The 68,728-nt window shown below is 29.5% G+C and overlaps 8 protein-coding genes and 1 long non-coding RNA gene across 15 annotated transcripts in view; 7 read left to right on the top strand and 2 right to left on the bottom strand.

Annotated features, from left to right (window-relative positions):
* The window catches only part of LOC149893314 (uncharacterized), a 2,768-nt gene extending 215 nt beyond the window's left edge, over positions 1-2,553 (top strand). The window contains exon 2 of the mRNA XM_090069371.1: positions 434-2,553. Within this exon, the coding sequence (XP_089925497.1) occupies positions 434-2,409 (1,976 nt within the window). The 3' untranslated portion in view covers positions 2,410-2,553. The remainder of the gene's footprint in view (positions 1-433) is intronic.
* A 3,626-nt stretch (positions 2,554-6,179) lies between these two features.
* LOC145187619 (uncharacterized) lies at positions 6,180-9,024 on the top strand. Of its 2 annotated transcripts, none has more exons than XM_090100346.1 (5): positions 6,180-6,224; positions 6,520-6,559; positions 7,901-8,383; positions 8,482-8,589; positions 8,725-9,024. In XM_090100346.1, the coding sequence occupies exons 1-5, from the start codon at positions 6,210-6,212 to the stop codon at positions 8,928-8,930; spliced, it is 852 nt and encodes a 283-aa protein (XP_089956472.1). In that variant the 5' UTR covers positions 6,180-6,209; the 3' UTR covers positions 8,931-9,024. The 2 variants fall into 2 exon arrangements, with proteins under 2 accessions (XP_089956472.1, XP_089956464.1); XM_090100338.1 differs by having other exon boundaries at positions 6,181-6,260.
* Positions 9,025-11,378: 2,354 nt separating this feature from the next.
* On the top strand, positions 11,379-12,338 carry LOC149893313 (52 kDa repressor of the inhibitor of the protein kinase-like). The gene has a single exon (XM_090095629.1). It carries the CDS (start codon positions 11,379-11,381, stop codon positions 12,336-12,338), a length of 960 nt encoding a protein of 319 aa, XP_089951755.1.
* Positions 12,339-23,373: 11,035 nt separating this feature from the next.
* LOC145188311 (vesicular inhibitory amino acid transporter-like) lies at positions 23,374-26,270 on the top strand. The gene is made up of 2 exons (XM_090067376.1): positions 23,374-23,492; positions 23,608-26,270. The coding sequence occupies exon 2, from the start codon at positions 24,013-24,015 to the stop codon at positions 25,435-25,437; it is 1,425 nt and encodes a 474-aa protein (XP_089923502.1). The 5' UTR covers positions 23,374-23,492; positions 23,608-24,012; the 3' UTR covers positions 25,438-26,270.
* Positions 26,271-34,436: 8,166 nt separating this feature from the next.
* LOC145187638 (uncharacterized) lies at positions 34,437-38,598 on the bottom strand. Of its 2 annotated transcripts, none has more exons than XR_016451775.1 (8): positions 38,123-38,525; positions 37,430-37,871; positions 36,958-37,035; positions 36,123-36,872; positions 35,865-35,946; positions 35,567-35,707; positions 35,355-35,420; positions 34,437-35,225 (listed from the first exon to the last, which is right to left on the bottom strand). XR_016451775.1 is itself a non-coding variant. In XM_090085053.1 (8 exons), exons 2-8 carry the CDS (start codon positions 37,847-37,849, stop codon positions 35,139-35,141), a joined length of 1,605 nt encoding a protein of 534 aa, XP_089941179.1. In that variant the 5' UTR covers positions 37,850-37,871; positions 38,123-38,598; the 3' UTR covers positions 34,437-35,138. The 2 variants fall into 2 exon arrangements, 1 of the variants encoding a protein (XP_089941179.1); XM_090085053.1 differs by having other exon boundaries at positions 35,884-35,946; positions 38,123-38,598.
* Positions 38,599-40,718: 2,120 nt separating this feature from the next.
* On the bottom strand, positions 40,719-43,560 carry LOC149893312 (uncharacterized). Of its 4 annotated transcripts, none has more exons than XM_090085078.1 (4): positions 42,508-43,550; positions 41,944-42,090; positions 41,485-41,637; positions 40,719-41,191 (listed from the first exon to the last, which is right to left on the bottom strand). In XM_090085078.1, the coding sequence occupies exons 2-4, from the start codon at positions 41,960-41,962 to the stop codon at positions 41,001-41,003; spliced, it is 363 nt and encodes a 120-aa protein (XP_089941204.1). In that variant the 5' UTR covers positions 41,963-42,090; positions 42,508-43,550; the 3' UTR covers positions 40,719-41,000. The 4 variants fall into 4 exon arrangements, with proteins under 4 accessions (XP_089941204.1, XP_089941211.1, XP_089941198.1 ...); XM_090085085.1 differs by having other exon boundaries at positions 42,512-43,550; XM_090085072.1 differs by having other exon boundaries at positions 41,485-41,610; positions 41,944-43,560.
* Positions 43,561-44,005: 445 nt separating this feature from the next.
* LOC149893311 (uncharacterized) lies at positions 44,006-45,919 on the top strand. Its single transcript, XR_016451788.1, has 2 exons — positions 44,006-44,578; positions 44,909-45,919. It is a non-coding gene; the product is annotated as an uncharacterized LOC149893311 (long non-coding RNA).
* Positions 45,920-46,954: 1,035 nt separating this feature from the next.
* Positions 46,955-60,210, top strand: LOC145187356 (peptidyl-glycine alpha-amidating monooxygenase A-like). Of its 2 annotated transcripts, XM_090091162.1 has the most exons (21): positions 46,955-47,090; positions 47,783-48,246; positions 48,806-48,860; positions 48,948-49,041; positions 52,301-52,395; positions 52,587-52,670; positions 52,771-52,819; positions 52,923-52,990; positions 53,409-53,495; positions 53,571-53,647; positions 53,979-54,029; positions 54,162-54,214; positions 54,310-54,482; positions 57,405-57,555; positions 57,907-58,026; positions 58,121-58,193; positions 58,533-58,669; positions 58,782-58,876; positions 59,235-59,429; positions 59,691-59,806; positions 59,886-60,210. In XM_090091162.1, exons 2-21 carry the CDS (start codon positions 47,845-47,847, stop codon positions 60,018-60,020), a joined length of 2,310 nt encoding a protein of 769 aa, XP_089947288.1. In that variant the 5' UTR covers positions 46,955-47,090; positions 47,783-47,844; the 3' UTR covers positions 60,021-60,210. The 2 variants fall into 2 exon arrangements, with proteins under 2 accessions (XP_089947288.1, XP_089947295.1); XM_090091169.1 differs by lacking the exons at positions 57,405-57,555; positions 57,907-58,026; positions 58,121-58,193; ... (3 more) ...; positions 59,691-59,806; positions 59,886-60,210 and adding an exon at positions 56,380-56,867.
* Positions 60,211-62,988: 2,778 nt separating this feature from the next.
* LOC149893310 (uncharacterized) lies at positions 62,989-68,472 on the top strand. The gene is made up of 3 exons (XM_090091155.1): positions 62,989-63,160; positions 63,263-63,312; positions 67,805-68,472. Exons 1-3 carry the CDS (start codon positions 63,119-63,121, stop codon positions 68,292-68,294), a joined length of 582 nt encoding a protein of 193 aa, XP_089947281.1. The 5' UTR covers positions 62,989-63,118; the 3' UTR covers positions 68,295-68,472.
* Positions 68,473-68,728: the final 256 nt, after the last annotated feature.

Raw genomic sequence — 68,728 nt, 5'->3', positions numbered from 1 at the left:
TATGATGGACTATTTGAGTTTTAATTTTCATATAAAATTATAATGTAATAATGTTTTTGTTAACAAGTATGGTCTTGTCGAGTTATAATTTTTTTACGAGCAATAACTATAGGCTGTAAACAATCAGATACTTTTGTAAAATTATCCGCCAACGTCCGCCACTTTTTATATTAACGCTTCAAAAATAGTGTGTAGACCATTTCGTAATATACACAATCTCGTAAAACGTCTTGAAATAGCTATAAAATAAATTCTTGTTGTCTAATTTTTGAATATTTTTGTACAAACTTAACCAAACTACGTAAATCTTAAATTGTATCTAATATATTAAACTATCAAACTATAAAATCTCAAAAAATATATATATATCTTATTTGTCTTTCATTAAGGTCACACCACTATGTATTTACTGATTTTATTATTTATCATGTAGATTCGACAGAAGTCAAAAAGTTGTTCACTAGAAGAGAGTTATATGAAATAATGAAAGATTGTAAAGGTAAAAAATTTGATGAAAAGTTTTCGTTGTTAGAAGAACACCTTATAACAGTCATGAAATATCCAATAGATCAAAAAAGTACCATAACAAGAATTTTAAAATTCTTTAAGAGTGATTTCAAGAAAAGATGGATAGCTGCAAGTTATAAACAAGAAAGTTTTATAAAAAACAATAAACAATGGCTCAAATCAAACATCGAGCTACCTTATTGGTCAATAAACATTCGACAGAAACCTGGACGACCATCAAAATCATTTATAGAACTAAGTGATTGCAGCAAGCGTCGAAAAACTATGGATTTGCGCAAACAGGTCTCTGTTGATGAGTTGACGTACGCAGCCAGAATGAGCCAGCACACTTCAGGAAATACTGATGTTTCAAAATTTATTAAAGAAATTACGGCCACGCCTACCAGAGCAAAGAAATACCGAAAAGCATTTAACTCTGCTTTTAAAAAAGTAACTGTCAATAAATTAACACCTCAAGAGGCACTGGCACTGTTTGTAGAAGGCGATTTTACCAGAAAACAGTGGGAACTTATTCAAAGTAGAAACAAAAGTGTCTACCCCTGCTACTCAATAATACAACAAGCCAAAAAAGAATGTTACCCTAATAAGGAATCGATACAAGTAACCGAAACAACAGCTGAAATTCAACTACAAGCATTACTTGACCACACTACATTACGCTTATATAAATATGTCTCAGAGGTTGTAGAAAAGTGTTCAATTGAAGAAAAGAAAAATATGGTTTTAATATCAAAATGGGGTTGTGATGGATCGCAACAAGCAAAATTTAAGCAAAAATTTCAAAACAACACCGACAGTGATGCAAATATTTTTCAAAGTTCTTTAGTACCTCTGAGAATGATTGTTAAAATTGATGGCCAACAAGAAAAAATTATATGGCAAAACTCAGTCACCTCATCTCCAAGGTTCTGCAGGCCCATTCGAATACGTTTCATTAGTGAATCTAAAGACATAACAATGGACGAGATAGAGCACGTAAAAAACCAAATAAGGAATCTCAGGGAAACAAGGTTGCCCAATGAAATTGGAAAAATAAAGCATACCTTGCTTTTTACAATAGTAGATGGTAAAGTGTGCAACGCTGCAACTGATACTACATCAACTATGAGGTGCTACATTTGTGGACAAACATCGAAAGATTTTAATAAATTGATTAAAAAAGAGCCAATCAATACGGAAACCATCTCATTTGGACTCTCGATTCTTCATGCAAGGATCCGCTTTTTTGAATCGCTTCTTCATTTAGCTTATAAAATACCTTTACAAAAGTGGCAAGCTCGATCAGACGAGGAAAAAAAAATTGTCAAAGAAGCAAAGAAGAAAATACAAACATCCTTCAAAGAAGAATTAGGGCTTCAAGTAGATATACCTAAAGCAGGGTTTGGAAATACGAATGACGGCAATACGTCAAGAAGATTTTTTTCAAACCCGGAATTATCTTCACAAATAACTGGTGTTAACTTGGATTTGATAAAAGGTTTACACGTTATTCTTGAAGTCATTTCAAGTGGATATAAAATTGATGCTGTTAAATTCGACGCTTTTGCTCATGAAACTGCTAAACTGTATATCAATCTGTATGGTTGGTATCCCATGTCTCCAACCATGCATAAAGTTTTGATGCATGGTGCCGAAGTAATAACTCATGCAATCCTCCCTATCGGCCAGTTATCCGAGGAGGCAGCTGAAGCCCGAAACAAACACTTTCGGCAGTACAGACAAAATTTTAGTCGAAAGTTTTCTCGTATCGACTGCAATACAGACGTATTAAATAGGCTGCTATTGAGTTCAGACCCATACATAAGTAGTTCTAGATCAAAACGGCATAAAAAAACGTTGCCTTTTTCCAAAGAAGCAGTCAATATGATGATCTCAGCATGAAGCTTTGATAAGCGAATATGTCTTTTTGTTAATAATAAATTACTCTTTAAAAAATTTTATTTTTTTAATTAAACATTTAATTTTAATAAAACTCTGTGTTTTAAACTAATAAAGCGAAAAAAAATTCATAAAATATTTTTGAGCGGTTTTGTCATACAAATACTCCACTGTGCTTCGTGACAATATATCTCTTAAATTTTATTGCTATTTTACATTTAGTAGGTGTATCTCCCATAATTATTTAAATTGATAATTATGGGAGATACACCTACGTTAGCAGTTTTTGAAAATAGACATAAGATGGACTTCTACGATACAAGCTTTAAAATCTACAGTGAGTTTTTGTTTTGGTTTTTTTTAATACGTTTTTGTTTTGTTATTTTACAGAGTTATTTTTAGCTGGCTTGAATGACCGGAGGACAAAGACTTTCATAAACGTGCTGGATTTACTTTGCAAAATGGTTGTTGTTACATGAATTTATCGATGGAAATAAACGAGGACATTGAAAAAGACTTTTTATGAAATACAGATGACGTATGTAACAAGATGAAAGTGGAATATAATGGTTTGACCATTTTGCAAATAACGATTATTGAGAATAAGGAAACTGTAACTTAAGTTAAGGCTGTTTTAAAAGTAGCGAGTCATCTCAGCTTCTTCATAAAACGGTCGTTATAATACAGGCAGAGAGAAATGGCAAGAATGAAATAAAGGAAGAACCAACTAGTAAATCAAATGACAGTGATCAAAAGCAATCAAATGCAATTGTAAGCTCTGAATTTAGACTTTTAAATGACACGCAGAAGAAGCCGATGACGGCGTTTGATAGCTCTGTACCAATGCAAAGTCTGCATTCTTGAAGTGACTTTTATTCCAGATGTGATCTGCATCTGATACGGGGATAATGTCGTGACTGTTTGGTGCTTCGGTTTTAGAAAAAGAAAAAGTAGCTGACTCTCGGAAAGAAATGAGCCTTTCATTTCCAAAATTATCAACAGGAGCTGTGCAGTTTATTTTGAACGAAAGTATTTTATTGTTATTTCTGTTATTATGAAATACAAATAACGAGCATGTTAAAATACAAATTAATAAGAAACGTTTTGACGACATTAAAAATAATTAATATATGTGGTTGTAATGACCCCAACCATAAGAGCCATCGAGAGCGAGACAAACATTTTTTAACAAGAGTTTATTAGTATGAAAGGAATATTTTGATGTTGCCATTGTGTTTTTTTTACACGATAACGCCTTGCAAAGTCTTAATGAGGTTGTTCGTTAATTTAACTTAAATGACAAGATCGACATTGAAATTATTGACTTAAAAATTACAATATCAGAACTAGATAGTTCTAACGAAAAAAAAATGTTTAAAAAAGCAACTGAAACTCTAACGTATGTTGGGGACTGAAGGTGTCAAAAAATAAGGCAAGTTTCAGAGGAAAATTGTTGCTTTAGAATTCAAGTCAAAAGTGAGCATGAAGGACAACTAACAGTAAAGAAAGAAAAACAGTTTGAAATGGAAAAAGTGAGAGAGAAGTTTAAAACATTATATTATGATAATAATAATAATAATAATAATAATAATAATAATAATAATAATAATAATAATAATAATAATAATAATAATAATAATAATAATAATAATAATAATAATAATAATAATAATAATAATAATAATAATAATAATAATAATAATAATGATAATAATAATAATAATAATAATAATAATAATAATAATAATAATAATAATAATAATAATAATAATAATAATAATAATAATAATAATGATAATAATAATAATAATAATAATAATAATAATAATAATAATAATAATAATAATAATAATAATAATAATAATAATAACAATAATAATAATAGTAATAATAATAATAATAACAATAATAATAATAATAATAATAATAATAATAATAATAACAATAATAATAATAATAATAATAATAATAATAACAATAATAATAATAATAATAATAATGATAATAATAACAATAATAATAATAATAATAATAATAACAATAATAATAATAATAATACTAATAATGATAACAATACTAATAATAATAATAATAATAATAATAATAATAATAATAATAATAATAATAATAATAATAATAATAATAATAATAATAATAATAATCATAATGATAGTAATAATAATAACAACAATAATAATGATAATAATAATAACAACAACAATAGTAATAATAACAATAATAATAAAATAAAGTTAACAGAAAATTACCTTTATTCAATATTGAAAATAGGCAAAAAAGTCATGCACTACACAACCCCTTTCCTCCTACATTTCCAACTTGTTTGATTTAAGTGCGAAATTGCTCTCTTCATTAAACAAGATATCTCATAAATCATCATTTTCTTTGAGTTTTAAATAGAAGCCATAAAAAAAGAACGGGAACAAGCATGTGACATTAAAACAGATGATTTTTAAGTGTGGTATCTGTTCAGTGATCTGAATGTATGAAAGTTTAGAAAATCAGCTAAGCGCAGGTAAGCAGCGGGAGAAACAATGACTCTCTTAAGGTAGCCAAATTCCTTGTTATCGAATTAGTGATGCATATGAACAGATTAACAAGCTTCCCTCATAATATAAACAAAAATTTAGTTTTGGACTGTTCTGAATGGAAATAGCTTTTATTTTACCTGTGACTTGTTTATAATAGATTTAATTTTTAATACCACAAACAAAGAAAATTTAAGGCATTTTTTATTTAGTGAAAGATGGCATGAAATAATATAATAGGATTTACTCAATTTAGGCTACAACTTTGGAAAAGGAATCTGATTGGTTTTTAAAAGTTGAACAAAGTTTTTAATGATTAATCAAGCCAAATTCTACATGTTTGGTTTTTAGAAAAAAATTATTATACTCATACAGTTAAAGTGGTGCTTCATTCATACGGTGTTAGCCATATTGTTTTCCAATGCTTTTAAACTTTTTGTTTTCGACTGAGTTAGTTTGATGGCGCGTATAGGAATTTATTATGAAAAAAATGCCAGACACTATATAATCGGTATCGAACCTCGGTTCTCATCTGGTATCGATACGATACCTTAAAGTATCAATATCGAGATCGCGCGATACCTGGTATCGAAGGTATTGGTTATATCAGTATTATTTCAATTTTTTCACAAGAACTTTTTCTTTATTTTTTTATAAACAATTAGTAATTTGAAATAGTAAATTTCTATAAAAACTGACTCACATAAAATGGACTCATAGTATAATTGAAATTCTTAAGGATCGTATTGTATCGTATTGACATCTTATAATTAACAATTATTGTTATTATGCTTTTCTCCCATTAAAATTATGGCTTAATTCATGATTAATGTAAGCTCATATTAATTATTTTGGGTTTTTAGGTTCAAATTTGATAAAAACCTAGAAAAACCTCTTCAAAAACCTTTTAGACTGAAAATAACTTCTAAAATCATAGCCTTTGAATAAAAATAAAAATAGACTTTTAAAATAACATAAAACTAAAGCCTTTTAATATAACTTTCTTTTTCTATCATTAGTAAAAAATATCAATTATAAAACAAATATTATTTATATAAATGTTTAATATTTCAAAGTTATGTTAAAAGTTTCATTAATCGTGTTTCCTTGATAAATTCCAATAAGAAAAGTCGCAAAAAAAACAAAAAAATCTACGAAGAAAACCGATTGAATAATTATTAAATATTAAAATCTTCAAGATATAAATTTTGAATGCCCTTGCCAAAATTTTTTTGAATTATCAGTATTCTGCGAATCATGGAGGTTTTAATGGTTAGAATCATGGAGGTTTTAATGGTTAGAATAATGGTTAGAATAAATTTTTATAGGTTATCAAGAAAATCAAATAACTTTGTTTATGACAATAATGATGATGATGATGATGATGATGATGATGATGATGATGATGATGATGATGATGATGATGATGATGATGATGATGATGATGATGATGATGATGATGATGATGATGATGATGATGATGATGATGATGATGATGATGATGATGATGATGATGATGATGATGATGATGATGATGATGATGATGAAATTCATTTGTTATTTTCAGGTACTCATTTATTTAGCAGTATCAGCTTCCGGAGCTTTTTGTAAGTATAATATTTAGAATCGATATTTGTAAAACATTTCCGCATTTTTAAGCAATTTATGAAAAAACAAACAAAATCACTGTTACTTACATAAGAACTAAATAGAAAATTCTACGTAAATTTGTTTAAAAGCAGTTTAGTTAAATTTCTAGCTTTATTTTTTGTATATGTTTTTCATTAAATCCACTTCAGGAAATGAAAAAAAGAAGTTCATTAAATTTAAGTTTACTATACCATTTAATAAGTTTAAACACAGCTTAAAAAGAAAAGAATTGATTAAAGGAGTCAACTCAGATAACGTGCCTCCAAGAAATCCACTTCATTTCTTAATTAAAAAACTATGGGCTGATAATAAAAAGTAGTTTATTTTTAAAAAAGAATCCCATCACAACACCTGAATTGTGGGGGGTTGTGTAATCGGATTGGTATATCCTAGCATCTGTAAGGTATGCAAAACTTTCAGACTCATTGCATAGCATATTTTTCAGCTGTTATTATAAGTAAAGGATATTGTTCTGAATACTAATATGTCATTTTATTGCAACTCCCATTTTTTGATGGCATATTTTGCGAACTTTTAATATCATAGTGGCTACTGTATACTTAAGCAGCCAGCATTTACGAGTTAACAATGTTATATCCCGAAGATACTTTTTTACTAAATCTGGAATAGTAAATTATTTTTTGTTTAAGGATAAATCAAAGTATCTTTAAATATCGAAAAAACTAGATGACACACAACATTTTAGAATACTCTTTTGAAACTAACTGCTATTATTTTGAAAGCAGTTGTAAATCTATATACAATAACTTTACCTTTCCTGTTTAACTCCTCAAAGTTACTTTTATCACTGAAAATTACTCGCGTTCACTTATCCATAGGCAAAATATTTCTCTCCTTATACCACTAAAATCTCGTTTCAAATCTCATTTCAAATCTCGGAAATTAACTATCTACTTGCTATTCTTCTGTTATTGATCTTCTAGTTATTCTTCATAAATTTGTGCGCCTAAATTTTCCTGTTTTTTTTATATGCTTTTGTATATTTTTTATATTTTCTTATATGTTTATCTGCATGTTTTTTTATTTGCGTTTTTTTTATATGCGATACAACCAAAAAAAAATTACTAATAACCTTGTTAACGATATTAATTGTAAAGGAAAAATTATGATTATCAACAAAAATTATTTGAAAAAATAAATTATCAAACATTTTAATGCGTCTTTTTTTTTTTAACTAGATATACTGTATATTTGTAAATATCAATAAAATATCTTTATATCCTACTTTACAATATCTCTGTTAAAATATATTATATTTTATGATCTTATTCTCTTAGATCATGAGGAGATACCACTATTTCGAAACAATCTGATTGCTACTGCAAAAGTTATCTATAAAGAATACTCTGTATTTTTTGAACTAATGACGATCGCATTTAACCCAGAATCCATTCCAACCAGCGTAATTCACTTTACAACTGGAAAAGATTTCGTCAATTATGGAGATAGAAATCCTGCAGTTTTTGTCACTGATAATAGCCTTTTGTTTTACTCTGCTTTAAACGGTCTAATAACGCCACAAAAAATGCAACCTGATTTTAAGCTGACATTAAATCAATGGACAGCGATTGAAATTTCGCAAAAGTTTATCAGCCAAGCTACTTACCAGTTCGATATATTTGTAAACGGCGTTAATGTTATAACAGTTACAAACAATGACGCGCGAGATTTTTCAAATATCTTTGTTTATGCTGGTAATCCTTGGTACCCTGCTCATTCTGGTATAATAAGAAATCTAAAAGTAATTGGTTCAGACATCGGTAACGCGATACTTAAATTGGTATCCAATATGTCTTTTAAAAATAAACTAGTGAAACAAAATCTTTTTGAAGTAAAATATTATTTGTATAATTTTTAGTGTACGCGCCAACAATCGACACTTTTTCGTTCTACAAAGATGTTAAAAATGACGTTACACTGTCCTTATCAGATGTTGTTAGAATTCCAGCAAGAGAAATTTTTGGAGGTATGCGCAATTTTTTTTTAATCTGAAAGCCATATTTAATTTGAAATTTGTTATTTAAATTTGGAAAGTAAATTCTTCTAAAAAATAAAACAAGCATATTATATAATAAATATTTGTTTAGTACTTTTTAATCAGGTAACTCTCTCACCATTTTTAACGATCCATTGTTTGAAGATTCATATGATGCTGACGCATGCATTTTCAAGTGTTTGCAAAACGACAAATGTTATTCAATCAGCTTTTCGCAAATCGCAAAAGTATGCATCTTGTATGATACTAATATCAGAAAAGACGAAAAATATCTCCGTGAGAACGATGATTGGGACACTTACGCAATTTAAATTATTAACACCGTTTTACACGTCATCTTTTGAAGTTTTTCTTTTTTATTTCACTGTATATCTATAAGTTATTTTGATTCAAGTTGAACCAATATTTAATAGCAATCAATAACTTATTTCATGCCATAATACTTAAAAAAATAGCGAGGTTTTTCTTGAAAAATGCCATATTAAAGGGAAATTTTATAGTTGGTTTGTTATTTTGTTTATTGCTTCATATTTTAAAGTTTTTACTTTAAAGTATGAAGCAATAAACAAGATAATAACAAATATCATTCAATTTTAACTATAATTACAAAAGTTTATTGTAATCATTTTCCCTATTAACATTTCGAAGGTATGGAAATCTATCTTTTGTTTTGGAATGAAAAACTCACTTTAATTATAGTTATAGATTGCAATCTAAACTACGCTTTCCCAAAAATCACATCAAATTTAGGTTAGTTTATGCCTAACGTATGTATAAATCATTATCTAAATTTTTGATCATTATCTAGATTTTTGTTTCTTTGATCCTCGATATTTACATCAAAGTGTTCAATTTCAACACAATATTAGAAAATTAACACTGACTTTGGTACGGAAGCCTTTACTGTGAAGCTTTTCTTATTTAGTTATATTCCTTTAGTAAATAATACTTTCAAAAATATTTCTTCAAAATTTTCCACCCTGTTTGTAAAAACATTCTTGTTAATAACACCTGATAACTAAAAAATGAGACAAAATTTGAATCAATTATATATGCTATTCATAATCATGCAATTGAAATAAATTAGTATATTTATAGGGAATTCAAAACTCTATTAAAATTATATTATAGTTTTAAAATATTAATTAAAATGACTTCGTATAAAACAAGTTTGCAAGAAGACCTAAGAAAACGCATTTGCCAATTTAGAAATTCGCATCTGGAAAAGCCAAAAATCTTCACAGTAAAACACTGCGAAGATTTTTGGCTTTTCCAGATGCGAATATATCGTGCTCTAGAACGTGTAGACAATAATTTAGGCTATCAATGAAAAAAAGAAAGCGGTCCAAAGGCAAAAAAATGGACAAAAAGCATATAGACCAATTGAAAAAGTCATTTGATCATCATCACGGTGTTTCACAACGTTAAGTAGCTCGAAGATTCGATTGTGACCAATCGTATATCTAAAATTCTTAAAAACAAGACGAATATTAGATATTACAAGAAGAAAAAGATTCCACATCGAAGCGAAAGCCAACTAGCTCGAATCAAACCTTTGTGTCGGCATATATATCGCAATTTTAGGAATTTTGATTTTGTCTTGGATGACGAATCATATTTCACATATGCGAATACAACATTGGTTGACAACGATGGCTTCTATTCTAGCGACGTGTCATCTACAACTAGCGACCTAGCGAATTGAAAAATAGTTTCTTCAATTTTTTTAATTTTGTGGACTATTCTAAATTTAGGCTTTTACAATATTTTTTTTTCAGAATACTGAAAAAAATGTCTAAAAAACGACAAAGTAGTAATATTTTCGATTACTTCAATTTTAAACGTGTTGCAATTACAGATGATTTCGAAAAATCACAGGAACACATTACTCAACCGGTAGTGGCACCAAGTGAAAGCCATTGTGATGCAAGACAGCAACAAGATGTTGATGCATGCAACGGAAAAATGCAGAAAACGTGAGAAGTTATGATTGCAGATAAATCATCAGAATGTAAAAATGATAACGATAACTCAGTTTTTGATGTTGGACTTTATATTCAGGCAACAGCTAGAATAAATGATGATCTCAAGTATCATATACTAACCGAACCATTCAAGTCCAATAAAACTTAAGTTTTTAAAAAAGATGTGCCAGAACATGAAGCTGGAAAGCGATGGTTTAGACATGCATGGTTGGTTCAATATGCTCCTTGGCAGGCGTACTCTTCAAAACTAAAAGGTGCTGTTTGTGTATACATCACATCAAGCCGAAAAAAAATTGATCAAAATATCTGAACAGATTTTGGTAAATGATATTGTGTCAGCTGCAAATAGCTCCATTGGATTCTTAGTATTAGCTGATGAAACAGCCGATATTTCAGGGACAGAACAATTATCCATTGGAATACGCTTTGTATTGCAACAAAAGAGCAAATGATTCGGGAAGAATTCCTAGGATTTTTTTTACTGAATGATGTCTACAGCTTCAATTTTCGACGCCATACTAAGCAAGTGTTTATCATTAGGTCTCAATTTAGATCGTCTGTTAGGTCAGGGATACGATGGTTGCTCAACCATGGCAGGAAAGGATAACGGCGTCCAATCAAGAATCAGAATGAAGCATCCAAAGGCGGCTTTTGTAAATTACTCATCACTTAGACTAATCTTGGTTGTAAATGATCTGAGTGTAAATTCGCAATACAATTGGTACTATCAAGTCAATTATTGTGTTTTTCCCTGAAAGTCCTAAAAGAAGGTCAATGATACCCATTGTTCCTCTTCTCTGCGAGACTCGATGGACTGTAAAGTATAAGAGTATACGAGTTTTTTGTGATAATTTTGACCAAAATTTTACCCAGTTGGATGTGTTATCTAACGAAGCAAACGGAAACACATGTCAATCGGCATATCAGTTTGTGTTAACATCCAGCTCAACAACTTTTTTATTTGGACTAATTATCATTTCATTTTACTCAGCTCTCCTGGAACCCTGTACTCAAGCACTTCAAGCCATTCAGCTAGACCTTCCACAAGCACAGAGGCACATTCACGAATTGCTCTTGGTTATAAATCTACACCATAACAAGGCAGATATGCATTTCAGTGCAGGTATCAACAAGAGAGTGATCCAGTTGTCTGGAAAGTTGAACATTCAACTAACACCACCAAGGAAATGTTCAAGGCAGTTATACCAAAATAATTGTGGAGCAACGGATACAAATGTAGAGGAATACTTTCGCCAGTCTATGTATATCCCTTATCTCGATTCGTTAATCGATTTGCTTCAAACGCGGTTCTCAGAAAATAACATTGCTCAATTTAACCTTTGTTTGCTTCATCCTGCAAAGATGAGAACTTTAACTCGTGAAAAATTCATTGAGAAAATGTCAACTGCCAATAAAGTATACAAAATTGATAACTTTAAACTCGATAGTGTAATTTGGTTTGAATTTTGGGCCGATCAATCTTTTCAAAACACAATAAACGAAATCACCGATTTACTACCAAGGACTGTGTTCTACCCTGCAGTTCGTAAAGCTTTGCTCATTTTAATAACACTGCCAACAGCAACATGTACTGTAGAAAGATCATTTAGTACATTGCGGCGCGTGAAGACTTGGCTAAGATCAACCATGTCCAATGAGCCTTTTTCTGGGCTTTGCATGCTGAGCGTGCATCGTGAAAAAATACGCTCCAGAAAATCTGAATTTATGGAATAAACTGTAAATAAGTTTGGCAGTGAACGTAGACGATTACAATTTCTATTTACTGAATAACAATGATTTAATTCTTGTGTTTTTATTTTTACATTTTCTTTAATTTTCTGTTGTCACTGGTCTAATAAAATGACTTGATTAATTGATGCTTTATATAGTTTTTGAAATATCACTGTTGAATTTTACTTTGCACCCACCCACCCCCTGCCGGCGCCCATGCTGCTAAGGTCATATAATCAAATGAAGCGTGGGTTGTTATATATCTTTGGAAAGCTAATCAAATCTACTTTGAAATGCAAATGAAAATAATTTTAATAAATCTTTTGAAATTTGGAAAATCAGCCGTTTAATTAAAAATATTGTTACAAAAACGTTAAAAGTCAACTTTGATAGAACCGGAAAACCGTTCAAAACAACTCTTTATTTTGCAAATAATCAAAGTTCAATATGTCCTTAATTTACTGCAAATAGACTTGGCTGCCCCGAGCTGCCCCGAGCTCCCCCGAAAAAAGATATGTAGATTTGAAAATGTCCCGAGATACTCAAAATGCAATTTCATAAACATTTAATGCATTAAATGATAATTAGGTAGAAAATTAGGTAGTATAATAGGTATTTCATCTTCACGTAAGTTTGGCTTAAATGAAGTTTCCATTTTAGTTTAAAATTAAAATTGTAAAGTATTAGATACCCACCCTACCGGTCGATTCAGAAAATGAAAGATTAATGTTGCTCTAATCCAGAAGGTATTTCAACTTCTTCTTGTTAGAGTAAAATTGAAAGCACTTATGAACCATACCTCTGATAAAATTGCAATATTGAACAAAAAAGATTATTTTGAAGCACATGAAAAATTATAACAAAAAGCAAGTACATTTGGTACTTCTAAGTTCATGGGGCTTGAATGAAACATCGGGACAGGCATAATCTAACCAGAATATTAATAATGCTAATAAAAGTGACTTTGATTTATCGACAAATGCTACAACTCCACTCCTGAAATCATCTTCTATAAACAAAAAAAAGATATTGGTGAAATATGTTACCTCAAGGGGCAAAATTTGGTCGTCCAGTGAGGTTCGATTATATAAAAGTTAAAAGAAACGGTTTTAAGAATCAAAGCAGAAATAGAAGCAGAAATTGCTGAGTTAGGATCACTTCTAATAGAATTGAAAGTATGTTTCAGTGGATTTTGATTTCATAATGACCATGATTGATAGGAAAGTCTTGGCTTACATCACCCTTGAGAAATCAATGCCGAATTGTTCAATCTGCATAGACAAGCTGAATGAAATGAGTGACATTAGAAATTTAAATAATTTTAAATCTTGTAAATAATTTTAAATTCTGTATCACCATTTTATGGTTGGTTTTGGGTCTTTTGAATGCCTACCCATGTATCTTATAAACTTAAAATCAAAACTTGGTGAGTAGCTAAAACTTCAAGGTAAAGTTTAAAGTTTTTTTTCAAGGTAAAAATTTTGGAGCGCCATTGTTACATAAATGCTAAAAAGTTACAACAAAAAGTTATGAAAAACATAAAAAGTAAGGTAATAAAAGCTTTAAACATATTTTAGTAAAAAAGTTATGAAAAACATAAAAAGTAAGGTAATAAAAGCTTTAAACATATTTTAGTAAAAAAGTTATGAAAAACATAAAAAGTAAGGTAATAAAAGCTTTAAACATATTGCAGTAAAAAAAGCTCTGATATGTTAAAAGCTTTTACTTTTATAGTGGCTTTGGGCAGTTGTCACATATCCACTTTATGGCTTTTTGGAATTCCAGAGCATTTGAGTACGGAATTGTGTTTATAGCCCGCCAGCTAAATGCCTTGTGGACTGCCCAAACCTCTCCAGGGAAGACCCAGTAGCACGTCGACCCTGAGTTTGCCTCCCCTTTGAGGAATGGGAGAAAAAATAGAAAAGTATCAGTTTAATACAAGCACACCGGACTAGCCAGCTCGTTACACTTGATCTTAGCCATTAGGCCATCAGAGCATTTGACAATTAAATTGATTTTGTTTTATCTAGTAGTGATATTGAGACAGTAGCTTAGTAACCGCTGGTATTTCGAAGTACTTGTGCTGTTAGAGGAGTAGTAGGCAATGTGGGTATTTCTGCAGATGACGCTATAACTTGAAACGCTGCCTGAATAAGCGTGTGTCAATAGGATTCTAGGAAAAAGGCTAAATCCCCTGAAGCCGATTTTTACTTGCTTCACGGTAAAGAAACTCTAAAATGATGTATCTAAAGGTTAAAGAAGGTGTGTAAGATGATATAGCAAGCGTAGGATTATAACATTATCTTTTTAGCTTAATAGATTAGAGGGGAGGATCACTTTTTACCCACTCAATAAACAGAGTTTTTCCCTTGGTTATCACATACGGTGGCTGTACCTGCCCGCTTGCGGAGCATGCAGAATTAACAGTAACTTGGTGACTGTTTGGGGTATCAATACTCTGGAGCACTCTAGCAGCACCTTTTTTGCTTTAGTTTTACGTCAGTGGCAAATTTTGATTGATTGAAATTAAATATTTGACTAGGGAAGTCACAAACTCCTGAATCTTTAAAAGTCTACTCAAGTTAATTAAACCAATTTTAAAATACCTCAGAGTTTTTCAGTCTCGCCTCTTGAATTGCCAAGATGTTCCATTTTTGTAGGGCTACTGTTGGATGGTGCGGTAGGAAGCCACAATAACCAGTCACTACTTGGTCGACAACCCACATAGGGCGTTTTAATAGCATTTGCTTTTATAATTTTAGTCATACTGTATGTCAAGTGGAAGTTTTAAAAAAAAACTACTTTGTCCTTTGAAAAGGTTTTTTAACTACTTTACAGTAAACTGGAGAATGGCGTAAAAAGTGCTAATCTTTAAAGTACAATAAATAATAGTTAAAAATTAGTTATAAACCCTGCCCGTGAGTATTCCACTTTCCTCATTTTTTCCCCCTTTTTTGTTTTCTTACGTCCTGCAGCTTTGGATACGGACGGACTATTTCTGGAGGTAATGAACTTTTTTTTAATGTTCCTGGTAGTGTATTGTAATGTTCATTAGATTGTTATACTTCTCCTCTATCTCTTGTAACATCTACAGCAGGAGATTTTTCTCTAACCATTGTGTATTGATCAGGACGATCTGTTACATATGCAGACTCAAAATCATTTTCAGAAAAAATTGACCGTCACCAGTTTTAGTAAATGGTGATAATATTTTTCTGCTAAAATATTCCTAAATACGATGTGTTAACTAAAGGTTAACTAAATATTAGTTAGCTAAAGCAGGCAAGTTGTAAATGCTTAGAGTTTTACCAGGATTTTTTATCATCAAACCGTTAAAAGCAATTTTCAATTTCTCATTAAAATGCCCCATATATCGAGAGATTGTAGAGGATGTGTGCAGCGTGGTGGGTATGCTGGAAATAATATCTCTCTGTAAAATATAATTACTTCAAGAGAAGCATGGGATTCATGATTGCTTAGAAAAATTAATAAAGGGTTATCTTTTGTACAATTAATTTGAATTTGGATAAAAGTTCAAATGAAGCTAATTCCATTCATCCAATCAGAAGGGTTTTACTAATCCTAATTCCCTCTGGTGCACCAGTTAAAGTTCTTTTTTAAAACCAACTCAAGGAAATATTAAAACTGGTATGGTTGTGTCGCCAGTTGCTCCAACTATGGCACAAAATGTGATCATTTCTTCTTGTTCTGCAAATGCAGCTTGTCCTATCTACTTTATTCCTTGAGCAACAAATAAACCAGAAGTTTGTACAACAGTTGATACTCTAGTTTCATCTATATTAAAAATGCGGTTGAGTGGAATTTATGTTTCCGCAATGCTTTTTCATAAATTGAAAAAAATTTGGATACATTTACCTAATTGAAGCATGTTGCTCGTGAAAAGTTTATATTTTCAGATTTTAAAAAACTGATGTCTTCTCGCAGAGTTGGATAAACCGTGGAAATCTTCTCGCCTCCATTTCTCTTCCGCAGCTATTAGGGACCGTCTCCCAAAAACTTTTTTGCTCGCAAAATGTTCTAGCATCCACCTCCAGTGGCTTCAAGAGTTTTTTTTATAGAGGCAGAATGTTTTGAAGTTTGCTGCATATTGGGAGGCGGAAACGACTTGTGGCTGCCCTCAGAAGATATTTTGGAAGCAAGATGATTTGGAGGGCACCTCCAGTTTCTGCCTCCCAACTAGGGGCGGTCGCCATACTGGTGGAGGTATTTTGATCCGCCGCCACAAGAAGTGAAAACAAATGGTATTACCAGGTTTGTAAATAGAGGAAAAAATGCAGGAGTTTTAGGTGAAAAATAAATTCTCTACCTTAAAAATGATAAAGAATTTGTTAAAACAATAGGTAGCAAGTAGAAAACAGGTTGGTTGTTGTTTGTAGCTATTGTAAACAACGTTCTTGTAAATTAAAAAGCAGAAAACTCTGCAGATTTAGCTGTCAGAATGTCAAAAGCATTTGTGCTCTTGGATGCGAAATGGGTATAAAATCCTCCAAAAAAGAAAAATGTGCCAACTTACCCTGGCCCGGGGTAAGTTGCTTATTCTCTTAGGGTAAGTTGGCACACGATATTTAAAGAGACAAGTTTAGTAACATTAAGCATCTATTTCAAGCGCATCTTTTTTATGAAAGCTCTTGATAAATTTTATCCAACAATATATTTTTTGACTTTTTATTTTTTATCTTTTATTGCCCTTAAGTCGAATAAACTTTTCTTCTAGAAAAACAGCATCAACAGCATTTTTTGTAACATTTTTAGATTTAAACGGCCTTTCAACTTTTTTTTTATAATTTCTCATGTCTGTAGATCTGTATCTGTAGTGTTATATAAATGAATTTACGGCTAATACGAAATGTTTTAAGTTGGTACTTGTTGCCAACTTGCCCCGCGATCATTGTGCTAACTAACCCCAGAAGCTTCTTGCTCACAAAATGGCATATTGAGAAACACAAAATGTGACTGGTTAAAGTGAATCATACAACACCTACATCTATTTGAGTTTACTTGTAACTAATGCTATTGGTTTTTAAAACTGAAAAAGTAATGTAGTTACACAAAAATCGGTAAAACTTCTATGCGCATGCACTTATAGCCCTGATACTACCCTGAAAGTTGAATAAGTTAAGTGGGAAGGTTCCATTTGGATTTTGGAAATTTCTGTTGGAAAATTCCAAAGTTAAATGCAGTGTGACAACTTACCCCTGCAGCCAACTAGTCCCGGTCTCCCCAACTTAATGAGTTTTGCCACAATCCCGACAATTTATACTATTAAAATGACATTACTCAAGAACAATAAGCATCTAAGTATTTTTTAATGACCTTAAATGCCACAGTACTGTAATTGTTTTGATTGGGGTTTTTTTAGTCTTGCGTTGCACAGTGTGTCATTGTGTTTTATATTTCGGAAGCCATTGTATTTAAAAACCAAATAAGAATTTTTTTGTAATGCGCTGCAGCTGCTAATTAATTCTTCAGAGTGTGCGCGAATTTTTAAAATTGTAGAACAACCTGCGAAAACAATAATTCAATGCTTTTATTTATTGTAAACGTTTCACGTCTGAAACCTCATTTTAATTTACTTTATTACGATATAAGGATTGTTATAATCGTCTCTTATGGTTAATGTCTTCAGCTTTTAATGAAAGTCTTTTACTGACTTAAAGAATTCTTTTAAAACGTGAGTGATTTTTATCAAATCACAAAGTAATTTTACAATTTGTGTAACTTTTAACACGAAATATTATCGAATATAATTGAAGACTCCACGGGAAGAAACGGCAGTGTCACATTTTTTCATTTTGAGATAAATCATTATTAAACTGCCGTTTCTTCCCGTGGAGTCTTCAATTGCATGATTATATGCAAATTAAACCTGATACCTGTGAATTATTAAACCAAAAAAAAAAATATTCTGTGAATATTTGCGAACTAACCATATTTATTCTATTTTATAGAATGGCTCCTTTGATTTCCAGGAGGGCTCTTTTTGATATACGGATACAAACCCCGAAAATTTCTAAGTTTGATGCATTGATGAGATATCTTCTTGAAGAAATAGGAGATATTGGAAAATTTGAAGCTGCTTTAAAGTGTATAAACATGAAATTAGTTTTTATCAAATTTTTGAGATGAAATGGAAAAAAATAGGGAAACATCGGCAACGCTTCCTGGACAACTATTTTTCTTGGATAAATGAAAATATTGTATTAACTGATCCCATATTTCAAAATGTACCACGGACCTAGCCGTCCAACAAAATCTTTTAGCGTTAATAGTCCTAAAGCTCAAAAGTACAAATCGCAACATCTCCAGGAGTCAAGTAGCCAAGAGCTAAGTATGGCCTAGTAAATGAAGCTAAGGAAAGAAGGAAAAAGAGATTCAGCTTCCATTGTTAAAGAACTTTCGGTTGCATCTCCGAATAAAGGAAGCATTTTAAAAAAGAGACGGGAGTCATTGTTGGGGAACAAGTGCTCGCACTAATAGTGAATGCTAATCTCTCCACTCATCAGCACCAATGAATTTGTGAGCAAGCTGGAAGCTTCAATTGCAAGCTATATCCCTTGTTAAAAGTGACATTAATAATTTATTGTTAATGGTTTTGTTGTGACATTTGTATTTTAATTATTACTAATGGTTTAGTTTATTGGTGCGTGCTCTCCACAGACCTCTCTTTTTATTACATTTTCTGTTGGTGGAGCAGCTTGCGTCTCTTCTATTTTTTGTACCTGTTAAATACATAGACTCTCCAAAGTAAAAAAAAATCATTATTCAATACTCGAAATTTTACATGGCGCCTGATGAAAAACTATAAAGATATACCGAATTAAAAGATTATAGAAAAAAGTTTATCAAGAGTTAAGAAAAACCTGACTTGTTGAACATTGAAGTAAGTTGAGTATGTTATTTGTGATTTGTTTGGAAAGATTTGATAGAATTAGTATTTAATTGTTGAAGTGTTGGTTGTGACGAAAGTTCAATTTTATTCTGAGTTGTTGTGCATATTTGTTAAAAAATGGCAGCCGTATTAGGGAAGGAAAGTGGCGAGAAGGAGAGCATTACGACTAAGTTTTGGAAATCTGTTAAGCGAAATAAGAGAGGAGTTTAACCATGCCAAATTAGTAGCTTTAAAAAAAAATTTAAGCGAGAGTTACGAGAAATTAAACAATATTGATGAGGAAATATAAAATGATTTAGATCAAGAGGAAATTGAAAACGTCATTTTGCATTTTATCAATTATCTGTGAGACATCTGCATATCAGATGTCTTCAAGACACCTTTAAATTAGTAATCTTAAAGACGGCTACTACGTTAACACCTTTTAGACGTCTGAATTCAGATGTATTTGAGGCATCTCAAATTAGTCATCTGTGAGAGTACTACCTATCAGATGTCTTCGAGACACCTCATACCAGTAATCTTGAAGACGGCTAATTTGATTTAAAAAGGTTACAAAAATATTAAAACATTTGGACTAAAATAGTGTTATGTAAAATAAATATCAGATTAGTTCTTTATATTGTAAAGATGAAAAGTATTATTTCAAAAACATGCAATACACATATGTTAGAAGGTACAATACAATTAAAAACTAAATGTCAAAAGCGCAGTATTCATAATTTCCAAAAAAAGTAGGTGACGGAAAAATTCGGAATTCCACATACCTAATATGCAACCATCTTTAAGGTGTCCTTTAGATGTCTCAGTTTTATCTCAGATGTCTCAAGACATCTGAGACACTAAATAGACATCTCATGGACGTCTTTGTGCCCACTGGGTATTCATGAGTCAGTTAGAGCCTTGTCAAGCCAACGCGATGAATTGCTTTTATTTAATTGTTTATCTTTATTGCTTATTTTTACAATTAATGATGTAATAGAGGTAAGTCTTTGCTAGTTCACCAAAAATTTATCAAAATTTATTTAGGCCATTCTTAGACAACTAAGAGTCCCAGAATGAATTTTTGTAGTGGAGAGCAGTCCTATTTGATTGAACTTCCCTGTGCACAAATTATAATTTACAAAATATATTTCGCTGCTAAAATACTTATTTAATCACACAATAATAATAGCTAAAGTGAAAAAAGATGCAACAAGTTCACACTTGGTATTGAACATACAGAGGGGTTCATCATACTGTTTTTAACAGCAGCTGTTTTTTAAATTCATAGGCTTTTTACTTATATTTTTATCTTTTGCCTTAAGCAAAAGCCTATGCCTAACCTTTAGACTTTAAATCTTAGGGTCACTCAATGTGAATCCTTTCTTAATGTGGACTGCATTTGTTTAAAACATTAATGTAAAAATATTTCTGCTAAAAATTATATAATAATCTACAGGGCTGTGAAAATATTAGAATCAGCTCCAAATTTTAGTAATTTCTAAGGTTAAGCCATGCGTTTTTTAGTTTTTTAATTTAGATAATGTTAAAAAGGTATTTTTCTATATTATTATTTACTTTCAAAAAAAAAAAAAAAAAAAAAAAGATTTTATTGTAAATAGGCAGGTTTAAAATGGCAACTTTAACTCGTCTTATAATTACTTTTCAAGTTTTGATGATTGTGGAACAGCATACTTGTATCAACCAGGCTCATGACAACTTATTTATTTGAATATTATGTTTTATGAATATTATGTTTTACATGAATAATTGAATAATTAATTTCATTTTCTCTGATAAATAGCGTCATGGGCAAATCTACAGACCTAAGTCCAAGAAAAAGAAGGAAGGTTGAAGTCCTGCTGAAACTCAATACATTTTCTCAAAAAGAGGTTGTCAAAAAAGTTGGTCTAGTCAGAAAGTAATTTATACCGTCAAGAAAAGACTTGATGAAGGTCTAAAATCGTCCTCAAAACCTGCAATACTACCAATATCAATTACAAAAAGAACAGTTTTTCCTGCTGCACAAATACATCTCATTCATACAACTAAAAAATCACTGATTCAATTTTGAAAAAATATGAAAGAAAACAATACAGCTACAGAAGAAGTTTAGCTCAACTTGGAATGTATAAGTTAACGTCAGCTCGCGATAATAACTTATTCTCTGGAACATATCAAAATGAAAAGCATGTCATCATTTTTGAAGCAGAAACCTGGTGACCAAGCAAAACAAAAATCATTCAGTTCTTTTCAATTTAATGTAAATCAAGTTAACTCTTCTTTATACTAATGCTAAGTCAATAGAGTCAAAGAAATTCGTATTAGTCAACGTCTCGAATGGTGTTAATTTTATTTGTATGAAAAAGAAAAAAGAAAAAGATAAAAGCAGATTAAACACAAAAAGCACTTTGTTTTAATATTCTTTACATAAAACATTTCTTTTAAAAAGAATTATTTCGTTGAAATATTTAGTTTATGAAGAATGTCTAAAGATTATACAGATATGCGATAATTTTATGTGATGATGATCTTCATTGTTAATTGTAACTAATAAAAGGTTTTAATTGAGTGGATTTTGATTTTTAACACATGACTCTCCTTTATTTTTTGCCTGGAATTAGAACTTAACGTGATATATTTATATCAAGGAACAGTAGTAAGACCTTTCATTTTCTCTCAAAGCATTTAAAAACGAATAATACTCCAAAAAGTAATTTGAATTTTTCAATCATCCTTTTACTTGGGAGATTTTAGCAATTTTAAGAAAGAAGCATTTTTAATTGCTACTTTTTGTATGCATCAAACAAAACCCAGGGAGTTTGATACTTTTAAGCGTTGTTATAAGGAAGTTATGAAAAAGAACACATTCACCATCGCACGTAAAAAAAAAAAAAAAAAAAAAAAAAAAAACACATTCACCATCGCACGTAAAAGAGAACATTACTGGTTTCTTTCGTCGATATTTCTTTCACAGTTTAAAGTTAAATAATATTTTTAATCGTGTAACAAAGAGTTATATTCATGATCTCTTACTTTAATTTTAGTGAGAAGCGAAAGGACACCAGAGAAGGAAGCAAAAAAGATCATGAGAGTGTCGGACATGTACTCCTATAAGATGCAAAAAATTTTAATAAACAGTTTAAACAAAAAAAAACATGTTTTTTTTTTTCAGAAGTCAGATCCTAAAAATGAAATGGTACACAATTGCGCAACGAACTAAAATTGTTTTTCTGACCATTAGAAACGATCAGTAATTAGTACTCAAAGTGCATACACGAGATTATATGGTGATTAGAGTGTTTTAACGGGTCCAACCGTTTTGTTGTTGATGGAGTTGTTTTAATTTGAAACAGTTAAAATTTAAGACGTATTAACCGGCGACGAACTGGAAGATTGGTCAAAAACATTGAAATTACATGTGTCGAAGAAAACTCGGAGACATCAATAAGAATTTGAATCTGGCGAGTAGTAAATATTTTGGACGCACGCTTTGACGTATTTTGAGACGGAATTTACTTCATACATAATCAAGCAAAAGTTTAAAAAATTTACATTTTTTTTCTTTTCCAAATTTGTTCAGCATTTATAAACAAAACATTGTTACTTTTGCCACTCCACCCCACCCCACCCTGACCCCGGCCTCCACCCCCTTCCATCACCACCACTGTATTAACAAAACGTTATCAAATCAAATAATTATTCTAGCATAAGATCATTTTTAAAAACCCATTACAGAATTTTTTTTTTTTAAGGAATGACACGGTAAACAAACGTATTAAATTGATTTACACAAGACTTCTCGATACCGTTCTTATTGCGTCCTAAAAAAGCTTAAGAAAAGTATATTATAGTTGGGCGTTATCAAATCCATATGCGACAGCAGCGGCTTTTTAAAAATTCTTTGATTTGTAAATCATTTTCTTATCGATTGATTAGGACCTCCCTTAATAACAAGAAGAAATGTGAAGATTTCTATATTCTTTTATTCCTATATATTTATTAATCCTGCGATAGTTTATTTTGTTCGAAAATCTATAAGGCTGTATTTAATAAAAATAATTTATTAATTTCACGGAAGTTTATTTTTAGACCGGATGTAAAAAAAAAAAAAAAATATATTTAGGTATTTAAAAAAACATTTTTGTAAATTTTTTTTTTTCTCCACCATCGAAACGTTTTATAAAAATCGCTAAAGTTCTAATTCTTTTATGCTATATCTACGATATTGGTATTTTGTATCACAACAATTTTATTTTTAGTTCGTAAGAAAGTTTGGTGCATTTTTTTATATATACTTTACTAAAAAAAATATATGTAAATTTATAGAAAAATATGTAATACATAAAAAACCTTGTAATAAAAAAACCTTTTTATTAGAGATCTGAAAATGGCTCACCGATTTCGCAGAATATCTCCGCCAAAATGCCAACAATCCATAATGGAAGATCTCAACAAATCTCCCCAAACTAATCACTTAGTATACGACAATCTTCAACCTACTATTATTATAAGTTCATTCGTAAATGAAGAAACGTGTGGATCTTCTGATACAAGTTCTAATCTTCAACATAAAGTTGACGTGGCGTCTCAAGCAACAAATCAATCGAATTTTTCAGGCATTTACCTTTTCCTATATAAATTCCTAAAACAGTTCCCGCTTATTTTAGTGCATTATTGAAAAGATATGGGTTTTAAAAGCAACTTAAGAGTTATAGGATTATTTTGGTTTATACAGCTATAAGACAAATAAAAGCAAATATATTGTTTCTTCTTACAGATCCTATGACTACAACCAACTCTAACATGCAGCCAATTACACTAGCAGAAAGAAAGATATCTGCCTTTCTCCCAACCTTTGCAATTACTCCTCGAGCGCAAATGGCCCTTGATAGCAGTTGCACCATTTCCGAAAACGAAGAAAATGAAATCCGAGAGAAAGGAGCTGTAACTCAAGAGGAAAATTCATCACACTACAACAACGCCTCTGTCTTCATAGCCGTCTGGAACATTCTTCACACACTCCAAGGAAGCTCTATTTTTAGTATGCCTTATGTGGTTGCGATTGGAGGATATGCTGTTCTTCCAACAATAATTTTAATAAGCTGCATGGCAAATACCACAGGAATGATGTTGGTTGAATGTTTCTATGATGTTGAACCACAAAATGGAACAAAAAAACGAGTTCGTAGAACCTATGTTGATGTGATGCGGGCGGTCTGGGGTGATAATGGTGCAAAAATATTAACTGGCGTTCTCGTTTTTTATTTGTTCACAGGAGGTGTCGTGAGTATGCTGCTTCTTGAAAAAAGTGCTTTCGCATTATTGAAACCTTATACGGATTTATCTTTCATTATACTGGCCTGTATTTTTTCGGTCTTGATTTATCCTACTCTGTTTGTAACGAAAATTACAATACTTGCATATTTCAGTATGACGTCCACTTTTGCCGTTGTTGTTGGGACCATTGCGATGGTGAGTGTCTTTATTCAGCAAAACAGTAAATGGTTTTTACATTTTCGTCAGCTCCCTTTGATTAATCTGGAGAAGTTTCCTTTAGCTGTCAGCGTTATTATGTTTTCGTGCGCCTCTCACATCGTTATTCCACAAGTTGAGGGTAGTATGCGAGACAAAACAAAGTTTCCTCGGTTACTATCTATTTCATATGGGGGATCAAGTATAGTCAAAGTCTTTGTCGGAGTAACAGGCGCTATAACATTCGGAGCGTGTACAAATAGCATCGTAACTATCGATGTCAGTAAAATTGATAGAATCGGGAGTTTTTTTTGCGGAATTTCATTATCGATATATGCTTTGTTCAGTTATCCTTTGTGCATGTTTTCCGTTTGTGACTACGTTGATAATTTTATCGAAGGTACAAAAATATGTGAAGATAATAAACTATTTTACCCTTGGTTGGCACTCACGCGTTTAGTTCTTGTTTCGTTCAGCGTTGCTATTGCGTTACTATTACCTTATTTCGGAGTAATGCTTGCAATGAGAGGAAGTCTTATTGGAACATGCTTGATATTTATTTTTCCGTGTTATTTTCATATGAAACTTAAATGGAATCAGTTAACAACAATTAAAAAAGTCAAAGGAATACTAATCTTATTTACTGGAACCATAATAGGTTGTTTTGGTGTGTACGACTCCGTCGAACAGTTAATTTACGCAGTAAGACAAATGCAACGAAGGATCAACGTTTAAATTTTCTTACTAATTAGCAGATGATTAAATCAAGGGGAAATATAATTTAGGAATTTAAAAAAAAAAAAATTTAAGGAGTTTAGACGCTTGCGCTTTAAATTAAAAAAGTAATAATGATAAAAAGATAGTTAAAACTTATTACTTACAAAATTTTATTTTATAGAGTTGTTTATTTGTTAATTACGAATTAAATTTACTTTTTTTCGTAAAACAAGATTGTTATTGTTTGCAAAGAATGCGTATTTTCAAAACTCAGACGCATCAAGTTTGCGTCTCTTAGAGCTGATAGGTCTTTTAGCATTTTGTATCTCCACTTTTAGCAAGAATAGTACGAATTCTTTTCGACATATAACCAACCGGATTTTTAAAAATTGTCTCTGGAACTTTCTACAAAAATTCTCTCAATTCTCATTTTAATTGGTCAAGATTACTGTGAGGAGGGAGAATCAAATTAAAAACAACGATGGGAAAAGTCGTACATACAAAGACTCATCAACCCTTCACGTAAATAAATGATAAAGCGGAATGAGAGAAAGTTTAAAAAAACAGCGATTAAGAAAAGAAATATACACAGAGACTTATTCACCCTTTCAAGTAAATAAACGATAAGATGAAACAATAGGGTAAAAAAAATTAAAAACAGCGATTAAGAAACTTTTATACTCAGTGACTTATTTACCTGTCAAGTAAATAAATTATAAATAAATATAGAATGAAACAAGTAATAATGGATAACAATAAAAGCTCGAAAATAGAGTTATGAAGGACTTATTTTTGAATAAGCGAAAAAGAAGAAGAAAAAGGATTACTTCTTGAATAAACGAAAAAGAAGAGAATACGGAGTTTTACAGAGAAGTAAAATCTTTTTATGAAAAATTTTTAGAGAGAGTTCTTTTATGATTGAAAAATTTTAGGATAAACAAAAAGTTTTACAAATGATCGAAGAAAATAAAAGATATTTTTGATAAACAGAAGAAGTAAAGAATTAAATAGAAGTCAGAAGAAAAATTGATTGAAGTAAAGTAAGCAGAAGTTTCGCCGTTTCTTATTAAAAAAAAAAAAGAAGAAGAAGAAATGGTACTTGTTTAAAGCTGGAAGAGCTTAAGAGTAATAACACTACAAGTAGAGTAAGAGAGCATTTTTTGTATTTTATAAACATAGTTAATAAAGGGTGCTAACCATTACACACTAATAGAACATTTATTGAATATAATATAATAGAATAAACCTTGATTAAACCTTGTCCATTCCTAACCAAGTAGTCCTCAAACCTCGCTTATTCCTAACCAAATTCTAATCAACATCAACCCCAACCTTTACATTACCTTCAATACAACCCTAGAGCTCATACCTTGCCGTACCTCTTTAACCTTAACACCCTTCATATTACAAACTAAAACACTAATAAAACATATTATTATTATTACTATTATTATTGTTAAAATATATATATATAAAAAGACCGCCCTCACATTACTTAGAAGTTGTTTCGATAATTCTTTATTAATTCAACTTCAAATATTTTCTACTGGGTTAAAATCAGATGAACACGAAGGCCATCGATTTAACGTAATTCTTCTGCAAACCAGGTTTGACGTACATTCAAGTATAAACGTTTGCTTCATCTTGTTGAAAAAATCTAAGATCCTTCTCACATTAGAAAATAATCAACTAATGGAGTTAACTTACTTCACAATACTTCAACTTATAAAACCAGCATCTCTCAACATTTTAAAAGCTAAAACACTCCCCAACACCTATAGACCTCATCACTAAACACCTCCTCTTTTTTGAACAGTTTGTTAAACAAATCTTGAATCTTTTTTAAAGATTCAAACAAATCTTTTTTAAAGATTCAAACAAATCTTTTTTAAAGATTCAAACAAATCTTTTTTAAAGATTCAAACAAATCTTTTTTAAAGATTCAAACAAATCTTTTTTAAAGATTCAAATAAATCTTTTTTAAAGATTCAAACAAATCTTTTTTAAAGATTCAGACAAACCTTTTTTAAAGATTCAAGATTTGTTTAACAGACTGTTCAAAAAAGAAATTCTTTTTACTACCTTTTAATTGATATTCGATTGTTAATATCAAAGTTACTTTCATCACTACAATTAGTCTTTTTCGTTTGTTCTGTGGTTTGTTTCTTTGGTTCAACTTTTACGTTCTTCGCATCATTTTAATCTCATTTTTTAGTTAAAAGACTTTAGAAGTGACTTTTAAGCAGCAGAAGAAAAACCTATTTTATACTTAGTTAACATTCTATAATATTAAATAAATAGAAAAGTTCATTAAAAAATGTAGTGCTAATAAACTTTTAAAAGCCGCTGTACCCATGAAATTTGGTTTTAATACTTTGCAACATCTAGGAATAGAGAGATTGTTGCAAAAAAACCTAAATGACAATATAAATTCATCAAATGAAGTTAGAAATTAACAATGATAAAAGAACTGAAGAAGTTAAGATTTGTTTGAAAGAGGTTATTCAAAAAAAATGTAATGTTAAAGCTGATAAATCAAGTAACTGTTTGCCCACTTCGTTCCGAGGGCAAATTTTTTCTTCGATGTTGGTACTAGCCTTTTATTTCCTTGAAAAAGTATGCTGAATAATTGCAGTTTCGATCTGATTAAGATAAAATTTACAACCGAAAACTAAAAAATAAAACTTTCAAGTAAAAAAAACAAACAAAAAAACAAAAAAAAATACGAAATCTAATCAAACTCCGGAAGAAATGAAAAGGAAGCGTTCCAGATTTTCATTAAGCAAATTTTGACACGCGTTAACTACACAGCTATTCCACGACCGTCTCACAAAAAATGATAAAATTAAACCAACCCAATATAGATAATACTATATATCAGTAGAAAGCTCGACTTCTCCTCTTTCAGAAAATATATAGCTTATTATAGTATGCCGCTATTATAAAAAATAACATGGGCTGAAACAGAAGGTAAAAGTAGGCGTTTTTGCAATAATTTAATTCATTTTTAATCACCAAAGTTAAATTGAACCTGTAAAAAATTCAAAACTGTCTTGCTCATTGCAATAAGGTTTTTAGCTGCACTAATCATTCCTACTTATGATAAAAACATACTTATTGCCATACGAATTCAGAATACCATTTGTTTTAATCAAATGCTATTACCACTATTGTCACGCTGTGACATGTCACGCTGTGACAATTAGGGTACCAATCGTTTTATTTCTTAGACAACCAGTAAAACTTAGGGTTTCAAAAATCCAGCGCAATGAGAACTCAATCTAGTACATCTAAAAAAATACTAACATGTTTAAAAAAGTAATTAGCTCAAGTTATTTTTAGAATCTTTTTATGTCACGGCGTGACGTCACGGCGTGACAATTTTTTAACAACATTTAAAACAAAATTTAAAACTGCTAAACTGAAACCACAATTGAGTTTTTATCAACTTTAAGGACCCAGATTACTGAGCAGCCTACTTTCTTTTACATCATCTACAAAAACTACAAATTACAGGTATGTTTTGCATAGGCAACATTTGGAGGATGAATGCTCAGCTATCCTTGAGGCTCTCTTTTGAGATACATAGAGCCTCTCTAAGGGATAACTGTAACTCCATTGAGCCTTAGATGTAATACGTGCATCTCCATAACTAATGTGTTGCCTTTTTTTTAATCTTTCAAGGGTTTAACATGCCTCTTACTCATGCTGAGCGTCAAAAGAAATATCGTGAAAGACAGTTAGAAAAGTTTGGCAAAAAAGTAGTTAAAGAAAAAGAATCAAAAAAAAGAAAAGAAAGAAGACTCGCTAATTTGGAGGCTGAACGAGAAAAAGAAAGGCAGCGAAAGAGAAAGAGCAGACAAAAAATAGCAGAATCAAAATCTGTAGCTGTTACATCACCCCCTTACAAATCTGCTAGCACTCTTGGAAAAGCTGTTAAGAGAGCTGAGTCAGCACTACCAAAATCACCCAGAAAGAGGGCTAAAGTTGTACAAAAACTTTTAACAAAAATGAATGAAATCCCAAGCCCAGAAAAAATAATTAGTAAAAATGCATTAGATGCTTTAACTGTAAAATTGGTTCTTGATTTTTACCAGCGTGATGATATATCCCGTCAAGCACCCGGTAAAAGAGACACCATTGTGGTGAGATTAAAGAACAAGAAAGAAACTGTGCAAAAACGTCATTTGTATATGAATGTTAATGAAGCTTATGCTGTTTTTAAAAGTGATTATCCTGAAGAATCAGTCGGAAAATCAAAGTTTGCTAGTTTACGCCCACCACATGTGCTTTTGTCTAGTTCAATGTCAAGAAACGTTTGTTGCTGTCAACAGCATCAAAATATAATTCTTATCCTTGAAGCCTTGCACAAGTTTGATTCAAATTTTCCATTGTATTCACATAAATTTCCTCTAAGCATTGTATGTGATGGTGAAAAAGACATTTGTTATAATAATATGTGTACCACATGTAAAAATGCTGCAAAGTTTCATAATCTATTTCTTTTGAATGAAATTGACAAGAATAAATGCATTACATGGTACCAATGGGAAAAAGTTGCAGAAGGTAATGGAAAGGAATATATTAAAAAAATTGAAAAAAAGGGAAGAGTTGATGATCTTTACAGCAGCTTTTCAAAATCTTTACCTTCATTTCTTTGGCATTATTTTATTAAACAGAAACAATCAATTACATATCGTGATCATAAGGTCCAACTTCAAAGTAATCAAGACACAGCCGTTCTTCAAGTGGATTTTGCTGAAAATTTTTCAACTTTGTGGCAAGATGAAGTGCAGTCAGCACATTGGCACAAGAAGCAAGTTACTGTTTTTACTGCTGTATTTTGGTACCAAAATTCATGCTCATCAGCTGTCATAGTTTCAGATGATTTAAGCCATTCAAAAGAATCTATTCTTGTATTTGTTCATAGTTTATTATCTAAGCATATTGAATCAAGTGTTAAAATACTACAGGTTTGGACAGACGGCCCAAGCAATCAATTTAAAAATCGTTTTATTGCATCAGCAATACCCTGGTTGGAAGAACAGCATGGTTTAAAATTATTCTGGAACTTTTTCGCTGCTTCTCATGGGAAAGGACCAGTAGATGCTATTGGTGGGACCGTTAAAAGAATAGCAACGCAAAAAATAATCCAGAGAAAATGTATGATAACTGATGCCATAACTTTTCATGAAGCTGTTAAAAATGAGACTAATTTCAATGTCTATTTTGTTTCTATGGAAGATATTATAAATACAATAAAAAAATTTAAAATTGATGAGTTATTTACAAAAGCACCAGCAAAACCAGGAATATTTGCAGCGCACCTAATTCAAAACAATAATGGTAAAATAGAAATGCGACCCTATTCAAGTGCCAAGTATTTAGTGAAACAACTTACGTCTTCAGACGAAATCACCAAAAAACTTTAAAACGTTGTATATATGACAGCAATATAATATGGACGCGATTTGACACTGATATAGTATGGGCGTGTTCGGCAGATTGCTATGTAAAAACTATTTTTATGAAGATGTAATTATATATTTGTCTAATACTTCTCTATTTAGTTTTAAATTTATTAAAAACAGCCCATTTACCTGGTTTATAATTACCCAAATGTGTCTGGTCACGCTGTGACGTCACGCTGTGACGTTTACCACTAGTTAATTAAAGGTGCACCTGTTTGAAATTTAATTAAATAAATGTTATTTAGCTATAAAACTTGTAAGAGTAATGTCTAAACTTTTTGTTTAATGCCAAGTTAATAATTCAGTTCATCTATATTAGCTGAATCGCGATGTTGATCTAAAAACTAAAAAACAGTGAGAGAATTTTGGTCACGCTGTGACGTTTTATATTTTCTCGCATGAATAAGAGGCTAATATATCCACCCTAATTTTTTTTCTTTTTTTTTGTAGCACTTTTTACGAGCTAACAAAATAGCAAAAAAAAATTCTTTTTATATATATTTAATAATAAAATATTGAAGGCTAAAGGCAAAAAAAAAGACGGTTGTCACGCTGTGATGGTCGTGGAATTGCTCTACAGTTCATTTTAACATTTTAATTAAAGTTGGTGAATCCGACGAGATTTGGAGAATTAGTAAATAACACGGTAACTGGAATTTTTACGATGGTCATCAGTAAGTTTCTCTCCTTAATTTTTACCGCGGAAATGGAAAAAAGTTTTGTTTGATAAGGCCAGTTTCCATAGAGAATACCAGAAATAAAAACAAAATAAAGTAAAATTACAAACATTTAAAAACCTCTTTTTAACAAGTAATCACTAATTATTTAAAAACATCTTTATTCTGATTAGTTCTGCGCAATAATTAAAATATGAAATGTATTACCTCATATTTCTCTCTTTCACAAAGAACGTACGCTTTGTGAAAAAAATTTACTAAAAATATGTGACCGTATTATTGCCTTTTGATTGCGACCTTTAAGCATCGAAAATTTACAGCAATCAAATTAATCGCGCGCTTTTTTCAGATCTTGATTTTTATTGGATTTGCATGTTTATTTAAACCAATCAGAGTTAAGATATTTTAAACTTAGTTTACTTTAAACTGTTTTATGAAGTTGAAAGAAAAACAGAACATAAAAAATTCCTTTTTTTGTAGGGATTTTTCATTTGTTTTTAGTAACAACAAATCGAAATTGTTTTACATTTTCCACTGTTTCCATTTGAAACTTTATTTCTATTGCCTTTTTTATCGCTCTTTTTTAAGCTTAAAACCATTTTATTTTTTCCTTCCTTTTAAAGACATTTAAATTAAAAGTATATAATTTGGGGGATATAATCGGAGAAGAAAGGGAGTTCGATTTTAAGTGAATTTGAAAAACTATTTAAAATATTTTTGTAAAAAAACTGATACAGACATTTTATTTTTATAATTGGCACAATAACGGAAATATATGATTACTATTATAAATTTTTTTTTTTTTTTTTAACTATCATTTACTAGCTTAAAAAGAGGTTTAAAGTACGTTGGGTTAAGCGGTTTACTGTGCCCTTGTATCGTCAAAAAAGCCCCGTAAGAATAACAACTTTAAATCTTCTCCAGGGGGTAATGTTTCAAATTGTGCTTCAAATATTGTATATAAAAATAACGAGAGTCTCTTTAGAAACAAAAGCAAACAAAAAAACAATAAATATTTAAACGTTCAGTATAAATCCTTTCTGTTTTTTTAATTAGCCCACCCCCTACTCACCAAAAATATTCAAAAGAAAGTGTTGCTTTTTAAGTTATCAAATGGTTTCAATTTGGATTCTAAAGTTACAACTCATCAAAGGTAAAAACGATTCCGTAGACATTTTTTGCTGTCTAACCGCGTGTCAGAGATAAAATACAGCAGGTTTTTAAAAATATTGTTCTAATAAGAGTATACAAAATAACTAAACAAAAAACTTCATCTTGCTCATGTAAAAACATTCTTGTATATTTGGGATATGATTTTGATTATTCATTTCAAATGATAAGTTTATTTCGCCTTTCGAGTTCCCTTTCATAAATTTAACTACTTTATTGTATTCGTAAATATTCATTAAATGTGAAGCACGTGCTTTCTCTCCTTTCATTGAAAAATATTTAATGACCAATTTTTCGTTTTGATAATGGTTGTACAGGATCAAACCAAAAAAAGTAATAAACAAAACAAGAGGTAATGTGGCTGAAGCAGCCATAGCCCAAGTGTTAGCGATTTCGTTCGTATCAGCATCATCGGTGGAGTTAATTGTTTTAGAACTTTGCAAGCTACCTAAATAAGAATTCATTTTGACATTAAACTCTTATTCTAGTTCCATTTTACAAATAAATTTCTTGTCATTAGTTTTTAAAGACTTGCGATTAGTATCCTCTTTAGTCGACTAAGATGATGAAAGTTATTGGCGTTAAGCGTTTGCTAACCAAATATTTTTGTCCATCATACTGCAAAGAAATTACGTTAAATCAACATGTTTTCAAATACTTGACTGATTCTCGAAGCCCTTTAAATAACTTTGTATTGTTTTTAAAGATTGTTTTTGAAGCTTGATTTTGTGTGTGTGTGTGTGTGTGTGTATACATATACATACATACATATATATATATATATATATATATATATATGTATGTATGTATGTATGTATGTATGTATGTATGTATGTATGTATGTATGTATGTATGTATGTATGTATGTATGTATGTATGTACTGTATTGTATTGTATTATTTAAATAGCTTATGTAGCTTACATAATTTATATAAAATATATTATATATGCAATTTAGTGCCTAAACAGTTTATAATCTTTTAAATTTGTCGTTCAAATATCTTTTTCTTTTGAGTCAAAAACAATTTGCTTAATTTGACCCTTTTCAGAAATTTATTTAATACATTTTTGTGTGTTGATGCTGAGAAAGTATTTTCATTTAATACCATGTAACCAGTTATTTTCAATGTTTCTTTGAATGATAATCTGTACAGAGCAAATATTTGAATTGAATACAAATTTTTAATATGAGAAACATTTTTGTGTCGAAACTTGCATAAGATAATTCACTTACATAACAGTTGGACAAACAAACGATACCAACACCGAAAAACAAAATTTGCTGAAAAGCTGATGACCACTATATTTTGATCGTAATTTATGTTTGTAAGACTTCTTAGTGTGCAAATAAAAAGATTTTAATTTAAAGAGTGTGAAAATCTTAGGAGACTCTGAAATGAGCTCGAAGTTGAATGTACAAAACTAATTTTTAATTTCTTCTCTAATGTATTATATTTAAACTAATGTAATTTAGACGAAGCAGACGTGCTTCATTTAAAATACATTAGAGAAGAAAAGTCTACTTTTAATAATTATTAGAGAAGACAAGACTACTTATACATCAATTTAATCTTGCATTGAGAAAATTTAAATGACCTTTTCTCCTCCAAAAGATGTTAGCAAAAGTAATGCAAATTTTTACGGAACGAAAAAAAAAAACTAATCGGAAGATATTTGGAGAGAGAAAAAAATTCTTGAACAATTTTCACAAGTTTCTTAGCATACTGTCCAATTAAAAGCTAAAATATTGTCTACACAAAAAAGCATGCGCTATATACACATTTGCTTTTGCATAAAAATATTTTTTTTTAGTAGACATCCTCAGTGCAATTTTTTTTCGATGAGTTTTATTTTAAACATCATTCAGGTGTCCTTGAACTCAATGCAGTCTTCTTTTCACTCTTAAGAGTAGACGATTAACTCCAAAGCTATATTTAAAAAACAAATATTAAAACTTGATTCGCAATATATTAAAGCTATAGTAACTCTCTTTTAAAGGTCTAAAGGTAGAATCTTTATGTAAATTACATAAATTATCAAGCACCATTCTCGTTAAGTCTTCATTGACCTAATCATTCAGAGTTATTCGATATAGTTCTCGTATTATTTTATTTTTTAAAGTAAAACCCAATTTTTACAGATTGTACAAAGATAGACAGGTGCTGTAGGAGGGTACAAAAAGAAAAAATTGTACACATGTAGTCGGAAGGTTTTTAAAGACAATTCGTTTTCAATGATATACTCTCATGAACTATTCCATGTTAGGCAGTATTTGTAATAAGTAGTGAAGTTGTTGAGTAGTATTCAGCTGTGAACACCAATTCACGATGAACTTCAGTTACGCAGGTCTAAAGACTGTACATCTAACCTAATGCACGCTATGAAGACAAGTACTTATGCTTCAAAATCCGTATTTTGACTGGGTATCACGCCTAGTTGCTCGGCTGATTGACCAAGCCTGGCGAAGCTCGTGCTCTCTTTCTTTTGCCTATAATAATTGGATCGAGTATATAAGCATGCAATTATTAATATGCATTAATAACACATAACGCAATGTTGTACTTCATATTTGCAAGGTCTTCTTCAATTTAATGACACACCTACATAAATGCAATACCTGATAAGCTAGATAAGTGATTTGATGTTTTCTTTTCTCTAATTTACGAGGTTGATCCTTTTTTGACTAAAAAAACCCATTACATAAAATAATAACATCAAAAAAAAAAAGAAAGAAGCATTCAGTGGTTTAAAGCATGGTGTAAACTTTTGGATTAAACACCAGACAAAATGGATAATCAATAGCTAAAAGATAATGTAAAGAGGTCTTACAACTTTAGGTTTGTAGCCGGATTCTTGTGTAAGATTTTTTAAATATTCTCCTTTTGAAATTTGCAGATCTTCACCTTTCACATCAATGATATTGATTTCCTCTTTCCTAAACTTTCGTTTTCCTCCTACAAGCGCTTTTATCTTTAAGAAGTTAAACAGAGAAATCACATTGAAATTCTTTTATATTTAAATGAATATCTTCTAAAGAATCCTCTTAAGTAAAAGAAAGAAAGACATACTGCACAAGTAGTTAAATAGAAGATAATAAGAATTTAAAAAAATAAAATATCAATAATACTAGTAAATGTTTAACATACAGCATCCTCATCTAATGGCATATCAACATTTGATTGATTATAAAAATCAGTAGGTTCAGCTGTCTAAAATATCAATTCTCTCTTGTATTTAAAAAACGTATGCAATTCTAATCTTTGGAAATCAATAGAACCTTTATGTAAAGCCCATCTGTAAAGAATAGCCTTTTACAATGTTTATTAGAAAAAATGTATATCACTAAAGTATAAACTATATTAGTATTAAGAATAAAAAATCTTACAGAAATATTTTCAGGATCTTCATGAGCGCTCTGATAACCATATGCAAAAAATGACTCAGATTCTTTTTCTACAAGTTGATTCGCATTACATTTTTCATATACTTCATTTGTCATTCTTTCATTAGGATTATTGGATACTGTGCCACCATAGGGAGCTGTAACATCACTATATGTTGTTTTAGGATGTAGAGAAAATTCTTCATTGCAATCTATTTTCTTTTCATCTTTACAAGCATTAAAGTTTGCAGATTTATTTAAGTCTTTAGAATATAAATTTGAAAAAAATGTATTTTGTTTTAAAGAAACAGTTGAATTAGTAGTTACAGGGTACATAGAAGAAACAGTAATAGAACCATTAGGGTTAGAAGAGAGGGGTATTATTAAAGTTGGTTGAGAATGACTACTTGGAAGCATGTCCACCTTCTTAGATAATGATGATTTATTTTCAGCACTTACAGTAATAGCAAAATGATCACTTTCATTGTTAGTTAAAATGTCTTCTTTCCCCAAACTAAAAAAATTGGAAGAGTCATTATCTAAAATTTCTTCCTCATCTTCACTCAGCTCATCTTGCACTTTGTCATTGGTGTTTATCATTACATTTTGTTTGGGTTTGTTACTAGTTGGTACTTTTTTAAGAGTGTGAGGAATAAGAGATCGATTAGTTTGCTTCTGAAATACTTTATTTTTGTTTGCACCAACACTCACACTGTTCTTTGGTTTAGGTAGGATAGTAAAGAGTGAACTTTTCTAAAAAAAAAAACACCAAAGAATAAAAAAAAAAAAAACTTAATGCACTACAAGAAAAAATTTGGAGAGGAAAAGAGAGAGATACCTTCTTTAATTGCAAATTACTTTCTTGAACTTTACCAATCTCACCAACATCACCACCTTCATCTTCTGAATCATTTCCCTAAAATAGATATGATTTCTTGACCATAAAAATTCATAAAAACTTGCCAACAAGTAGTATGCTAGACTTACAAAAAACCTTATACTTAAATACAGTGTTAAGACTAAAGAAGCACCAACTAGTTTTTTTTATAGAGTAGTTAAAACAACTTTAGGACAGCAGCAAGATCAAAGACTCAAATTAATTATCCTGCAGAAAACAGAGGATTTACTATAAAATAATTGTGATTATATAAAATTAAAAAAAAAAATAGATTTGGAAAAAAAAAAAAAAGATTTGGTAAAAAAAAAAAGTAAATCCTGAAATTATATTTACTTATAATGTATAAAGAATACATACACCTGTATAAGAAGCCATTACAATAACATTACAATAATGTACAAAGAATACATACACCTGTATAAGAAGGAAGAGAAATCTTCACTGTTCCTTTTTTCCCTCCTTTTACTGGTCGTGGTAAATTCATGAAAGCTTTTATGTTTTCTTGTTTATCAAAAGTATCTAAAAGATTATGTTTCACATCATCTGATAATGTTGGTTTTATTTTTAAAAACTCATCATCTTTTTCTTCTGTTTCTTCAAATGAAGATGCTTCTTTATGTGAAGAAGGGAGATTTGAAAAAATCGAATTAGGATTATTTTGATGAGATTGCATCCACTCTTCATCATCTAAAATATCAAATTGCTCAACCTCTCCATTATTGTCTAGTTTTTTCTTTGCATTTTCTGCAGTAGAAATATGATCTGTCTTGTTAATAAACTGATTTTCATCCTCATCTTCACTACTGTCACTGTATGCAGCAACAAGTGACATTTCATATATTTTAGAATAGTTTCTGAAAACAAAACAAAAATTAGCTTTCCTGTACTCAAAAATTACATATAGTAGGACCAGAAGTGAATACAAAATTGAAAGTATAGAAATAAATTTCCTGTTATAAACTGTTAAAGATCAAGAGAGATCTAGATCTTTAAGAATAATCAACTAGTTTCATCATAAAAAAAATGAAACTAATTGATAATTTATGAAAGGATGTTATGGCATGTAATTCAGAAAAACTGACAAAAGGTTTTATTCACTACATACCTTTTAACACGCACTCTGGAGCAACTAAAAGAGAAAGACTCTAAAATGATACGCTAATAAAGTGTTGTGTTAAAAAGAATCCTGTAGAGAATCTGATATTATATGAGTTTAGCTTAATCAAATAATGCACTATGTATTTAAGCTGGATGGGGGCATCATCTTCAGCATTATCTCGCTTCGTTTTTTACCATTAAGAGAATACCTTTAGGCACATATCATAACAAATAATAGACTTAGTAGATTTAATGTTCGACATCAAGGAAGCAAGTTCTCCAATCCCCCTCATTTAAAAAAACCATGATAAGCTTTTAGTAGGCACTGGCGATTTGGTTTGTAGAATCCGCTATAAAATCAATCCGAATTATTTTGCGGATTATAACAGTCCGATGGTTAAATATTTTACAAACCATAATCCGAAAATTAATTTACAAACTTATAGCGAATTTTTTTTTTGCAGATTCCCTTTGATATTCGGCTTATTAACCGCAAAACTGACCCTCCACTAATAAGTTCCGATTTGAAAAATATGATGTATTTCCCGGATTTATTAATTACAAAGATGATAATGTTTGTTGTTGCGCCTTTTGAACGTTTTACTCCATTTTCTTTATTAAATTTCGAAATTATAGCTGCTTTTTATAATTAACATGTTTTGCTGTAACCTCACTTCTAAAAGAAAAGTATGAATTGGTTTTAAATTATTTTAATGCAAGAAAGGATAACTGTCATTGGAGCAACACATCTGTTCGCAATGCAGCGTTTTAGACGAAATTTAAGTTGTGATGAATGTGATAAAACTGTTGTTTTGTCCAATGAAGAATTAATAAATTGTGAACTTGGTAAAAGATTTGGAGTGTCTCATACAGCAGTCGGAAGTGTTCTATAAAGGTTTGTAGAGATCAATTATCACGCTAGACGACTTGGCCTAAGCAGACCACGAGCTACAAATGTTGTGGAGGACCAATTTTTAATGCTTCAAACACTGAGAAAACGGTTCACTACTTTAGTCTCCAAACATAACTTGTTGAAGTTCATAGAACTGCTGTTAGTCAAAATACCATAAGAAGAATTTACGACCTCGGGCAGCAGCTACTGGTCCCAGATTGTCTGTAGACCACCAAAGAAACAGACTAGCTTTTACAAGGAAGTATATGAATTGGGAAATACATGATTGGGGACAGTTCTTATTTACAGATGAGTAAAGGTTTTGCCTAGTAAGTTCTGAATGCTGCCCAAGAGTGTACAGAAGACCGAATGAAAGATATTTCTGATTTCTCAACAACTTTAGAACCTTTTGTAGTGCCTTTTGCACTGTACATTGGAGATAGATTCCTTTTTATGCAGGATAATGCTAGACCACATACGGCACATACTGTTACTGAATAAATAATGTCAAATTTAAATAATGTTGATATTTAAGCTTTGGAGTGGCCAGCTTGCAGTCCAGATATGAACCTAATAGAGCATCTTTGGGACATAATAGGAATCCGTGCATCCCATTTTGCAAGCCAACATCCACTACCTAACAGTCTTATTGATCTTATCAAATGCTGACCGGCCAAATACTCGATGAGAAAGTTAAAGTTTGGAGGCTGCTGAAATCGATTAAGTTTCTCAACAAACTGAAGCACTCAAAGGAACCCAGCATGATCTGGTTTTTCTCATGAGAAGAATTTTTGTCAAGACCAGATGCTTAATAGGCAGAACAATCGCTGGATTGCCATGAGGCCTCAGCATGTGCTTCGCATAATAAAAACAAAGTTTCCAGCGACCGTCATGGTATTAGATGTGAAATCAAGTGAGTGACGTCATACCGCCGCACATTTTCAAGAAGGTCCTGAGGGTGAACACCGACTTCTATCTAAAGGTTATGGAGGAGACAGTTCTGCCATGGATCTAATTAGTTGCTGGTAACAGGGTGTGGCAGCAAGACTCTGCCCCCTGACAAATCTCTGAATTCGCTGGCTGAACGGTGCTACAACTTCGTTAACAAGGATACTTGGGGTTCAAGCAGACCTGACTTGAATCCTAAGGGATTACTTTGTGTGGGGGCTATCTTGAGGCACAAACAAACCGAGGTGCTCATAACACCAAGACATCTCTAGTGAACACCATCAAGGAGAACAAGGCCTCGATGCCAAAGGAGTTCATTGTAAAGGCCTGTACCTCCTTCAGTTCCAGAGTTGAAGGCCATCATTAAAGCTGAGGGAAGCTGCATTGAGTAGTTTATTTGTACATATGATTGTGTGTATGAATTAAGAAAATTTAAAGAAAATTGATGAAAAATCAAGCATGCAATCCTAATATTAAATTTTGACGAAATACGTGCCAATTTGGTTTGCAAGCCCAGTATATATAAGGGAAAGAGTGTTTGTTGAACAATATCTCAACTCTAAAATATTTTTTTGTGTTCAAAGAAAATTTTTTTGTGTTCAAAGAAAAGTACAAAAAGGAAATTCTACCAAATGTATCTATAAATACAAAGGACTAAAGGTTGATCTTTATTTATTGTCAAAAAAAAAAAAAAAGTATGAAAAATTAGGAAAAGCCAATTTACATTATATACTGTTGTAACGACTTTTTTTAGCTCATTTAGTTTTGATTATTTTTTTTATTTCTAGGTTTCTTGAATGTAAAACTAAAATATTCTCTACATAAAATATTTAAAAAATATTTTAACAAAAATGTAATGTAAAACTAAAATATTCTCTGCAAAAAATATTTTAAAAAACATTTAAACAAAAAAAAAAATTTAAAAAAATACTATTTTTTAGAGTAGATACAACTTAGTGTATTTTCTCAAAAATAATCAACCTAACTGGTTAAAATACTGATTAATTTGTGAAAAATGCTAATTTAAGGTACATCAAGTCATAGTTTACCAATTTTCCATCACCTGTACATACCGTTTTGGTTTTAAGTAAAGCTGAACCAGTGACAAAACAAAAATAAAAACTTGTAGGACTGTTCCAACCCAGGCAGCAAAAAATGACCAGCCTCGGTAATTAAATTTTAACAAATTTCTTAATTGGTATTCACTGTAAATCATTCCATCTATTGCACAAGTAACTAAAAGTAAAAACTGTATAATTTATTTTTAGATAATGAAATATTATTACCAATCAAAAAAAGAAAATGAAAATAGGTATTACTGTGATTCTAAAATTAATCCTAATCTGGATAAACTATTTAAAATGTTGTAGCTTTTGCCTATAAATTTGCAGTTTATTTCCATATTATTTCTCTCTCTCTTTTAATTTTATGTTCTTGTCTTTTTAATGGTATCACAAGCTTATTATCTTAAAATATAAAAAACTAACAATTATAATCTAAATTTGTATTATTCTAAAACCCATTTTTACCTGCTATTAATAACAATATTGTATTTAATTTCATCGAAGATCTCATTAAGCTATTTTTTTTTTTACAGCAACATGAAATTCCAAACGATAAAATCACAGATAACACCAATAAAACAAATGACATTCCTAAACATATAATGATTGGGTCTGTACCTTTAAAAAAAAAAGAAAATTACTTTTTAAACAAATGATATTTAATCAAATAGAAAAAACCAAAGGTTAAGTAAAAAAAGATTTTTTTTAACTTCTCACTTGACATACATTACCAGGAAAATGATAAATTTGTATACATTAAACTACTCTTTTTACAAAAAATTAGGCTAATTCCTAATAAATGTTTTAAAAGGAGTAGAACTTATGTATTTTAAACAGTTTGTTTACTTTACTGAAACTTGCTTTTTATTTGCGATAATATCTTGTATGTATGTGAGTGGGGACAAAAAACAAATAATTACTAACCTGGATTCTCTTTAAACATTAGAATATCACTTCTGATAATACATTTGTGTGTATTATTGTTAAAACAATCCTTCCATAAGCCATGAAATGTTTTTGATGAAGTTATTGATACCCACCATACATTCCCAAGGCCACCAGCTAAAAGGGCTCCAAGAGATAAGAAGGAAAAGATAAAATATAAATATTGCAAAATAATTGCACAAGATGCCATTTTTCTAATATTTAACTATATGCTCATCTTTCTTGCAATTCTTGTATTAGTTTATATTTCTGAATTTATCTACTTTGACAGGTTTCTTCATTTATTGATTATGAATAAAGCAACTTTTGCATTATTAATTAACTTAAGCTTCAAAACTTTAATCAAGAGGTAATATTAACATGACTGTATGATAATACAACTATATGGTCATATATACAAGGTCAGAAGTTTACAAACAAGGTAAACATTCACAATACACATGTTAAAACATCTACAACTGATATAATTAGTATCTAATTTTGTATGTTAAAGATGTTAGATTTTTTTCTGCATACAGCATAATTTTCACTCAAAAATTGTACCTACTTTCTGATCACATCTACTTGTTTACATTTTAAGATCAAAAACTTGTTGCTAAGATGGATTGAAAATTTGCTAACTGATAGATTGAGAAATCTTTCTCCCAATAATAATCATGTTTTGAAGAACATGCTTTTCTTTTTTTTTTCTGATAAAAAAGTTTTCGATTACATAATATTTGAATATTTTTTGTGCAAATTTTCTGAGTTGCAATCCAAGTCGTCCACTTGAAAGTTGCCGAAGTGTTTTTCTGAATAGCTTTCAATAAATAGTTTGAACTCAGGTTAAAGTCGCACCCTTTATTGCCTCTAAAAAATTGTTATTTAGCTTGTCAGCAGTAATAAAAATTAAAAAAGGTTTTGCAAAGAACAATTAGTCTGGCCAGTTAAACCATATACGTGAACTTTGTTTGTTTTCAAACAAAAGCAATTAATTCTCTTGAATTTTGTTTAGCTTCGTTTACTTAAAGATTAATCTTTAGACTAATGGCTAATTCCTCATCCAATCCCCCAATAATTTAGAAATATTGAAGCATATTTTCCACTTTGCGTAAGACTTTCACCACACTCATTTATTCTAAGAAAGTCAATTCAGAATTTAAGAGTTGATGGAGTTATCAGGGTTTGAGTTTTGGCTTGTTTTCCAAAAATGAAACGGTTTTTATATGATTATTAGTAAATTATGAGAGTAATTAGTCTCAAAAAATCATAAAACTATTTTATAAGTAGAAGGTAGTCCTCAAAATTTTTAGCTATAAAGATAGAAATATGGCTGGAATGTGTTCAAAAATTATATTCATCTACGTAACACAACTTAGAGCACTAATACATTAAAAAAAAATTTTTTTTAAGGTATTTTTTATTTACTAATCCGGCCGGGTAAAAAACGAAAAAAAGTCATCAGGTTCATTACTGATTAATCAGGTTCCTGATGACTTTTTTTGCGTTGAGTGATGGGCCACCAATTTGATAAACAAGAAAGCCATTATTATTTTTCTGTTTCGAACATTCAAATTTTCTTTACAAATTGTTCAATTTTTCTTGAGTTAGTGCAAATTTTCTTTACCCCTTCCGCCCCCTCCCCCCTAATAAAAAAAAAAAGTTGTTTCTTAAATCATAAAAGCATGCAAGAACAAAACATAAAATGTTTCATTATATCATGGTTTATTATTAAAAAAATCCTTTTTAATTTTTTTTTATTTAAAAAATGAATGTTTAATTAAAAAAAACTGAAATGACTTTCAATGTAATATTAGGTGTGTTCACAATCTTTTTCAGCTCAATTTTTTTTTTTTTTCAAACATGCAAGCTACCGAAACTTGTTTTATGAGGTTTTAATGCTTGGAAACCAGGTCAAAACTAAAATCTTGATAATTCATTTTTATATTCTGAGTTTCTTATAACTAAACTAAAATCAAAACTAAACTAAAGTCAAAACTAAAATCTTGATAATTCATTTTTATATTCTGAGTTTCTTATAATAAAATAAATGAGTAGTCAAAAGGTATTTGATATTGAATTATCTTTTTTTTGAGCGCGTCAAAGTTGAAAGCATGGCTAGTTTAGTGCTTGGTTATTCTTGGCGAGTTTCAAACCTTGGCGAAGATTTTAAGACCCCCTGACCCAAACCGAAATTAAAAAAAAAGTTAAAGTTTTAAAGTGATTCACAAATAAAATTGTCATCAAATAGATTATCTACTCATGAAGTCCTAAGTCGCGTGCAGTTCTTCAACATGGCGCATATGATTCTTTCGCTTAAATATTGCATCTTGTTAAAACTTAGTTAAAAAAGTTATTAAAAAGATTACCAGAGATTATAAACTATTAATTTAATTAAACATACAAAAGCATTTATATTGGAGTGGCGAGCTGTTTTACATTTTTGACATTCTCACATTCGCATATTTTCCATTAAACCATGTTGCTTTAGCAGGGTAGAAGGTTTTCACAATTCGATATGAAATATTAGGTACAAATTACCTCATTTTTTGGATGGTCTTTATCGAAACTCTATTATTGCTCTGAACACCACGATGCTTAGAATTCTACTTATACTAGATTTACATTCCTACTGGTAATATTTGTGTTTATAAAAGAAACATAATTTATAAAATAAAGTAAAAGTTTCTCTTGATGTGTACTAATATATCTTTATTTTTTCATATTTTATGTATAGATAAGCACTAAACTTCCTCAGAAACATTTTTGTAAAATTATATCTGCATATACTGTGTAAATCTTGTAGTTTAAAGTGTTTTAGCGAAATTCTTCTAACGAAATATTTTACAGTAAATTTGTACAGTAGTACTATAAAAATAATACGGCTACAAAAAATTAATGACAAAATGGAAATTTAAGATTTTTTACCTACGTACCATAAAAAAATCTCTTTTTTTTTTTTTAGCAGAACGTTTTTATTTCATCGGAGACATCAAAAGAATACTTTGATGCCAATCAAGAACAACTTTTTTTAAAGAATGAACAAAAGACGAAGGATCAAGATGGATTAGTTTACCTCATAGTCAGATAACAAGAAGCAACTAAAAGCACTTACTCTTGCTTCTCATTTGATTGATAGAATATCAGCTAAATTTGAAGTTACAGAGTACAATGAAAGGAAAAAAAAACTATTTTTTGAGTATTAAGCATTAAGGTGAAGTGAGTTCAAGAATGTTTACAAAGATTTATCAGCAAAAAGTAGTAAATATTGTGCGTGGCCAGTTGTAATATTCGGCTGATGCCTGACAAAAGATTGTATCAATATTTCTAAAAACGTACAAAATTACTCATCTGTGCACTAAAAAAAAAGATATGGTCATTGAGAGATATTGGCTTTGTTCGTATGCAACATTAGCGGCAGTGATTATATGATTCATGGATGACAAAGTTGTTCAAATATCATTACCTTCATAATTTTTCTCATTTTATCAGATGGCATGATCCATGATGAATGCCAATATTTAAAGTTTAGTGACAAATTATCTATAAAGTTTTCCTCTTGAGCTTGCGGCACAATATATAAGATATAAAAACAATTTAAAAACAAGAACACTTTAAAAACTTCTTCACAAAAAAAGACTTCCGACTGGAGATGGGTTTTCTTTGTTACAAGTCCATGGCATACCAAAAACTTAACAGCAAAAGCTAACAACAAATTTTTATAAACCAAATTTTGTATGTTAAAAGAATTATTGAGTTTTGCGTTACTTATTTTGATAAAATTGAGTTTATATTAGTAACATAAAATCAAAGGCAAAACATTATATTTTTTTAAATTAGTGAATGATATCAGGCTGTAAACGTTTTTTGTTACAAACAACGTAACAAATGAATTTTTTTATATTTCACTAAATGTATATTGAATTGTTGAAATTTGAAGATAGCTGTCACCTCACTTCACATGATCTTAAGATTCTATTAATTGTTTTTTTTTTCCTTTTTGGATTATAAGTTAAAAAATATAAATAATTCAAATGATTAAAATTACGTAGGCTTTTTCATATATTTAAAAACCATATTAGTTTTTACGACAATAGTTTAGATGAGTTTTTGTCAACAATCGTTATTTTAAACAATAAGTTAATTCACACTTGAAAAATACAGTGTTTTCGTACTTCAAAATAAACTTGAAACAGCACGTTCGCTATCGTGTCTACTGTCACATTTTTAAACACTAAGAATAGTCTCGTAATATGATTCGTTTCCTAACATGTTTTATTAATTTTTTTTTTATTAAAACTCACCGGTCACCTCGTCTAGAACTTTTTAGGTCTGATGAACAATTACATCAAGAACAAAAGACTGACTACTTTGAGCGGCAACTAAAACATTAATCTAATCGAGACTCTTCTTTATCTTTAGGTCTTTATTCTCAGTTAATCCAACTTTTTATATTTGGCTTTTATATTTGGCCTAAATATTTAGCGTCTTTAATTTTCAAATACTTCTACATTTAAACACGATATACAAAAAAAAAGGACTAAAATATTTTTGACAAACAGTTAAAACAATAATTGAAATGGTTTATAAATCCCGATTAAAACATGATAATAAACTCATCAAATAACAGGATAGTTGAAATAGGTATTGCTTGGTGAATATTTAACTTTGAATATCAGAATGAACTAAATTTCTTATGAATCTGTCTCAACACTTAATCTATGAAGTTTTGCAATTTTTGTCTTTGATATTTAAAAACTAGCTTTAAAATCTAATAGAGTAATTTAAACAAACCTTATACACAGAAAACTTTTTTTCTTTTTGTTTTAACCAGCTAGTTAAAGAAAGGTGTATTCTCTTTAACAAGCTGAGTAATTTTGTGGGTGTAAACAAGACTTTATCCCGGTTTGAAATTATTTGTGGTTGAATTTCATGATTTCATCGATATTTTGTCCAATAGCACATCGCTGTTAGCAGATGTTTTGATTTTTCTCAAAATGGTAAACGGAATAGCGATAAATTTTATTTACGTTTGTTCGTCTTATGCACTCTTCGTTTTATTTCCGTTTTAAGTCTGTTTGTTGTTTTAAAACGAACGCTTTTTTAAAATTCTCCATTATCAGATTTGGCTTTTTTATTCTCTTAATGTAAGTATTTTTTTAGAAAATAAAATTTTCAAATACGTTTTTTTGTTGTTGTACGTGGGAGCTATGATAGTATTATGCTTAGTAACAGTACACAGATGTACTGTGTACTGTTAACGCACGTGTATTTCTATGTTAATTTTTTAAATACTTGCAGAATATTGTAATTTAAGTTAAATTATAGCTTCAGTGTTGATTAACTAGTAATTTTGTTTTTACTGTGATAAGCAGTAAAAGTAAAAACTATGATAGTTAGTAAAAACAGCTAAGTTAATGTTATTAATCAATATTAATAGATTTCATGTGTATGAGAGTATTAGAAAAGGTCATTATAATTATTGGTTCATCACATATTAAAAATAAACTGAAAAATATTTCAGTTACATTTTAACACAAAAACTAAGTTACATTCTAAAAACATGCTTTATTTTATTTTAGATAATATATAAACTTTATTGTTAAGTATTATGTATAAAACTAACTACACTATAGAAATTATTACTGCAAAAGACATTTAGTATGCATAATGTATTCATTTATGTATTCATTTATGTATACTTATGTATGTATGTATGTATGTATGTATGTATGTATGTATGTATGTATGTATGTATGTATGTATGTATGTATGTATGTATGTATGTATGTATTATGAATGCTTATATATAATAAGTTTGTATGGTTTTTTGCTAAAGATTAAATTTATCAAATGCTGAAACAAAACTTCAAAGTTATTTTCAAATAATAAAAAACTTTCATGATGACAGCAGTATTAAAGTTGCTACTATTGGTTTCCATATGTGTTGAAGTTTATAGCATTAAAGCTTCTCTAAAAGAATTTGATGATCTGCTTCGTTTGCTTAAATACAATCGTTTTGATAGAGGTAATCAAGAGGATAGTTTTTTTCCTCAAACTAAGTACCATGACGATACAAGAAGAAGTTTTATAAATGAAAATGCTAATGAAAAAGTGGCAGAAAACTATGATTTTGTTAGATTAAGAAATATTGACCCTTTCTCTGCTGATGTTGTAAGTAGCAGAAAACTTGTTGATGATGATGATGATGATGATGATGAGACAGAGAATACTCAAGACACTGGTGGGAGCTCTAAGACCATCATTTTACCATTGAAAATGCCTCAAATTTCACCAAATCAGGTAAAAATATATGATAAATATATTGCTTGGTAATCTGCTTTTTTTTTTGCATGTGTAATCCTAAATATGCTAAGTTTTACTCTCAAAAAAATTTTGTTAATAGCTCAATTTAAAAAAAAAGCTCTATTGTTAATAATAATAATAATAATAATAATAATAATAATAATAATAATAATAATAATAATAATAATAATAATAATAATAATAATAATAATAGTAATAATAATAATAATAATAGTAATAATAATAATAATAGTAAAAATAATAATAATAGTAATAATAATAATAATAGTAATAATAATAATAATAGTAATAATAATAGTAATATGAACAGAATGTTCTGTATAAGAAATCGAATTGCTAAAAACTTTATAAAAATTTTTAAAACAGACATTTTTTTCCAGATCTGTTTTTAGGTTTTGACAATTGCATTGGTTCAACTTAAACGCTGTTTCATAATTTCTATGCATTTGCAATATTTCTAAATAAATTTTAAATTATTTCATTAGAATCCCTGAATCTTACACTGCATTTTATATTACTATTTATATCAATTTAGCCTGATTCCTACATATGCATTGCTCATGCTTTACCTGATGATGACAGATATTTAGGTAGGTAGTATTCAATATAAAAATAAATTCACTGTTAGCATGTGGTTTTCTGCATTTTTAAGTAACATTTAAGTATATTTCTTTTAGTGGAATTTATTCCAAAAGCTAGTATGCACATTGCACACCATATGTTGCTGTTTGGTTGTAGTGACAATGAACCTATTGAGGCAAAGAAAACTTGGTATAGTTGCTATGTGTTTGTATTGTCATGTTTTTATTTGCTAACAAATATTTATTAAAAATTTTACTAATTGGAATTACTTATTCCTAAATGTCTTTTTAATTATATTAATACATAGGTTTGGAACAGTTTATATTGCTCAAACACATTCATTGTGTACTCTAGTTTTTACAAGCCAATTAAAATGTAGAAAGCCTATTTCTTTTTTTCCACCTTCTCTTATTTGCCTTTTGGGAATTAGAAGTGAAAACAAGTGAAAAATTAATTTTTTTTTTTATTTGAGTGTTTGTTTACTAATGAACCTGAACTTTAAGGTGCAAAGTTGCAGTCTCATCGGCAGGGGTTTTGGTTTTTTATTGTCTCCACAAAGTTGAAAAATTTACAGTTTGTGATGCTAGTCACCAAGTCATCAGAATTGTATGTGTATTTTGGAAAATGTTTTTAATTTCATTCAGTTGCACTACCTATGATCAAATTTCCTGGAGGAAAAGCCCCTCCTCCTCTTTCAAAGGCAGAAAAGTCAACAAGATTCCATTACTTCTCTGGAAAAAGATTAACTAGGTTGAACTAGGGTTTGGAAGAGGGACATTGAATATCAGGCCACAGCTTTGCACTTTACAACTGCATCAAGTACAGATAAATGCTGGTGCTTGTTTAATGATTGAAAACAAATTGAACAAAAATCTTCTTTTTTTCTGGCTTGTAATCATCATGTATTGGAGTTGGTGCTGCTTTAGAAAATACCCTAATTGGTTTATTGAAATGAACTGAAATTTTAATTTTAGTAGGTTTAAATACCAGTGGTATTTTTTAAGTAATGAGAATTTTCAGACAGTGTTGTCAGACTGACCTGTGGAATGATGGTGGGACCTTCTTGTTCTGATGTCTTGTTATTTGTACAAACAGAACAAGAATTCGGAACAGATCAGAAATGACTACAGAGAGTTTGTTGAACTAACAATTGTATTTGAGATGTAACAAATTGTGTTATACAGTTTCAAATGCCAGGTACTCTGCATAGGTCACAATTTCTAAAGTCATCTACTGACTCAAGAAGTGGCTCTTCTGCAACCAATTGAATGACTACTTCAAAAGCACAGTGTATACAATCTTGACACTTTCCCTGTGATTGTCCATTTCAGTGTTTGGATGACTGTACCACTTGTAATTGAGGCATGACTTCTAGCTCACAGGTCTTTTAATTTATCTCTTACCTTTTCCAACTACTATAATTTTTTCAAATGCTACTAACAATTGATCCTTCTTTTCAGAAGAAAACACAGATTACACACAAAAACCTTTGAACAACAAGAAATTTACCATAAGAACAGTTTCAAATTTTTCAACTTGATAATTACCAGAATTTGTTTAAATAAATATTACTTTTGTGTAAATAAAAAAAACTTGAGCTGAACATTTAATGTTTTTCAATATTCATTCTTCACATTGTTTGGTAATAAATGTAAAAGATACTTTAATCAGAGACGCTGGTTAGTGACCCATATATGCATTTATTAAAGCTTGTAATGCTCCAGGTCCATCCCTAATTATTGAATAGATGTATGTTTTTGCACATAATTCTATTTATATAATTATAATATATTAGAAGGGTGACAAATTCGATAAATGACCTAATTTTTGTATGTATGAGGCATACTAAAACATACCTATGCACCCTTCATATCTATCTATGTGTTTAAATATATACGTTTACATATATTTACACACATGCATATATATGATGAGTAAAAAGGGAAAACCATTGATGTCACATTTTTGGATTTTTTGAAATGTTGCCCCTACTATATAGTAAGTATTTTGCTGCATCACTGCAAATATGTAAATCATTTTTAAAAAATTTAAATCACCTCTAATAAGCAGTAAACCAGAAAGCTAAAATGTTTCCAGCTGTAAAGAAATGCTGTTTGTACTTACCTGCCTTGCAGCCAATAAAAACTTTTTATCAAGAATGTAATGCTTTATTATTCATAAATATAGTGGATATATGTTAATATCCTGGTATTGCAGAAAATCTAAAATAGAAGCTTGTTTGAAAGTGGGAGAGAAAGAGAAACAAGCAATTATAATCACATGTGATTGACATTTTCCTGTTACTGCTTATGATATTAATATTTTCATATAATAACAGTTTGAAATAATCAAGATGGAACTGAACATGTTCCTAAATATTTCAGAACATTTCAAACTATTTTACAAAGCCTCATGTCCAATAAAAACCTGCCCAGTTTGTAACGTCATTCTCAATATTTTCCTCATATATTGCAATTCTGAGAGCTGGAACTGACCTTTAGAGTGTGCCGTTCTGTTGAACACAGTTAGAAAGAGAAACTTTTTAATTAAAAAATCCCTCATATTCTTGTACACTAAGAGACTGCCTATCAACAGTGCTAATTATGCTGAGCTTCAAATTCTTAAATATTTGTTTGTGTATGTTTGCATAAGACCCAGGAGTTTTTTTTAGGACCTGGCACAAAAAGGTGTGTCAGGGTGTGTCAAGCAGGAGTGAAGTTTAAATTACATTAACAGATAATAAATATGCATATGTAATATAAGTGTATATTGTGCAATATTTATATGCATTCAAAATAAATTTATAGCTAAAAATATTATTGACTTTTTGAAGTAATGATTTATTTAGTTATTTTTCCAGCTGCTGATATTATGTATTTTCAAATGTTATATGTTTTCACCTGAGAGCAGAGGGGGAGGGGGTTAGAAGGTGTGTAAAGAACAAAGGATCAACAATGATTTAAATAAAAGTTTAAGTAAAAACTTTTAAAACAAGTTATTACAGAAAAAGTAAATAAAAATTTACTGGGGGCATGTCCTATGATGGAGGTTGCTATGGCCCTTTTGTCTCACCCCTTGAGTGTGCTTATGGTTCAGATTGAAATATTTGGAGACTCAATTACACAGCAATTATTTATGATGAACATAATGAAGTTACTTTGGTAATAAAGTCAAAGGTCCTATTTACAACCTTGTCACATAGAGACACCAATTTTAGGATTTTGTATTTGTTTATTTTACCTTTCAACAAAATTTTGTTGTGTTTATATACTAAGTAATAAACCAGAGTAAATTTAAAGCCTAAAAAAAGTTATGAAATTATTCACAGTTTGTTATATAAGTCTTGGAACTTTTTGTTTTTGTTTTAATATTATAATATTTAAAAAAATGATGAAAGGTTTTCAAAGCTGTCACTCTCATCTCATATGATATTTTGTAAATTTATTAGGCAATGTGGTGAAATGAGACCAGTTTGCAACGGTGGTTCTCAATCAATCCTTTATGCTTGGGGAAAAAATGCACCATCTTTGAAAATGCCCAAAAGTAAGATGTCTTTCTTGAGCTATTTTATTTAGATTTTAGTTGTATGTATTTTTATTTACTCAAGTATTCACTTTTATTGGTATACTCTTAATAAAGTAAAAGAATCTTTTTGATGTTCTCTTTATACTACTATCACATTGTTAATTGATTATTTGTTAACAGATAATCATAAAGAGTTATTTTTTATTTAGATGTTGGTTTTCATGTTGGGGGTAGAAGTAATGTTCGTTATTTGGTTCTTCAGATTCATTATCTTGATGTCTCTTCCTTTCAAGGTACTATTTACAATTCTTAACCATGCATTCAATAAAATGATGAAAGAGATGACACAGGTTTTACTAATTAAATAACCTTGTATAACATATTTTCACTTAGATGGACACACTGATTCATCTGGCATATTGTTCGGAATAACAAGTGAAAGGTGAATTTTTTAAAGTAAAATGCTGTTTTAAAAAGTTTTGTTGTTGAACTTCTTAACAAAAAGACCCTTTGAGTTCAAGTTAATCTTTTTTCTTTCTTTTTAGAAAACCATATCATGCTGGAATTTACTTTTTGGGTGATGGATACACAGCTATTCCCCCTCACATTGAAAGTAAATTCTCTACTACTTTGTTCCTTTGTTTGTTTTTTAAAATTTATTTTTGTTCTACTTATTTAATGCCTATTCTGAATCAAATATTGATTTTAAGTGTATATGCTATTATGAGGTTCAAGAAAATCAGTATTTTAAATTTGGGGATTTATGTGTAATTATTCTCAAGTTAATTGTTTCTCATTAAAGAGTAACTTGTAACTTAATATGAAATGTATGAAACAGAAAAGTTATTTGAGTCTTTCTTACTAAACTTCTAATTCATAGTTTTATGCATAAGTTCTTTAATATTCCTTTTTTATTTTTAATTTTTTTTTTTTTTTTTGTTGCGTAATTTTTTAAAATTCATTCTCCAACTCCTTAATTTATTATGAAATAAAAGTACCACTAAAACTAAATAATTATTATTCTTTTTTAGAATTTAACATTAATATGGGATGCTCATATCCAATGGGTTCGCCTCGTTTATTTCCATTTCGTTTCCGTGTTCATGCTCATAAACTATGTAAGTTAGTTTAAATTAACTTTTAAATATTGTTTTGTTTAATCAAGATATTTCTAAATATTTTTTTTTCTTTAGCAACCTCGATTACTGGATATCGAATAAGAAATGGCAAATGGTCTTTAATAGGGCATGGTGATCCTCAAAGACCTCAAGTAAATTATTTTTAAAAAGTTTTTATACTAGTGGAAATACTTTTTATTTATCATCATCAAAATTGTGAAAATTCAGAAATGAATGTTAAATTTATGTTTTAAGGGGATTTGTATAAAGTATTTTATAAAAGATTTTTAAAAGTAAAAAACAGAGAGCAGTTTATAATAATAAAAAAAAGTAAGGTGTATTTGCAAGGAATTATGTGATGGGGGAACTGATAAGAATAGTTCAATATTATTAAAAAACATTTTAATCTCACAGTATTGTTACATGAGTTGTCATTTGGATCGCCACATGGACCTTTTACTAATTAAAGTTAATATACTTTAGGCATTCTACAAGGTTTTTAATGATGTGGATATACAACCAGGAGACCAACTTGTAAGGAGTTTTTAATTTGTTTTTGATTTTTTTTGTTGATATTTTTCAAACTTTTGGAAACAATTTTTTCAGTTTATATTTACTTGATTTATGTAATTATATAATTAGATTATTTAACTTTTTTAAATATAGGTTGGGCGTTGTACGTATAATTCAACCTCTCAAGAAAAAGCAACTCACATTGGGTAAGGAATCGATAAAATTGGTTAAATTAAGTCTAATGGTGTTTTTTGTTGTTTTGAAATTGTAATAATGTTTACAAGAGGTATGTTATTTTTAGAGCAACACATAACGATGAAATGTGTAATTTCTATATCATGTACTTTTATGATTCTTTAAAATATGGCAACAAACCTGATATTCCATGCGATTGGTTGGATACCAAGAATTATAATTATCCTATTGATTCTGATATCCCTTTAAGCGTGTTGGAGGCCCAAAGCAGAAAAATTGGTATGCATGCTAGTTTAATACTTTTGTTTAAAAATCTTTTTTCTGAAAAACATCTCATTTATCAACATAATATCTCATTTTCCATTCCTTTTATATTCCCCTTATATTTTGTATGTTTTTTAAACATACACAATGAGATAGCGATTATCTTTAAATTAGTGGTTTGTTTGTGTAGTTGATATTATGTGTATATTTAGAGAGTTATTACTTCTAGAGGAGGTCATTATTTTTCATGAGTTAATGATGCAGTGGTTACATTTTAGGAGAAGATTTAATGTGAAAATGAAACATTAGAATATATTTTAAAATGTTTTAATAATAATAACAGGAGAAAATAAAGTAACATTTTTGAAACCCACAATATATTTTACTCATTTTAAAATTTTTGCAGACTGTAATTTGCTTATAGCTTGATTAAAGCGCCATAAAGTAAGAGCCCATTTAAAAAATTACATCATAAAACTTTATAGAACAAAAAAAAATGATGGAACCAAACTAAATTATTTTGATATCTAAAAATAGGTACAATAATCCCATATGTGTTCTTTTGTTGGCATATCTTTTTGAATTTATTTTGCTAGATTGTTGCAAACTTGGGATGGAACTCTTTTAGATCTCTTTTTTAATGAAATTATGCAGACCTGACAATCTTTCTCCATCTAAGTCCAAATAAGTTTAATTGAATTCCGTTCTAGGAATCAAATTGGAAAGTTGATTCCAAATAGAAAGAGCCCACCTTATTAAAGCTACCACCATTTATTTTGATGAATTAGCATGTCTGCTGATGAAATCAACCAGTTCTCTATCATCTTTATGTAGCGTTACAACAAATACTTCAAATCAAACAAGTTCTTTTAGGAAACATTGGAACTAACTCTACAGTGGTTTTACATTTTTTTGTGAAACTACTGTAGAGTTAGTTCTAATGCTTACCAAAACTCTTTGGTGTCATTATTTGAAAACTACATTTAGTTTATACTGTTTATTCTAATTTTACATAAGTTATTTTTTACAAGGTTTTAATAGTTAAGAGTTTTGTTCGTTTTTAATTTTAAACTTGCTTGACTTCAGACATTTGATTTCAAAGTTTTTAAATATATTACATATATTAACTACAAGTTATTTTTTGTATGTAACATTAATTTATAATTTTGTACATTAAAATTTGTGTAATATAATGCTTTTTTAAACTACTTAGTTCTAATTAAAAATTAACATGGCTTAAACTTTTAAACTGAAGAGGTACTAAAATAAACAACTTAAAAGTACAATTGTTTTTGTTTTTTTGTTTTATTGTACTTGATATGAATGATTAAAAAACCTTAATGAACAAGTAAGTCACTGGGTGACTTACTTGCCCTTACAATCTCAATTTAATGATAATAACTTTTTGTAACAACTTATTGTTAACTTAACATTGCAAATGTTTTTCAAGAAAACTTGATTAAGTTTACAGCATATAAAAGTAGAGTTTTAACAAGTTACATGAAATTGTATGAAACTGAATGAAATGAGCTTGCTAAAGCTCTGATTGCAACATGTCACAGAGCTGTATAAAATTTGTAGCAGTTAAAAAGTGTTTGTTAAACTGCTTTTATTCAAAAATTAGTTACATGGATTTTCTAATGATATACAAATTGCAGTTTATTGATTTTAAGTAAAGCTATGAAACCTAATAAAGATTAATCAAATAAAGTTAAAACAATTCCAATCATTAAGCTCCAATAATTAAATGAGGTAGCTGCTGCTGCACACAAGGCAACTGCTTAATGTTATTTCTCATGAATGAACTTAGAAGTTGTTTTTCTGTTAGAACCTCTTTGGCTGAACTTTGTAATTTGAATTCAGCAACGTAATTTGAAGTGAAGAAGTAAACTAGTGACATTTTTGTTTTTAGGAAAGAAGATAGGGAAATCAGGGTTGTCAGTTTTAAAAAAAATTAAAATTTCCCACGACATGTAAAATGCTCGCCAAAGTTTTAAAATTTCCATCGACATGTAAAATGCAATCGCCACAGAAAACTTTGTTAAGTTTGCTTGAATAACAAAGCAGCATAAGATGGTAGCAAATATGGTTAATCTGGTTAACGTCTGGTTGTAATCAACTATTTTATAGATGATATTTATTACAATGCATTTGGTTGGTTGTTATGTTTATTGTATTTAACAGGGATGTGAAAGTGAATTTTTTTATGTTTGCAACTTATTCTGGTCTTTACAGAAAATGATTTCAGAAGGGTTTTTTAAGTTTGTTATTTTTAGCTAATTTTAAATGATTTTTTATTTAAACAATAATTGGTATTTGGTTGATACTTTCTTTAACATGAGTATTTTCTGTAGAACTTTTAGTTTTGATATATATTTTCAAAATAAATGAGTTTACTAATGTGAAGTGTTTTTTTTTTGTTTTTTTTTTGTCAGATTTTCATACTCATGCAATATTTCTTCTGAAAAAACTTGTCATCACTTAAACAAAAAGTCATGTTTTCCATCTTTTTTTTTTTTTTTTAATGAGTTACAAAACATTCATAACTTTAAGTAATACATTAAGTTTTTTTGTTATTAAAATTTTTAAATGTATTAGGTTTTGTAAACACATTTTGATATCCAAAAGACAGTTAAGTAATTGAGAATAAAAGATGGAATAAATAAACATTAGTTAAATAATTGATCTAATGATTAGATAATGATTCTAACGAATAATTCTAATGATCAAATGATTAACCTTGCTGCATAGAAGTGATCTTTGGGTTTTTTCAATGAACATTTTTTTAATGTAATATGCAGTAAAAATATCAGATCAAGCTTTAAAAAAAGAAAGCAAATAAAAGATTTCAGCAGTTGATTTTATTATTAAGTTTATCTAATAAATTATAATCTACATTCAGAGAAAAAACTTCAGTTCAAAAATTTTTTTTTGTAGAGGGTAAATCATATGAATTTGTTGAGAACCAGTATGCTCATGATGAAGGTTGGAAAAGTGAGTTTTTAGATGTTGGTCAAGTTTCAGGTGTTGACGTTGATGATGAAGATGTTGTCATTTTTCATAGAGCAAACCGAGCTTGGGATGAAAAGTAAGCAGAACTTTTTAATAAATTCTTTATTGACTTTTCAAACATTTTATAACCTAAAGGCATAAGATAAGTTTTTATAAGCACTAACTATTGTTCTTTAAAAGATATAAGTTATCATATTTGTATAAAGATACAAGAAAATAATCTTAAAAGAATCTTAAGTTCTGAAAACATTTCTAAGAGATTTTAAAAATCATTACCAGTGCCTTTTATCTTAACAAAAAATCCTAATTTTCAAGCAACTTTAAGTCTATTTTCTGACCATTTTTTTATGATTTTAAAAACATTTATAGGTTTTAAAAACAGTTATACAAATATAATGATAATTGGTTTTTTATTTTATTATTTTAGCACTTTTGACCCTTTGACTCAGCAGATAAATGCTTCTCTTTATAAACCTATTGATAAAGACACTCTAGTGTGGCTATCACAAAAAAGTGGGCAATTTGTTAAATCTGGAGGAGCAGACATGTAATTATATTTTTATGCTAGCTGTTCTTAAATAATGGTTAAAAATCTTTAATCTTAAGCCTGTTATAAAAATCTACTCATTTTTGTATTACAGGTTTTTAATGCCTCATGGAGTGACTGTTGATGTCCATAGAAATATATGGGTGACTGATGTTGGCGCTCATCAGGTAGGAATAATGGCCAGTTTCTTTAATGAATCTTTACGATATTAGATTTGCCTTATTGAAATTTTAATTTCAGTGTAGTTTTATGTATCTTAATTCACTATACTTCATATGAACAGCGTTTGTTTCATTAGAGAGCAAATAATTGTATAATATTGTAAAAATTTTCACTTGTCCTAATTTTTTTGTCTAATACAAAGTCTCATTAAAAATTCCCCTACAGATAAACGATTATCCAATATAAATACTCAAGTCAATTAACTATTCAGAAATCTTTTATTGAATGCTTATTTGACTTAAGTATGATGATTGTTTTAAGTTTAGTATGTATTTCTTAACTAGGTATTTAAATTATCTCCGACTTTGGAGGTTCTTTTAACACTTGGTGAGCGTTATACTCCAGGAAATGACTACACCCATTTTTGCAAGCCTACTGATGTTGCTGTGATGAAAGATGGTAGTTTCTTTGTTGCAGACGGGTAAGAATTGAGTTTTAATTAAAGTTCTGTGTAGTCATACAATCAGTTGTAAATTTTCCAAATCCCAAGAGATTTTGACATAGTAGTAATTTAAAAAATAACACTTTTGTAGGTACTGCAACTCTCGTGTTGTGAAATTTTTTGCCAATGGCACAGTTGATAGAACGATCTCAAAAAAGCTGTCTTCAAGTTATTTCACTAAAATAAGTAAGTGGATTCAAATAACTCACATCTTATGACTTTTTTCTTTCCTGAAAGTATTGCTTGATGTAATAAGTGAACATTTTATAGAAAGTCACATTTTTTAAAAATCCTATTAAATGTTTACAGTGTTATTGCTTCTTGATTCTATGCTAATCACAATGTTTAATTATGAATTTATTTCTTTATTTTCAAATGCATTTTTAATGTGTTTGAAAAAAAAAATCTGATAAATGAAACTATAATTCTTGAAGACTAAATGTTTTTCAGCATTAGAGCAAAAATCATAAAATTCAATGGTTGAATCTGTTTCTTTAATCATTTGCTGTGAATAACAGCTCAACCGTAGATTTTTTTTTCTTAGATAATTTTCCAAAACCTTCTTTCATGGTTGTTGTTCACGGATTGGCACTCGATGAAATTCATCATTTCCTTTACGTGGCAGATCGTGAGAATGGAAGAGTTCTTGTTTTTGATTGTGATAGTGGAGATTTTGTAACTCATATAACAAAAAAATTTGGAGGAGCAGTGTTTGCCATTGCTTATAATGAGAACAATGGTATGCGTTGAATACTTTATACCCTTATCATTTTTATACACGATTCGTATTGTTCCTGAAAAATAATATTTTCGTAGAGTTTTGTTATTTGATATTTTTCTTATTAAAAGCTATTTAGTAAATTTATTTTTCAACCAAAAAATTAATTCTCAAACCAAATTGAAATTTTATCTAATTGAAAAATCCAAGAGTTTAAATTCTGAAATTTACAACATCAACGCAAACATTTGCCAAGTTAATTTTACTCGTGCATCATTTAAGGTGGTGTGTTACACGTTGTGAATGGCAAGAGCTCGGGTGCTCCAGATGCTCAAGTCTCTGGATTCACATACAGCACGGACCTTCATGCAATTGTCTCCGATTGGAAGCCAAGACACGTAAGTTCCCAATTGTTTCTTCATGACACAAAGTTTTAAATTTAAGAGTTTTTCACTGAACGTTAAGATACTTTTTCAGGGCTTTGGCATGCCGCACGATTTAGCTGTAACTCAGGACAATCGTGACATTTTTGTTGCGGAGATCAATCCATTTAAAATCCGCAAGTTCTCCAAAGTCAATAAGTACTTATTATATCCAGCTCTATCTCTGTAAGTTTGTCGGTGAGATAATGATGCCCTAATTAAAAAGGGGGTTGCTCTTGATTCAAAATTAATTTATTTTAGCATGTTATCGTATAACGGAGTTGGTGTGTTAAATTTCTTAACGTTATTTTTGTTTGTATATTCTCCTTGTGGGAGTAATTATTTTTTGATGAAGATGCAGGACACTTTGTTAACTTAAATATTTTCAGTTATTTTATCAGTTTGCTTAAATAGGTTTCATTTATAATATTAGTCATTTCATTTTCAATATTTCATAGAAATAACACGTCAAGCATTTTCTCGAACATTTGAATAATTGGAAAGCTTTAACAGTAATGGCAAAAATTTCTTTTCTCGTTTTTTTTTTTTTTTTTTTTTTGAAGAAAAAAAAACCTATCAAAGGCTCTTCTTAAAACTTTTACGTCAACAAATGAAATTTTTTTTACGTCTACAAATGAAATTTTTTTTACGTCAACAAATGAAATTTTTTTTTTTTTTTAATAAAACGGCCTGCTTAAAAAAAGTTGCTTAGTAGTTGTTATCTAGTTAAGTTATTGACGTATGGCTGGTTTTATTTTGATGTATATTTTTTTTTTTCGTTGAATTTTTTTTTTTTTTTTTTTTACATACGTTTTTTCTCTCTTTTTTATTTATTCAGATAATTGTTTTCTGGCCGTCTTTTATAACCTTTCAAAATATTTATTTTAAGCTTTTTTTTTTTATCCAATTTGTCGATGGTTCATTTAACTTAATGTCGATGGCACATTTTAATTTCACATCAACGCCCTTCATTTATAGTTTACAATAAGGTTGTTACAAAATATAAAGAGGTGATCTGTGTGACCAGGATGATGAACACCATGAGATAAATGTACAAATATTCTCGACTGCACCCCATTCCAATACCAAAATTAATCTTAATAGTGCTTTGAAAGCGCTTAAGTGCTTGATAGCGATCTTTGTACGCATGGTCTGATTTAAAAAGCTGGTAATTCTAATGCGGCCACACATTTGGCGTACACACAAGTACAATCAAGGTTTTTAATCACATTTTTTGGCTGTTTTTCATGATCTTCTGTTTGATTTGGTATTTTGAAGCGTTTAATGTAAATACCTTTAGGTATTTACTAAGTACAATTTTGTGAAGTACAACAATATTTTTAATTGAACCTAGTTCTTACTAAAATTTATTATTTTGAAATAAAAAGTTATTATAAATTTTGATCTTGATGAGATATTAGAAAAAAAGCATACATGCTAAAACAACAAGATATTTTCACGAAAGGTAAAGTTAAAAAAAAATTTAATTTAATTCTGATAAAAAAAAGAGAATGTATGAACTTATAATGAAATGAAATTTATTTCCTTATACGCTTGCATGAATTCGTAAAATCTGTCGATGTAAAAAGACAACGTTTTATTTAAGGTGGTACACACCTCAAAAAATTATATCATAAAACATTGACAAAAATAAAATTAAGAAAAAAATTTTCAAAAAAATTATGATAAGTTATTCTTGAAAATAATTATGCAAATACCCAAGTTATGCAAATTTTTTGTTCCAATATATTTTTTTATTGCAAAAAGATATTTACATCAAACTTCGCAAACTAATTAATAATGGTGCAATACATGTTGTGGACTAAAAAAATATTAAAAGATCCCAATTATAACTTTAATTTGCTCAATTTCAATAATTCGGGTGATTTTCCCCAAAAAGAAGTACAAAAATGCATATAAAGATAAGTAAAAAAAAGTAAACCAATAATATTTTTTTAGTTCAGGACATAGATTTCTATGTAAAGAATGAATCCTGAAAATTTCAATAAATTTGGCAAAACAGATTTTAAGTTCATTTTAGGATCAAAGTTAAAAAAATGTGAATCTGAGAAGAACTCACTAAAACAATAAAAACTAATCTAAACAATTACTATAAAGTCTAAAAAGTTCCAGAAGCATACATTTCACCTTCTGTAGCAATATTTTTATCATCAAAACTCTTTTTTATTGCTCTGAGGTTTTTTCTTTGCTTTTTAACAATATCACTTGATTTTTGTTTAGAACTTTTTATGCGTCCTATATCATATTTATGTAAGCCGTATATACAAAATTGACTAGGTTGCAAACCAAAGCTATGATAAATGCTTAACAAACCATAACCACCTTCATTGAAACAGCACTGCAGATCCAAAAAAAAAATTTGGTTTTGTTTAATAATGAGAACTCAACCTCATTTGCATTACATGCATCCAGTAAATTTATGGAAATACCGTGGTTGTGTTGCTTGGAAATATGTCTTTAAGTCAAAACAAGAAGCTCTATAGGCCATAAAGTTAATTTCTATACCGAATGAACACAAATATAGATAGGAAATAAAATAAATTTAGGTATCACCCTGGTTGCTAAAACCGTTGCTAAAGAACTAGAAAATGATAAACACTTCAAAACGCTAAATTAGACTAATTAGACTAACTTAGATGCTGTTTAATCTAATTTTGATCTTATTTTCAGAATCAGCAATCAGTCAAATTGAACAGAAAAATTTATAATTTAAATTTTGGAAATTTTGAATTTTTTAAGGTATGTACCACCTTAATCGGTCAGAAACACACAGTAGCTTGATCCAATTAACATAACTTAGTAAAATTTAAATCTTTAATTGATGCAGAACAATTTTCTTTGTCATTATAGAGAATTTCCTCATCCAATTGTTTTATTGTAGTTGGTTTAAAAATTTTGAAAAACTATGAGGGGGGTATAATTAAAAAATAATTTTAGAACTTTTTTGCCTCCATTATCACGATAATATAGAAAAAGGTTGAAAAGATGATTATAGGGGAAGTAAAGACTTCAATAAAGAATCCAATAATAATATTAGCGGTTGAATAATTAAATAAAATTAAATGGGTAGCAGCACAATACCTTCTTTTTGAATTCATGCTTTTAAATCTTTACAATAGCAGGATTACAAATAAGATTTTAACAAAACCTGTGGGCGCTATTGTATTTTGCAAAACACTTTGTAGAAATTGTTTAAAAAGCACAGATTATTTGAAAACCTTCTGATTTAAAGATATACAAACGAGGAAGTTTAAGCATTAGCTGGAAATGAAAGCGATTGTGTCTTTAGCAATATGCATTATATGTATTGTGAGTAATTTAGCATTAGTTTGTTAAAATGCCCAGTTGTTTATTTTCGTTCACATATACTTATTGTTTGTTTGAATTTATTTTTAACTAATATTAATTTAGAGCGAAGCTCGTCCTAGAAGTCCATTTAGAAAAGACTGGTACCCTGGAAGGTTAGTCATGTATTTTACGAATGTATTGGGTTTTTTTTTTAAAAGGGCTGAAGTCAGCAATACTTAATTTAATTTAATTAAAAAATTTTTTGTACTTTTGCAACTAAATTTTTTCTGGAACTGCGATAAACACGAACATGTTCAAGCGCCTTCCGATTTCTTCTTCCTGGAAGTCATTCTTTCCTTTTTGGAAAACTTTTTTTTTTTACCTGGGTGCCTTTGTTAGACGTCTATTGCATCAGCTTATTACGATACAAATCCTATTCATTCTTTGACGAGATGTTGTTGAACTTTGCGTATGTATTCAGGGAGTTGTCATTTCCGATCTCTTGCAGGCATTTATTTGAGTAGCTACAAAAAAAAAGAAAAAAAAAAGAGAACCTTAGTGATGGGTCTACACTAATTGTAGTTTAAACACATGAGATTTATCCCTGAGTTAAATAGAAGACAGAAACAAGGACTCAAAAGCTTACACTTTACCTTTTTAATGATACAATCAATATACCCTTGCACAAAAATTTCTAGATTTTACAATAAAGGAAAAGAAGACAATAGGTCAGTCACAGGATTGTAAAGTTTATTACCAGCATTACATGAAGATTTTTCAATATAGATTAACCGGTATTTCAGCATTGCAGAGGTGCAGTAGCATCATAACAGTGCAAGGCAGTGGTTGATAAAATTTGGTTGTATGAGGAAAGTCAGCTATCTCTGGAAAATTATACTAAACTGAATAAACGCAACAACAAAATTTATTGTGTGGTGTGTTATGTCAGTCACTTCCCAGTAGCGACTCCATAAATAGCCAATCGATTAAGATTATTCTAATAAGCTGAAGATATATCAATGCATATAACATTTTATTACATTATTTCAATGTTCAACTCGCCAGTTCCAAGTAAATATGTGACCACCGTTAATATCTATCAATTATATTGCAAGTTAAACATTCTTACAAGCAATCAAAATATTGACTTTTAAATATTTTGTATTAAAAGTACAGTATAAAGTTTTTATTGCATTAATGTATTTTAAATGATTAGTTTTCAATTTTACTCGGGTCATAATAAAGTATTTTTACTTCAACTATATTTAAAAAAAAAAAAAAAAGAAAAGATAAAAATATCTATCAAAGTTCATGAAATTGATAATTGTATTAATCAATATTTTGTAGCATAGGCTTCACAGGAAATCACAGCAGCACATCTTTGAAAAATTGAGTCTGCAAGCTTAATTAGTTTGTCTATAGGCATGTTTTTCTATTTTCGGTGTAAAACTGCAAATAAATCTTTTTTGTTAGTTTAATACCATTCTTTAACTTGACGATAAAGCTCCTCCCATATATTTTCAATATAATTGTTGGTTGGGACTTTGACTAGGCTAGTCCAAAACAAGGCATTAATAAGATATGAGGCAATTTTTCGCAGCCTTTGAAGTGTGGCTAGGGTCATATCCTGCTGGAAACATTTGTGCTTTGACATATAGTATAATATTTGGCATCCATAATGCCCTCAATTCAAACTAATGCCCCTACACAATAACGGAAAAAAAACATCCCCACACCATGACACTACCACCGGACTGATCTCAAAATATAACTGGATAGTGTGTTCTATTGTTATTTACAAAAAAAAGTTGAAGCTAAAATTGGCCTCTCAAGAAGAACTCTTGACGGTGACCGATGTATATTTAAAAGGTTTTACAGAAATACGAAAGAAAATAATTAGAGGTATTTATGAAAATATGAAATAAATTTTTAAAAATTTAAAGAAATGAAATGATTTAAAAAAAAATTAGACAATGAAAGAAATCATTTAAAAATAAAGTTCAAAATATTCAATATACTTTTTAAGTGCAATTTACTATTAAAAGTAATATTTATGTATAATTTATGTGCCTTTTAGTTATTAGTTACCCAGTGCAGTGTGCTGAAAGGTTGATAAGATAACTGCATGGTGAGCGGCAATGGTGTCTACCTACAATTCTGATAAACTTTATATTTTTCAATTTTTGTAGCATGATACCAGATAAGCACATGCTACACGAACAATTAGCTGAAAGCTGTGTGAACACACAATTCAGGGGTTCCTTTTAGGGTTATTTACTACATGAATGTAATTAATAAATATATTATTTAATAAGAATATAAAATACAAAATATGATTTTTTTTAATATTATATTTTATTCTTTGTAAAATTCCAGCTCTCAATAATTGAGTCAATTGTTTATGATTTGTCATTCAAAACAACTTTAAAAATAATTAAAGGAACTTTTTTTGATAGCATACATTACGTATGTTATCAAAAAAATGTATGATACATTTAAGTTTATATCTTTAAATTTTAATGATTATCTCTTAAAGTTTAGGGATAATCACTCCTAGTTTAAGATAAAAATGGATGTAAAAACACGGTTAAAAAATTTTTGGCAATGTATTGCTTAATAATTTTTTTAATATAGAAATATTTAAATCATCTACCATACTTTTTTACCTATGTCAAGTACTATACTGTTATACTTACTGTTATATATTATGGTCAAAGTTATATAGATATTAAATAACTTTATCACGATTCCAAATAGCCAAAATATTTTATCTTAAAAAGAAACTCAGCTGCCTACCACGGAGTTGTGTTATTAACCTTCTAACACACAGCATTGGGTTGTTAAGAAATGGAAGGTACATAAGTTATATAACAAATGCTAATTATTTGAGATTTCTGTACAAGCAATTAATAAATTACTGTTTTTAACTGTCAACAGTTGCAAGTTGTTAGCAATTATCATTTTAAACCTAATAATTATGTTTCTTTGGTCTAAAATGACAATTGCTAACGAATTTGACGGCATGCCAAGTTGGTTAGCAATTATCAATAGTTTTTCTTCACTACTTTTAAACATTACAATTTATACTTAGTTTTACTGAGACTTGGTATTTTTTTTATCATATTTACTTTAAGAAACGAAAAACTGAAAAGTTAATATACAACAAGTTATTATAGGAATGTGTTTTGTTAAATAAAAAAAAAACATTTGTATTTGAAATTTATGTAAATACGTAATATTCCATTTTTTTTAAGAAAAAAATATCATGTTTAATCAAAAGAATAGATTTTTATTTAAAACTTATGAATATAAGATATTTATCACTATATGAACATAAGATATAAAACTTCATTATCGTCAGTTTCTTAATTTACATATAGCCGTTCGTTAACTCCGCCGCCATCTTGAGAGGCCAAAATTTTGCCGTATATGTCATCCAGTTATATTTTGAAATCAGTGTACCACCTCCGTGTTTTATGGTTGGCACGGTGTCGGGGGTCTTCTCTTTTGTTTTTCGGACATGGACGTCAAGCATACTCAATAGCATCAGATGAAAAAAATCATATTTACTTTCATCACTCCACAAAACTTTGTTCTAATCTTGTTTAGTCCATTGTAAATATTTTTTGAAGAATTTTTTTCCAGCCTTTCGGTTCTTCTTTGAAATGGTCTTCAACTAGGATAACTTTCAAATAAATTCTCATCACGTAAACGTCTTTTCATAGCTAAATCAGATATTTTTACTTTAGAATATTTGTTGTATTCAGAATTAATTTGGTATGTAGTAACGCGAGCATTACTTTTTGACATTTGACATAACTGACGATAGTCCCTTTAAGAGTTTTTCTTAATCGACTGAATCTGTTTTTTTTTTCTAAAGTTCTCTTGCATACTTTTATATGTATGTATGTATGTATGTATGTATGTATGTATGTATGTATGTATGTATGTATGTATGTATGTATGTATGTATGTATGTATGTATGTATGTATGTATGTATGTATGTATGTATGTATGTATGTATGTATGTATGTATGTATGTATGTATGTATGTATGTATGTATGTATGTATGTATGTATGTATGTATGTATGTATGTATGTATGTATGTATGTATGTTTGTATGTATGTATGTATGTATGTATGTATGTATGTATGTATGTATGTATGTATGTATGTATGTATGTATGTATGTATGTATGTATGTATGTATGTATGTATGTATGTATGTATGTATGTATGTATGTATGTATGTATGTATGTATGTATGTATGTATGTATGTATGTATGTATGTATTAGGGTGTCCCAAAACTAAAACAAAAAAAGTGCTTTCTACTGATTCCCATTCTATGGGCCCTAAACGAGTCCTTTAGAAATGTTTTAGGGTTCTATTATGACTGGAATTGATGGATTTATGAAATATTTACGAATAAAGTTTTTTTGGCTTAGAAGTTTATAAGGTCAACTGTGTTAAAGGAAAAATCGATACAAACAAAAGTTGGTGTGTTTTTGTGCAATAAATTGAAGCTGCGTACTTTCTACTTTGTTATAGCTTTTTTTCAGCTGATATTGTTTAACAAAGATGAACCTCGGTTGATATTTCATACAAACAATAACCTCTTGTAAATTCTGTATATTTCCTTTCTAATAACATTTGTTTTTAGATTAAATCAGAAACCACAATTTGCTACAGATGAACAAAGTTTAGCTGAGGACGAAGGTATGCGTCAATCTAACCCAAGAGCTTGGATAGACAAAGACAGCACTTTAGTCCAGGATGAAAGTGTGCCTCAATCTAACCCAAGAGCTTGGATAGACAAAGACAGCACTTTAGTCCAGGATGAAGGTGTGCCTCAGTCTAACCCAAGAGATTGGATGGAAAAAGACAGCTTTTTAGCTGAGGACGAAGGTATGCGTCAATCTAACCCAAGAGCTTGGATAGACAAAGACAGCACTTTAGTCCAGGATGAAGGTGTGCCTCAGTCTAACCCAAGAGATTGGATGGAAAAAGACAGCTTTTTAGCTGAGGACGAAGGTATGCGTCAATCTAACCCAAGAGCTTGGATAGACAAAGACAGCACTTTAGTCCAGGATGAAGGTGTGCCTCAGTCTAACCCAAGAGATTGGATGGAAAATGACAATATCATCATTTAGGACAAAGTTAAACTTTTGCAGATAATTTTTCTACAACATAATGTGTTCAATGGAATTCTAAAACATTTTGAAAACATCTAAAACATCAACAGATGCGTTGTCTTATTTTTGGAATTTAAACTTTTTGTTGAAAAAACTTTGTTTTGTTTGATAAGAGTTTGATTAAAATTTGATTAAAGTATTGTATTAAAATTCAACTTAAAACAATTATATAAAAAGCCATCTAAGTTTTTGACGAACCTACTTATTAAGTATACAAAAAGAAGGCTAAATTATGAGTCGCCACAAAGCCTTCAAAACAGAAAGCCTTCTGTTATAAACGAAAGAGAAGACTGAATCACCACAAAACCTTAGTAATTTTAGTAAATATTTTATCATTTACCTTTTTCGTGATGACAAAAAAATCTAAAATGATCTACTTTAGTCTAATCTAA

Source organism: Hydra viridissima, unplaced genomic scaffold (genome assembly GCF_058129835.1).
Source record: "Hydra viridissima isolate aposymbiotic clone 2 unplaced genomic scaffold, HvirCarnegie_v1 scaffold_1, whole genome shotgun sequence".
Lineage (NCBI taxonomy): Eukaryota > Metazoa > Cnidaria > Hydrozoa > Anthoathecata > Hydridae > Hydra > Hydra viridissima.
The sequence above is the reverse complement of the archived record's forward strand: the minus strand, read 5'-3'. Positions and strand labels throughout refer to the sequence as shown.

Coding starts and splice junctions, on each gene's coding strand:
- LOC149893310 (XM_090091155.1), top strand. CDS start 63,119: ATGAAAGCGATTGTGTCTTTAGCAATATGCATTATATGTATT. Junction 63,161..63,262: donor CAATATGCATTATATGTATT/GTGAGTAATTTA, acceptor ATATTAATTTAG/AGCGAAGCTCGTCCTAGAAG. Junction 63,313..67,804: donor AAAGACTGGTACCCTGGAAG/GTTAGTCATGTA, acceptor ATTTGTTTTTAG/ATTAAATCAGAAACCACAAT.
- LOC149893313 (XM_090095629.1), top strand. CDS start 11,379: ATGATACCCATTGTTCCTCTTCTCTGCGAGACTCGATGGACTGTAAAG.
- LOC145187356 (XM_090091162.1), top strand. CDS start 47,845: ATGATGACAGCAGTATTAAAGTTGCTACTATTGGTTTCCATATGTGTT. Junction 54,215..54,309: donor GAAAAAGCAACTCACATTGG/GTAAGGAATCGA, acceptor TGTTATTTTTAG/AGCAACACATAACGATGAAA. Junction 57,556..57,906: donor AACCGAGCTTGGGATGAAAA/GTAAGCAGAACT, acceptor TTATTATTTTAG/CACTTTTGACCCTTTGACTC.
- LOC145188311 (XM_090067376.1), top strand. CDS start 24,013: ATGACTACAACCAACTCTAACATGCAGCCAATTACACTAGCAGAAAGA.
- LOC145187619 (XM_090100338.1), top strand. CDS start 6,210: ATGGAGGTTTTAATGGTTAGAATCATGGAGGTTTTAATGGTTAGAATA. Junction 6,261..6,519: donor TTTTAATGGTTAGAATAATG/GTTAGAATAAAT, acceptor TGTTATTTTCAG/GTACTCATTTATTTAGCAGT. Junction 8,384..8,481: donor AGTAATTGGTTCAGACATCG/GTAACGCGATAC, acceptor TATAATTTTTAG/TGTACGCGCCAACAATCGAC.
- LOC149893312 (XM_090085067.1), bottom strand. CDS start 42,154: ATGGCATCTTGTGCAATTATTTTGCAATATTTATATTTTATCTTTTCC. Junction 41,638..41,943: donor AATGTTTAAAGAGAATCCAG/GTTAGTAATTAT, acceptor TTTTTTTTAAAG/GTACAGACCCAATCATTATA. Junction 41,192..41,484: donor AATATTGTTATTAATAGCAG/GTAAAAATGGGT, acceptor TTTTACTTTTAG/TTACTTGTGCAATAGATGGA.
- LOC145187638 (XM_090085053.1), bottom strand. CDS start 37,849: ATGTCACTTGTTGCTGCATACAGTGACAGTAGTGAAGATGAGGATGAA. Junction 35,947..36,122: donor AAGATCCTGAAAATATTTCT/GTAAGATTTTTT, acceptor TTGATATTTTAG/ACAGCTGAACCTACTGATTT. Junction 35,226..35,354: donor TCACTTATCTAGCTTATCAG/GTATTGCATTTA, acceptor CAATTATTATAG/GCAAAAGAAAGAGAGCACGA.